This window comes from Nuphar pumila, chromosome 3 (assembly GCF_984573655.1).
Source record: "Nuphar pumila chromosome 3, dmNupPumi1.hap1.1, whole genome shotgun sequence".
NCBI classification, from domain to species: Eukaryota; Viridiplantae; Streptophyta; class Magnoliopsida; order Nymphaeales; family Nymphaeaceae; genus Nuphar; species Nuphar pumila.
The window spans coordinates 27325250-27386197 of NC_143251.1; the positions used below are offsets into that span (position 1 = coordinate 27325250).

The following is a 60948-nucleotide window of genomic DNA, read 5'->3' on the forward strand; positions in this document are numbered from 1 at the left end:
AATTCTCATATTGGTTCATATTCATAGGGTATGACTAAGTTTTTATGTTGGCTGTTATAGGCCTACCGCAACCCTCCTCCTTTATCCGAGCTTGGGACCGGCAATGTATAACTAAACAGTTATACATAGGCAGAGTTAAGATTTTATCAGTAATATATCCCAAAACTCAAAAAATCTACAAAAAGTATAAAAAGGGTCACACATGAGGTTTAGAATGTATCTAGGTCTACACGGTCGAACCCAAAAGCTGGGTTTGACAAAGGCAACAATGAGGGGAGAAGAAGAAGAAGAAGAAGAAGAAGAAGAAGAAGAAGAAAGAGAAGAGGAGGAGGAGGAAGAAGAGAAAAAGAAAGAGAAGAGGAGGAGGAGGAAGAAGAGAAAAAGAAAGAGAAGAGGAGGAGGAAGAAGAAAGAGAGAGACCTTCAAGAGGGGGGTCGGGGTCCGACGGCGCCAGCTGAGCAGGGAGGAGGGAGGCAGGGTCTGGCCGTGTCACCCGAGCAAGGAGGAGGGAGGTTGGGGTGCGACAGCGTCACCCGAGCATAGATGAGGGAGACCGAAGAGAGAGAGAGCGAAAAAGAAAATTCATAAGGGTTTGTCGAATCCTAATTATAGACTCAATAACGACAACATATATGTCATCGTTATAGAGTAATCTATAACAACATAAATGTCATCGTTAAAGCATCGCTGATATTGAAGTAAGAGAAACTAAGAAAACTTTCAACTGTTCTTGAAGCCAGGTTCAAAAGTAAAAAAATAGAAACATTCCCATGATTTTTTGCTGTCATATATGTTGTAGTATGTTTTTTAGGTTGCCATGAACCCTTTTTTTCCAAAACTCTACAAAGTTATTTTGCAAATTGTGTTTATTTATTTATTTTTGCTATGCCAAGGGAAAATGGACGCTCCCTGTGGGTTTCGAGCTCATGACGTCCTGTTAAGTTGGTAACATTCACAAACCCCTAACGTTGTCAATTGTGTTTTGGGACTTTAATACCGAGTCATTTGCATCCCTTGTGTATGGAATGCAGAGAGAGAGAGGTATACCTCCTTCGTTCCCACATTAATCTCCTTCTCTTGCAGTATGCTTGAATCATCTGCTGCCAACTTATTCATGAGAGATAGAGTAGTGACAGGCAGCACAAACAGATCGTCGGTTATCAAGTAACGAACGAGATCTTTAACTGTTCTCCCGCTCCCACTTGCTACGTTGGGAGCACGAAAAGTTAAATAAAGTGGGTGGCGAGCGAGCAGGAACACCAAGCTCACAAAATAAAGAATAATGAACCCACAGAACTTCAGCAACAACATTGGCGACGACCCGGTATTCAGCCTCGGTGCAAGATGGGGCAACAGAGCTCTGATATTTGGGCCTAAAAGAACAACATACCTAGAGGTGGAATCATCGAGACTGCTGGCCCAACCAACAACATTCAAGAAAATTGTAAGAGTTATGTCATAAGGCCTCTGTTTTTTGTGATTGCACACGGATGTCGATGAATGAGGTGGACCAAGATCCATAATGAGGTTAATACCGGTGAAGACGAGGACGTCTTAGACTCATGATCAGATGTGGATTGAGTTGATGGCAGTGGGTACGGTGTAGGCCATGACCACCTGGCGTAGTTGGCACCGACAGGACTATAGGGAACCCAACTCCACATATGGTGCCGTTTCTTCCATCTTTTTCTGCTGACAGCCCCTCATTTGTTGCACAACCGAATTCCCCCATTGTTTAATTTCCCTAATTGTGGCCTACAGCTTGTGTATTATCAGCATCAAGGATAACGAGCTGTGTGCATTATCAAGGATAACGACTATCATTGCATCCTCATATATATATATATATATATATATATATATATATATATATATATATATATATATATATATATATATGATGTACCCCGTTGCAAGTGATATGAATGAATAACATGTGTCGCCCCTTCTCCCAGTGAATGTAGGCTCAATGCTGAACCATGTAAAATTTTGTCTCCTTTCCATCCTCTCTCTCTTATCAATTTTCATTTTATTATGGTATCAAAGCGGGATTGAACGACTACAAAGCCATTGTGGCATGCTTCTCAATATTTGCCTATCTCTCTCCGGTTCTCATTGATGGCGAAAAGAGAGGATGAGTTGAGCCACTCTTATGCATGTCACGTTGAAGATGATTGTGCAAGAGCAAGATCACCACCGTGCCATTGAATGGATCTAACTACTTGGTGTGGTTGAAGGTTGCCACTCTTTTTCTTAGCAAAAAGTCCAAACTGGGCTACATCAATGGTAAGATTGTTCCTTTAAAACCAGAGGATCCGACATACAATGAGTGGGAGTTAGGAAACCACTTCGCCATGTCCTGGCTGTTGAACTCTATGAACCTAAATATTGTTGAGGGATTTTTATTCATCGACACTGCGAAAGACATATGAGACTCCTTGAGAGACATTTATGGTAAGCAGAATAACCTTGCGAGAGTTTACCAACTCCAACAAGATATTGCTCACCTAACCAAAGCTGATAAACCATTTCACTCATATCTTAGCTCCCTACGTGCTATGTGAGATGAAATGAGTCAATACCACCCGATCGCTAACGATATAGACACCATCAAGAAGCGCATCGAAGAAGACAAAGTGTTCAAAACCATTGTTGTCCTCGGACAAGACTATGATAACATGAGGAGCCAGATCCTCATGTCCAGGGAGTTACCCCGGTTCAACGAAGTTTGCTCCATCATCCAACTCAAAGAAACTCATCAAAAAGTCATGAGAGTCGCATCCAAGTCCCCCATCGAAACTCATGAAAAGATCACTTTTTCTAGCAACTCTAGGAAGAGCTTGACCAACCTCATTCTCGAACATAGAGAGGACAAGCACCCATGAGGCCTTGTGAGACCTTGTTTCTACCACTGTAAAAAATTTGGTCACATAAAAGACAAGTGTTGGGACCTTCACGGGCACCCTGGATAGCAAAAGTCGCACACTAGTGGCAAAGGTTCAAAATCGGGAACCACCATTGATGACCTCGCACAACTCCTACACCAAATCAATAAATCCAACCTAGTGGTCATTCTCTAAGATCAAAAAAATGAAGCTACAGGTAATATGTCTGTGCTAAGTTCCAAACTTACCAATTTCAGGTGGGTTATAGACACTGATGCCACTGACCATATGATGGGCAAGGTCAATCTATTGGCAAATCTTCGATCGACCAACAAAAGCCCCATTAGTATCCCGAACGGATCTCAGATTCTCGTCCAAAACATTGGTGATGTCTCTCTCCTTAACGGTTCAAGTATCTCAGAAGCTCTATATATCCCCTCTTTTCCTTCTAGACTTATATTCGTTAGCAAGATAACCAAAAGTAATAAATGTATTGCAATTTTTTCTCTAAGTATGTAGTTTTTTAGGATCTGAACACGAAAAAAGTGATTGGTAAATAACACGCAACGAATGTGCTCTACTTTCTTGACAAAGAAGGACATACACATTGCCCACAAGACAACTAACGTGGATAGGAAGTGGCACTCCAGACTCGGACACCCTTCTCACCTTATCTTAAAAAGGATATTTTTTGACATTCTCTTGTCTCAAAAGTCGTATGATACGTGTCAATATTTCAAACAAGCCAGGATTCCTTTTTCTTTGTTTGAAACCAAAAGCGATGAGAACTTTTTCCTTATTCATTCTGATGTATGAAAACCCATCTCTATTGAATCGTACTTCGATTTTAGATACTTTATAACCTTCACTGATGACCACTCACATGCCACTTGGGTATATTTGCTCAAACACAAGGATGAAGTCTTCAACACTTATAAAAATTCAAGAATATGGTTGAAACCCAATTCAATGTCAAAATCAAAAGTTTTTGTTCAGATAATGGGACAGAGTATGTCAACTCCATGTTCATCGAACATCTCACTAGTTGTGGCATAACCCACCAAACCAGTTGTATCAGCACACCCCCAACAAAATGGTGTTGCCGAGTGCAAAAAATAGAACTCTTTTGAATATAGTCAAGGCCTTCATGTTACACATGAACGTCCCCAAGAGCTTCTAGGCATATATTATATCCATCGCCTGCTACGTATACAACTGTCTACCCAACCAAACCATTAACTACATGACACCCATGAAAATGATTAAGGAGAAGAAGCTATCCTTGTCACACTTACAGGTTTTCGGGTGTAAGTGTTTTGTTCACATACAAGAGCGGCATAGGGACAAGCTAGAAACAATGCCGACTAAGTGCATATTCTTTGGATACTCTTCTGTAAAGAAAGGATACAAGTGCTATAATCCTCTAAGCAATAGACTTTTTCTCTCTCACGATGTTAAATTCTCCGAAGAAGAGCCCTACTACCAAAATAAAGACTCACATTTATTTGACGATGAACTCCATGGGGTAGCGCTCATCATATGTCAACACCTCGGTCCTACCTCTCATAGTTATCAGAGATGACTCACTTACCGAGGTCATGGACAACACATCGGCCGTGCATCCCAATGCCACCGAGACCTCAACCAATGCGAGCACATAGATGCCCACCGAGAGTCTTGTTGAGCAAGTTGTCATACTACAAAAAACTGGCAGAACCAAAAGATGTCTCAACAAATTGAGAGATTTTTATACCTATTTTTGCCTCCAACTCCACGGATCACCCGATCGAGAGGCATATATCGTTCGACGGCTTTTTAAATGCCTATCTCTTATACCTCTACAACATGTATGCCAATACCGAGTCATCCACATTTAGCGAAGGTAATGCCCAGAAAGTGTGGAGAGCAGCTATAGACGAATAACTTGCAACTTTAAAAAAGAATGAGATATGAGAAATTGTCCCCCTCCCTCTAGGCCAAAGACCAGTGGGTTGCCGATGGACCTACAAAATCAAGTATCACAGCGATAGAGCGATTGAACGGTACAAGGCAAGACTCATTGCAGAAGGTTACATCCAGGTGGAAGGGACGAACTATCACAAGACATTTGCCCCAATTGACAAAATGAATTTCATCAAGATTCTCTTATCTATCACTGCCAATCAAAGATGGCCTCTATATCAACTTGACGCCAATAACGCTTTCCTATATGGAGAATTTCAGGAAAAGGTATACATAGAATTGCCTCCAGGACACCTGTGAACACACCAAATTTTTCAAAAAATACCAAAAATTCCCTTTTTGTCCTTAGCCCCCATTTTCTAAATAATATGAGTCAATGTCAATCTAAATTCCAATTATCTCTCGGATTCACTGGAATCCAAATCTATTTTATATATCTGACTCAATTTCGGATCTGAATCCAGTACCAAAACCCAATTCTGAGCCCCGTTATTCAATTTTTAAATCAAATTTATAAAAATCCAAAATATGACTTCTGAATGACTCAGACAGTCCATCTGACATCCGTTTGGATCCACTGCTCTGTATTTCTCAATTCAAGGTCTGAAACTCAAATATTTTCTCAAAACCCGGATCTAAACCCATTTTCTGAAAAAAATTCTAAAGAATGACCCTGAATTCTCAGAAAACTCTCCTTTTTGTAAATATTTTTAATTTTTACAAAAATAGTTTAAAAATCCCTTAGTTTTATAGTTTTTATCTCAAAAATACAAAAAAATGTAGAAAATGTAAAGAAAAAGAACAAAAAAATGAAAATACAAAAAAAATTAGTTTAAAAACACCTTTTTGAAAACATTTTTTTAGTTGAAACCATTGTTTTGAAAAACTTCCTTTCAAAAACCACCCTTTTGAAATTCCTTGAAAGAAAAAAGACCGGATTTGAAAAAGGGCCTAACGACCACTTCTTATAAAACCGACCCTCAGGGGGTCGATTCTTCATCCGCCATTCACCTCCCCATGTGCGCCTCTCTCAATCACATTTCACCCCCGCACATTCTTCTTCACGATCCTTCTTCCCCCTCCTCTAGTGTTTCCCCTCTCCACTGAAGAAAGTTCTCCTTCCCCCTTCAGAATTTCTGCTAAGCTAGATGTACTTGAAGTAGCCTCGGTGAAAATGATTATCGTGATAAGTATGATTATTTTTCTCGGGCGCTTTAAAGTAAATTATCAGTTATCGGGGCTTGCAAATGTGAAAAGATGTGGTAACGGGGTGTGCTTGGCAGCAGAAATCGGGATCATTTGTTGTCCCAGGTGTGTGCTTCAAAATCTCTCGGGGGAGGCATCATAAATAGATCGTTTCTATTCATCCCTATCTGAATAAGTCATCTTGAGAACAAGGTATAATGTTGCTACTTATCAGAGTTAGTTGAGACATCAAATGGAAGATTGCTTACTTCCAGGATGGTGATGAAGCGTGAAAGCACCTTGATAAGTACAACTCCCCATTTTTCTTGTTTTTCTTTTTCTTTTTTTCTTTCTCTCTAATCTTCCAATGAGGTCGATGGTCGTATGGTGACGCCTTTGGTCATGGTGTGATTGCTTCACAATCAGGTTTCTGGGCAAATTACTCCAGATATCCTCACTGATTTTGCCTAAGACGTATTTAAATATGGTTTGCCTACCCATCAGTAGCATGAAAGTGTCCTCCTTATTGTCCATCCTTCACATCACTACACCACTTGGCACATCCTCTGTTCATCACTGTCATCTTCATCACTGCATGTTCTACATATCAATGTTTAATTTAGATGCTATCAGGTTCATCGGAGTATTTTGCATCCAACTACATTTTCTGTATTGCATTTTGCATACTAGGACATTAGTTCACATTGTCCCAATCCTCATCAGCATGCTATTTGTTTTATAACATTGACTTCTTCTGATCAGCATCATGTACCATGTTACTTCCACTGTTTATAGTTGTGCATCTGTGGGATTCAGTTTTCTATGTTTGGGCGTTACATTATAGTTTTAGAATCATTTGTATTTGTTACTTATTTTTGTCTTCCCTGCATCAAATAGTTGAAGCTATGTTTGCGGATCTTGGTCACCTTTGATACAGTTTCAATACCGATAACTCTCTTGTTTAAAGTATATGCCCTCATTTTCCCATACCTTAAGTATGGTCACTCACTTAATACACCCATTACACAACATCAACTGTACCTGTGCACACCATCACATGCCATACCAGTCTCTATAGCACTTTTCAGCCATTATTTGTGGCCTTTACAACAACATCATTGACCTTCACAGTACAATCCTTGATCTCATGCACATACTCTCATGTATATCACACTACTTCACCAACTGCATCTGCTTGCATTCCCACCATATTCACGTGACACCACCTCTAGTCACCCATCACCACACTTCCACAGTTTTTGTTTAGCCTATCTAATCATACAACATACCTCCACAACAATTTGCATTTTTCTCTTTCTGCAAAAGACACTGTTGCACCTGTATTTTTTCACTCTGTTGTACCCTCCATCCACAACCCCACTTCCCAACAACATGATACCCACCTTCAATGCCTCCCAACGTCCAACATTATCCTCACCATGCTACTGTAGCATGTATATTCAGCATAGTCACCACTTACGTTGAGATATCTACTAAGGCCATCAAAACCCCACTCCCTGCTCATCTAACAATCACTTCCAACACACAGTCATCATCCAACACTTTCCTGCACTACCAAGTCAAATCCAACAATACACTTGCAGCAACCTCTGCACCTCTCAATTAGCCTGCTGTCACCTGCACTCTACTTTGCATATCCCAGATCACATTTGCATGTGGAATTACATATATGCATATTAGTTGCATCCTTGGTTAATATCATATGCTTGCATTACTTGTCACCGGTTTTGTTTGCAAATTTATTTGCTTTGCATCTATTTTAGTTCATCCTTGTATAGCATTAAGTTCCCTACATTCACATGATCTCTGCTTTTATATTAGCCATCCTCCTGTGTTACATTTCGTAGTAGCCTGTAGATATTCATATATGCATTCATAAGCATTCTTTGAACTCACTATGATTGTTGCATATCACATCATTTCACCATTTGTACATGCATCACTCATACTGCATATACAATCAGTCACATTGAATGCATATACTGTATTATTAAGGCCATCAAGTGCCCTGATCTATGTCATTTCAAAGACGACTTCTTTAGTTATATCCGGGACTTAGCCATTTCATTGTTGGCACAATCGGTAGGTGCGGACTCGAAGTTAGGCATTAGTATTGATCAACAGCCTATCATTCCATCTTGTGCTGCTGTTGCTCATTAGCACCACAGAAATGTCATTGGGAATAGCCATAAAGCTAACTCATAGTCCCTCTTTTGTTTTGGTTGTAGCTTCTTAAGTATTTACAACATGGTTAATAAATTATTGTAGTTCCATATGCACTCAATGCATTTCATTTATTATATTGCATGGCATTGCATACCAGCCCAGGCCTTTTACATATCATATAGCATATACATTTTTATCACTTAGCATTTCATAAATATTTTACATATTCACTTCTTCATTAGTACATACATGATTAGTTTTGATAGGGCACTTCCCACCCTCCCCTATATTTTGCAATTTTGCCTTATGCTAATTTGAGTTTTGCAGAGATTAGGTGGAAGAGGCTACTTTCTCTTCTTAATTTAGAAATCTTGATTTTAATTCAATTCAAAAACTTATAATAGCTAGATATTAATGAAAACCTTACATTTTCAGTTTTAGATTAGAATATATGAGCATGTAGATATCATAAATTGCTTGTTTCATATTATTTTTCTTTTATTTCTCAAAATCCACCATGGTGAAACACGAATGATACGTGCACCATTCTAATAAGAGGTAATTAATCCTAAGCAAATGACCCACATTGATGGCCATAGTCAAAATGTGGACAATGCTTAGGATTTTTATCTTTTATGAAATAATATTGGATCCACACTGGATCTCTTTCAAAAAGCATCATATTTTTTGAATTCTTCTTCCTTTATTAGGGTTTGACTTGAAATTAACTTAAAATATATATCAATGGTCATAGTCAGGATATATTGAGAGTTAATTTCATTTCAAACTCTATAAAGGCACCAAAATGTGTTTTATTCTTCATCTGAATTTAAATATAGATTAACTTATAATACATTTTATGACAATAGTCAGAAATGTATTATATCTTCAATCTTATTTTAATTCATTTAAAGAATGAAATATGCTTTTCAATATCCAATTTTCAAAATTCTTTCATCATTTAGGATAGAATTACATCATTATTTTCAAATCATTTTAAATTTTCTTCAAAAACCCAAGTGATTTTGAGATAATTCTTCAAATATCTTTCTCATTTCTCAAATCAATCTTCAATTTTTATTTATAAATTCAAATTCATCTTTCTGTTCTCAATTCTATCCTATTTTAAAACTCAAAATTCAAATATTCAAATTTCAAAGTTCAATTTAACTTTGAAATTTTTAGTTCATCTCTAAATTCAAAATTTAATTTCCAAACTAGATCATATTTCAGAGTTCAAATTCAACCTTGAAATTCCAAATTCATTTCCAAATTCATAATCCAATTTCAAAATCAATTCAAATCGAATTTCAAAGTTTAATTCAACTTTGAAGTTCATCTCCTGATTTCAGGTTTTCTATTCTTCACTTTAAATTCTTGAATCCCCAAATTCTTTTTGAAATCTTCTGAGTTTTTGATCTTTAAATCACCTTGAAATTAAGGATCAAAGTTCTAAAAATTTGGTTCTAAATTCAAGTCCATTTTTTTTAAAGTTCAATCAAGATTTCCCAAATTTACTTCCAAAATCAAATTCAATCTGGATTCCCAAATCCAAATCCATCTTCAAGATCTATTTGGATTTCAAAAATTCAATTGCATCTTGGATTCCAGATTTTGAATCCAATTTCATCTTGGATTCCAGATTTTCAAATCCAATTCCATATTGGATTTCAGATTTAAAATCCAATTTCATCTTGGATTCCAGATTTCGAATCCAATTCCACCTAGGATTTCATATTTCAAATCCAATTCCATCTTGGATTTCAGATTGCAAAATCCAAATCCATCTAGGATTCCAGATTTCAATTCCAAACTTTCCAAATTCCATCTAGGATTCCAGATTTTAAATCCAATTCCATTTTCAGATCCTATCTGGACTTCTTAAATTCAATTCTATTTTCAAAATCCAATTGGCTTTCTTAAATCCAAATTTCATTTTGATTTCAAACTTTAATCCGAAATTCAATTTCATTTTTAAATTCCATATCAATTTTGAAATCTAGATTCAAAACTCGAATTCAAAGCTCATTTTGGCTTTGAAACTTTATTCTTTCTCAAAAATTCTATCTCAAGTTCCAAATCTCCTTTTCTTTTCATTTCTTCAATTCAAAATCTATTTTCCAAACTCTGATCCTTCACCTCGAACGATGCTATAGATCGAACAGAGGGTTGTTGCATAAGAGAAAGGGAAACAGGAAAAGAGGGAGCATCTTGGATGACATTTGCCTGAGACATCATCTAAGAAGAGAGTCAACCTTCGACACTTCAGACGGAGTTGATCAACAACAAGCACAGTCAACACAAGGTCGGCGGTGACAATGAGAATGTCAAACGCATGTAGAGGGAGCACAACAAAACCCTACCAGAGCATCTTTATTTGTCATTCACTTGGAAGTCTGAAAGATGTGTATCTTGATACAAATCATACTCTAATAAATATTATCAGTGTATGGGAATAAATTTCGCAGCTCATTGGATAAACCAATCAAGACAAGCACTAGAAGCGCTAAAATACCTCATGTTCTATCACGGAAAATCCAGATAGAAAACTAGGCTTAGGATGTCAAAACACAAAAAAATGTTGCCCTTCCCGATCTTCACTATGATTAAAAGCTTCAGATATGCGTAAATAGAATAGTCAAGCTCAAAATAAGAGGCTCTTGATGTTTTAAACACAACAAAAAGCTTCAAGATTTAAAATCTTGAGAAAATTGCTAATGACACATGGATTGTCATTAGCAACTGACCAATAGTGTCGTCAACAGAAGAGGTGCAGTCCTGCCAGAATTTAAAGACAACAATATGTCATTAACAATAACACATAGATTGTCATAATCAAATTCTTGATGACACAAGATTTGTCATTAACATTTGTCTTCTTGGATGGATCCAATTCCCCTGAAAGATTTTACTAGCGATCATTTTTATGCATTTGCATGCATTTTATGCATTTTCCCAATATGTTTTCTTATAGGAACTCAATTATCCCATTAGGTAAGCTACCAAATCCTATCTTTGGATCATCCTATAGATAGTTGGAAATTAGGTCTATAGGTTGTCCCATGAATTGATGGAGCAATCTAAAACCCATTTAACGAGCATGTAAACCAACTCACCATTTTTATCTCCAAAGGCATGTTCAGACCAGATATATCATTTCAAATGTCTTGGTCTCATCTTAATGCTTTTTGCTTAAAAGCTTGTTTATGTCTTTGTCTTTTAAAAGAAGTCTTTGTCTTTTGAAAAAACTTGTTACTCTTTTTTTGTGCAACCTTACGCGACAAAACACTTGTTTCTTATTTTGTCTGACCTTGCTCAACAAATACTTCCTACTCATCATATTGAGTTTAAGGAAAATCCCTCATGTGAAATAGAATACTTGCTTAGTCCTTGATCTAACCTCATTTGGCAAAATCTCTTTGCCTACATCGACAAGCATCATAGAGAAACCCTCGTGTTGAGCTACGTATACACCTTTAACTATAGCCCACTCTGTCAGTCATCAATGCCTTCATCTTTTCACATAACTTTTTTAGAAAGTACAATATCAAGATCTAATCTTTTGCTATTTTCAAAATTGGTGTGCCTACTTTCTTCGTCATCCATCGAGTTGCGCATGCTCGACGACAAAAGGGGCATCTGTCGACACTCCAATTTGGATAGATTATTTTTAAATGCCAAAATCCACTATTTTTATCTTATTTAAGAATCATGTGAATTTTGACTTTATGTTTTTACCTTCAAAATGACATTCTTAAGATTTTTTTCTCAAAAGATGAATCAAACTATATGATCATAGCTTTCAAACAAGTAAACAATCAGATTAATTCAACATTGAAATCAAAAGTTATAACCAAAACAAGTCAACATGGTATGACAATCTTATCTTAGCCTCTAAAGACACACGAATTGTCGTTAGAAGACCTTGAAGTATCGTTAACAACTAGCTTAAACCAAGATATATCGTCAGCATAATAATGACACACTAATTATCGTCAACCTAGAACCATGACATGTCATCAAAATCCCTCTAATGACACATGAATTGTCGTTAGGAGATCTAGATTGTCATTAGCAACATCGGTCGTTAGTGGTTCATTTGGTCCAAAATGTGCACTATATAGAGATAAACCTCTCTAATCTTTATCCTTATCCCCCAAACTCATGCGATATGATTTCTTGAACCTAGCTTAAATTTCTAAAGTCCTAAAGGGTCTCTTATTTATCTCTTTCTTAAACCTTAAGCTAGGAACCCTCCAACCAATCAAAAAGGGACCTCTAAACCCTTAACCAATCAGATGTTGTCACCTCAATCATTGATGGATTTGGATCTCGAATATATATGAATAATGCATGTATCAGACAGAAAATCTATGAATAAGAGTTTAGTATCCCCAACTCAACACTTGGTATTGGAGTTCTAGAAGCACACTCACTCCGTAGAAATCCCTACTCACCTTAGCCTTCTGGAGCCTAGCATTATAACCTTGTTTAGATAAGTCTAGGCTAACTAAGCCTACCAAAACCCAGATTTCGTATCTCACCTAGCCTTCTAGAGCGTGTGCCTAGCCGATATGCTACCCAAGTTTCACCACGTTTTTCACCATCATAGAAAAGGGCTACCTAAGCCCGAGGTGAGATTCAATCCTTATCTTTTATGCATTCATTTCATTTTTTCTGTTATTTCAAATGTGATTTTTTCTAACCTTTGTATATCAGTTCATGTTTTGTATTTTTCTCCAGTCTTGGTGGTGACTCACATCATAAAGCTTGTTTCTTTTGTAGGTTCCGCATACGATGTACAACCACTCACAAGTTAAAGCTTGACGTTGAAGATTTTGAGTTCTAGTTGATTCCTGCTCGATAGAGAAAGAAAGGCACACAACCCCTCACCTAAGCGAAGGGATTTTTTCTACAAAAATTCAGACTTTTTAAAAAAAAACTTTCATTTTTTAAAAATTTCTCTTGTTTGAAACGGTTGCAAAAGTAATAATTTTTTCTTCCCTACTTCCACTTTTCCTACTGTTTTATCACTTCAAAACGTGCCATATAAGTATTTGGGTATCATTAAAAACTTTTTTCTTTAAATAAAGGTAACTATTTTGTTAATGTATGGTATCAACAGAATACAACCTTCCTTACCTAAAGGTGGTCATTGGGCCGAGGACTGTATCTGGATCGATCTCGAGCCTGATCCTATGTGTGATTTGCATAAGGCTTGACAAGCACAACCTGTTAACTAGGACTGAGTCTAAAGGGCCTGGCTTGAGCCCAACATGAGTCTGAGCATAGCTCAGTCGGGCTTGGGCCAAAATAAGGGTCAAGCTTGTTGGGCCGGCCAGCGGGCCAGCTCAATGGCCGGCCGGCGGGCCAGCTCAATGGCCAGCACTGCTTACCCATGCATTTTCAAGTACAACATCTCATACTGATTAGCACGTTTTATTCGGCAAAGTAGAGTAGTAATCTGTAGAAAGAAAAATCCAGACTGCTGTCTACCAGTGTGGGATTATGTTGTCATATTTATTATGAAATTTTGATTGATAGTTTTTTATACATATTCATTTGATTCTCACATGGAGAAGTGAAAGTTGGGTTCTTGACTTCTTTTTGCTTCATTCTCACCAAAGGGAAAGCCCTTTGGTGAGAGGCATAAATTTCTAAAAAAAACTGCCTAACTCAGCCTTCTCATGAGAATGTTTTCTTAAGAAAGAAAAGTGACAGGTGGTGGGAAATTCTGCCAACTCAACCTTCTCATGAAAATGTTTTCACTTATACCAGATTGACACATTACTACCATGATGATTTGACATCTGTTTCTTTCAGGGTAGAAAATAAAAAGAAAAGAATTACCACCTCAATACTTTCTCATGAAAGTTGCATGAAACAAATGATAATGCTTTGGGCAGGCTGGCCAAGATTTGAGGCCACCGCTGCGCCTAGAGCCTCGAATGAAATAAAATATAAGGCTTATATTTAACATGCCGAGGGCCTCCACTGAAACATGACACATGCAGAGGCGCCAAAAAAAAAATTTAAGGTGCTAGTATGGTGTCCGGTTTCAGGTCACCAAAAGAGAAACAATAAGGGTGTCCTCCTCTAAGGGTATGTTTGACTCCCTGTTCAGGTTAGGACAGAACAACTTGCTCAAGATGAACAAGACAATGGTCCTGTCCAGGGCACACTGTCCAATTTGTCCTGAATATATTTTTCTTAAAGTGTACCGTCTCCACTGTTCTGCAGGGGGGGTGATCGGTAAAAAAGAAAAGAAAAAACAGTGTGCTGCGCATACGCTGTTTGCTAGCCGGGCACGTGAGCACCTTAAGGATTACATGAACCATACCCAAACTATACCCGGTAAAATGATAGTTTTCATCTTGTTTACATTAAAAAACGGATCTTAATTGAAACTCGGGTTGGGCCCAGGTATGGTATGACATTTCACAAACCATACTCGACTCCATATATTAATCAGACCCTTTGAATTCGACCCAAATTTTACTTGGACCTCCTTATTTATCACCAAACTATGACTTTATATGGTTTGGTACGGTTCAAGTATGGGTCAAACTCCGTCCATTGAACACAAATTATAGAAAAAGGGAGATTTTTGCATGGGACAATGGAGCCCCACTACCTCTATCTAATGGGGAAGTTTGTTTCACCCTTGTGAGAAGGGGACACTTTTATAAGAAAGACACTGAAACAAACGCCTCCATGTAATGCAGTATTCCGCAGTAATTCCTGAGCCATTCACATGTGACATGCTCAGGGTGCAAACCGGATTGGGTTGGGTAGAACCCTAGATCCAAATCCGTACATCACGAGTGTATTTTAAAACACAACCCAATCGTATATTTGATGTAAAACATATATTTTTTACATACACAATACACTATCTCGGCCTATTCTTTGAATAAATCCTATACGAAAATCAGATCTGGATTCAAATCTACTTCATCCCATCTACCTAGAATTCGGATTCGTTTTCGTTCTTACTACCTAAAATTTTGAATGGATTCAGATCACAATGAACCGGACCGTATCCGATCCATATTGGACCCCTCCACTAAGGACAATCCCGTAATAATCAAGAAAAACAAGGTCAATCCCACAGCGACGCGCAGTATATGATAAACTCCCGTAGGGTTTTCTTTTCAGATTAGGGTTTTCGCGGTGCGACTTTTTTCGGCGGGGTATTCACGGTACGCTTCGTCCTTCCGATCTCGATCTCTTCGATTCGTTCACTAACTACATCGCCAGAAAATCCTTCGTTTCGATGTCTCTAATTTGGTTTCGTTTGATTGTTTTTCGACTGTTTTATTGCTTCGTTGCGTGAATTTTGGGGAAGTTTGATGGGGATTTTGTTGAATAAAAAACGGCCTGTGATTGATTATTGAGTATTTTTTAATAAAAATTAGACTCAATCGAAAGTTTGTAGATCAAAACGTTGATTGGATCCGTGAAAATATGAAAAAGTGGAAAGATTTTTGGTGGTTTCTTTTAGGAATACGTCGATATTGCGACTTGGGAAGTTTGGGGCGTGGGGTTGTCGGGAATGGAATTGTAAGGGGAGAGAGGAGGTGAGCATTGAGGTGCCGGATTGTATTGGAATTTTTCATTTGTGTGTGTTTGTATACGTGGGTATAGTGGGAAAAGGCCATGGTTGTTTTGGACTTGGTTTTCTCTTATGCTGGAATACTAGTGGTTGTGTGTTGAAGCTTGCGTCTGTTTGGTGCGCTGTTGCAGAGTCCATGATTGGAAAGGGTAATGGTCGTTTTGGAAGCGTTGCAGTGTCGGTGAGTTGTGACTGACTGAAAGAAACTGTGTAGGTGGGAGTCACGGCACTGTTTGTTGCAACGTCCCTTAAAAAAATGCGTGCTTAGGGTGGATTTGATGGTTCTGGGATTAACTGGTATCTATGGGCTGGTTATAAGCTGTCGGAGATGGGGGGTTTAAAGAAAATTTTCGCTCTTGCATTTTGTGCTATTTCATTACATGAGTTGAGCATGAAGTTGATGACAGACTAGCTCACGGAGGAGTTGGGTAAAAATAAGAAAAAAGTGTATTGTGGCTTTAAGAGTTTGGAAGGAGCTGGATACTGCATCATTTTGTGCTTGGGTGGCATATGGTCACATGTGCTAAGTGTTGTATATGTGTATTGTTTCCTTTCTGAAGCTGTCTGTAGTTTTTTTTTTGGCCTACACTGTTTCCTTGTCATTTAGCATATTTTATGAATCTTCATGCCTCTTCTATGATTATGAATTATTTAAATGTTCTTTTTCTTCTTTTTCATGGAACTTTATTACCTCCTTGGTTGTGTAACATTGCCAAGTGAAGTGCCAAGGTTGTTAAGAAATATAATGTGGTAATATAAATGTCAATTGTGGAAAGGGAATTACAGCTGATGAAAACAAAATAGAGAATCAAGATCGTGAAAAAAATACACAAATAAAGTTAATAAATGGTTCTGACTTCATCCGACATAAGTTTGTCTATGTAGTATCCTAGTGTATCCAATGTCTGTTGGTGTTATGTCATGTCAACATGGGAAATATATGCTAGGTGAAGTTTCACAGTCAGTGTGGAATAGACCTAATGGAAATTAGGAACCTGGAAAAGTTGGACGAGCACATAGTAGAGCATCAATTTATTTACATTTCATGTTTCTGTTTTTATTCCTTTCTTTGCCTTTCTCTGTCACATAGACACGCCATATTTACAGCCGTAGACACGGGTGCTGGTACCAGACGCAGCACGAGTACATGCTGGTCTGGGTGGGGGAGGGTCCAACCCTGACCCAACCCAACTTTTTCTTTTTTCTTTTATGTTTCTCGAGCAAAAGACAGGGAGGGAGAAGAAGAAGAACAAAAAGAAAGAGGAGGAGGAGGAAGAGGAAGAAGAAGAAAGAGAAGGAAGAAGAAGGGAAAAAAAAAGAGGAGGAAGAAATAGAGAGAGGGAGACTCAAAACCCTCTCCTTCCCACCCTCGGCAGAGAGAGAGAGAGACTACCTCTGCTCCTCCTCCTCTTTTGTTCTTCTTCTTCTCTCTGCATCGAAAGGGTGAGAGAGAGAGAGAAAAGGGCAAAGGGCTACGCCCTTCCCCTTTTTTTAAGGTAGGTTTGGATATGGATCTTAATATAGATCCATATCCAAACCCTCTCTCTCTATATATATATATATATAATTTTTAAGTTTTAACCGTTAACAACAGTAACACTAATGAAATAAAAAACAATTATCATAATATCTAAGTATTGAACATTAATGCAACTTGATCTATCTAAGTATTTAACTAGTAAGATAGTAACAAATTTTTAACAAATTTTTGGCAGTAGACTAATATGTTACTAAAAATTTAACTAGTAACAATAACAAATGTTAAAAATATCTAAGTATTTAACAATAACAATAGAATAGTAGACTAGTAGTAAGTTACTAATAAAAATATGAACATTCAACCAAATTTTAAGTAACAAAATCAGTAATAACAATCAAATTACCCAACATCAAGTCATCAACAAATAATACACATTATAAGCAACCATATGTCACAGGAAAAACTCGGTTTGGTTTGACTGGGCTTGTGAAAACTGAGTTCAGGTTGGCTGGGCTTGTGAAAACTCAGTTTGGCTAGCATGTTTTGCAAAATGGCTGCTTAAAGCAGCAAAAAAAAAATTGACAGACCCCCATACGGGCCATACGATTAGGATTCAAACTTGCAATGTCCTAAGTCCTAACAGACGTATTATGTATAATATATCTATGTATATTATGTATAATGTTTATATTACACAGTTTTTACATGTAAAAACTGTTAAAAGATAGATTTTTAAGAAAATGAGCCAGCTAAACTGAGTTTTCCCTAAAATGGGTAAATTTATTTTTTCAAAAATGGGCTTGTTTAGCCGAGATTGAGAGAGAGAGAGGTACACAGTAAGGGGGAAAGAGATTGAGTTGAGAGAGAGAGAGAGGCACACAGTATGAAAATGGAGAAAAAATAGAAAGAGGTAGCAAAGAGATTGAGAGACGAGTGGAGAGAGAGATTGAGAGAGAGAGACTGAAGGAGAGAATGAGAGAGAATATGTACCTTGGAGATGGAGAGGAAGCATCGTGCTCGCCTTACTGTAGCAGTTGGTAGCCATCGCCGGTGCGGGGTGTCGCAGCTCAGCAGCGTTGGGAGACAGAGGAGAGAGGGCGAAACTGTTTTGCCCTAATCCTCAAGCCCATTTAATCGGGTGATTTTTTTTAAGTCCAAAAGTTGGACATATATGACCCTGGGTGCGTTAACCGCACCCAGGGTTGGGTTGACTGCACTGGGTGCCGCACCCACGTTGCGTTGCGTCGACGTGGGTGTGGTACCTGGTTGGCTGAATCCCTATGACATAGATAGCTGTGTTCCCGTACCCTCATTTTTTGAAATTGCCCATAGTTGCCTTGAAGCTTTCTTTCATACTTTCATAAGAATATCAATAAGCATAGTACTGAAGAAGAGAATTGTTAATGGTCATTTTAGTTATGTTTTGTTCTATTGCTGATATATCATTCACGAATCACTTTGGAGGTGCTTTGTTCTATTTTAGAGTTCAAACATTAGAATTAGGAGTAAAATCAAAGTGCAAAATGCAACCAAAATTATTTAAAAGTGGTTTAGAACAACTGCAATGTTGCAGTAGCAGGTAATCTGGCATATAATCTATGTCACAAGGATGCAGATGCGGGAGAAGGATACGATGCGAATACGCTTGGTACGATTCCATAATTTTAAAAAATTATGACACGGGTCATGTCCGTGCACGCAGATAGATATATGTATGTGTGTATAAAACAACAATTTTAAATCACTACATTTAAGAACATCAAATAATGAAAGTAAATTGAAATGTAAGATCATAATAGAATATAGATAAAGTTAATGACACAATGTTGACTGTGCATGAAATTGATTTGACTATGTTGATGAAGTGTCTTATTGTGTCCAAGTGTCGTGTCAGCACGGAATACACATGCTAAGTGTCCCTGTGGCATATCATACAATCTAAAAGGTAAAACCACTTTATGCAATATGTGATGAACATGTAAATATTAAGCATGAGCAGGTACACATCAATAGTTTTGTTCTTTTTCTTTTTTATATTTCATGCTGCTGCTTTCTTTTGTATGTTCAAGCATTCATTTATTTGTCTTCATTTTTGAGGTTCTATGATTTTCCACAATCTTATTCTGTTGCTTTCCGGTAGCTTTTCAGGAGGCAGACTTGTCACTGCAATGGCTCCTCCTGCGAAAGGTGTGTTCACAATCTTATATATTTATGATTCTTTGAATTATATTCTTTTCTATGTCACATGGATACAGGGATGCATCCATTTTATGAAGTTTTCAATATGACTAGTATATAAGGGGACACAATATGCGGGCCAAAATGAAGTGTCCATGTGATATATATTCTTTTATGTTGCACATTTTAGTCAGTGAACTTGGGAAATATACTTTTGTTTTGCTTAATTGGGTGTTCTTATATCCTTGGTTTTTCTATGTTCCACCATGACAATGTGGGATTTTTCTTGACAGCTCCTGCTAAGAAATCTGATGGCAAGGCTCAGGCCTTAAAGGCAGCCAAGGCAGTGAAGTCTGGGTCCCTCACTCTGAAGAAAAAGGCAAAGAAGATCCGAACTTCAGTTACTTTCCACCGGCCAAAGACACTGAAGAAGGAACGTAATCCCAAGTATCCTCGTATTAGTGCACCACCCAGAAACAAGCTCGACCAATATCAGATCCTCAAGTTTCCGCTCACCACTGAATCAGCTATGAAGAAGATTGAGGACAACAACACCCTCGTCTTTGTTGTGGACATCAGGTCCGACAAGAAGAAGATCAAGACAGCAGTGAAGAATATGTACGATATCCAGGCTAAGAAGGTCAACACATTGATCAGGTGCCCCTTTTTTTATCTTTTTCTCTTATTCTAGTTTTCAAATAATCACATTTTTGGAAGTTAATGTTGTTCCATATCTTGTAAAAGGTTTTCTGAATTCTATACTTCTTTTTTGTTCCCTTCAACAGACCTGATGGGACAAAGAAGGCGTATGTGAGGCTTACACCAGATTACGATGCACTGGATGTTGCAAATAAGATTGGCATCATCTAGATCGGAGGTATCAGCTGTCTCTACTCCTTTTCTTGCCAGAAAAATTTTGCGTTATGTGGTAAAGTCTCAGATTCATGCGAATATGTGTTGATTTTTTAGGAATTCGTTAGTATTAAATCCTTCTATTTGGACAATATTTGGAATTGATGTTCAGGTAGCTATGGCTACTAGCCCATTAGTTTATGCAAAGTAGATCTATGGAATTTAATGCAGAGGCTCTTAGTGCATTATTTTAAAAACAGGTTGTGGATATGTTGACCTGTTTTTGCTGTGTGTGTGTGTGTGTGTTTGCAGATATAGTTGACTCTACCGGTCTCAGGTTGGATCTGGGTCAAGGTATTATTTGTCTTGTGATAAAGATAAGTTGTGAAGTTGCCATGTCCTGGTGCTTATTTTGGTTAGGGTAGAATACTCGAGACAGGTCACACGGATGTTTTGCTAGTAGGCTGGGTTCTTACAGCATCCAAGTAGCATAGAATTTTCATTGCTAATGTTGGTCTTTTGCTACTTTTTGAGGAGAGATTTAAGATGGGCTTCTTAAAATTCTTACACATCGTAAACACCTGCAAAACGACGATGTATTGATGTGTGGTTTGTCAGTCACTTTTGTAATCCTCAGCATTTGTGAACCCAGAGGTGTAACACACATCTTCTTACGAAGCAGTAAAGATTAGGGGTATTTTGATTGCAAAGTAACCAATTAATTCTGATAAAAACAGCAGCTGAGGTGAATTTAAAATTATGAATTAACTATATAAAAAATATTACTATCTAACTCGGTATGCAATTTGAGAAAAATGACCACTAAACTATTATGTATATATTTTATATTTTCAGATATTAAAAATAAAAATAATCTAATCTATATGCACTAAATATGCAATGATATTATGCACGTAGGAACTAAAACTACGAAACTATGGATAGACAGGAGAGAAGAAACGTCCCTTTTGATTTGTTTTCGATGAAGGAGTTGAGAAAAAGAACATGGTCTTAAAATTGAGCTGCACGTGCCTCCGTCGAGAAGGGGTAAGAAGAACCGATGACAGAAAAATGTTAGAAGCAAGACAAAAACGGAAGAGAAAAGAAGAGAATGAGGAAAAATTGATTGGGAACAAGAAGGGGAGGAAAGACACAAGAAGAGGGAGAAGAGGCCTGGGTTTTCTCAAGAGAAAAAAATGTGCTTCTCTCCTTAAAAAATCTATTTTATACTCTAAAATTAGGGTGCCACAATTTTTCTAAAAAGCCAATTAATTTTCAAAATTTTAAATAAGCTCTTTTTTAGAAAAAATGTGTTTTAGAAAAAGACACCTTCTAAATAAAGTAAACTACCATTTGAAACTCCTAAAGTAATTAAATTATGAATAACAAAAATCCTAAACTAATTAAAACTATGAAAAAATGTAAGGAAGAGCTTTATATATACGATTTTATCATATTTTCAATTTCAAAGTAGTTCCTCAGAAACACTCATAAGAATGAGTTTTTAATATAATTTTTTACTGAATCATGCATAAAAGTGTACGAATAAAATGCAAAATACATGCATGATCACCTAGCAAAGCTTTTTCAAAGAAAAGTAGAGCTTTCTCCACTTATGAGAAAGAACTAGATATTATATTGGCTCTTGAGAAGTGGAGACCCAACTTGCTTGGGCGAGATTTCATTATCCAAATGAATCATCAAACCCTAAAATATATTTCACAGCAAAGAGTGTCAACACCACTTTAACAAAAATGGTTGACCAAATTATTGGGCTATAATTTTAAAATTAACTACAAGGATTCTTTTATAGTCATCTCAAGGGTTGCATGTCAATCCGTGGTACGAATGAATCATGCTCAAAGTGAGGACTTGCCTGTCCTCAAAGAAATAATGAAACATCTTGAGACTACAAGAAAATGATGTCACAAGGGAAAGGAAACAGCCACTAGAGGATGGAATTTCAATGACCACGAGAAATTTTCAGTCTTCTTTCCTCTAGGACTAGGAAGTTTTGAAAGAGAGAGGGAATGGTGCATACCCGACTACGCACATGCGGTCAGCACAAGTGCGTGTGCACCAACAACCACCCAAGTAAGCAGCACACACATAGGTCGGCCAACAGTGAGGAGAGTCAAGGTGGTTACGGTCTCAAGCTCATGCAAATGGACGTGTCTATTAGGTTTTGAAGTGTGGTTCATCCATCCCTAGAAGGCACACTTGTAAGCACTATAAATAGTGCTTTCTAGTTGTAAAAATGATATTGTGAAATCTGAATAGAAATTGTTCTTTTCTCTCTACTTTAGTTCTTAGATTTAGATCAATTAGGATAATTCACTTAAGTTCACTAAGTCTAGATCTTGAAGAGCTTCAATTGAAAAAGTGAATCGATCATCCGGCCTTCGGCTGCCACATTTTCAATGGTCCTATTATGCACGGATCATGGACGCATTCAGGTGAGCATTCATTTGCTCTTCGCCTTATGTATCTAAGAGCTCAATGCTCTTGATCGATTATTCCGAGTAATCAGATGAGTTCTATCACACTTGATCGATCCTCTTTTGCTATTGATCACCTTAACTGCTGCTTGCATGGAAATTCAATGCATATTTGAGATGAGCCGCGTCTTCGAAACTACAGATCAACTCATGTGCCTGATCGCCTGACTGTGCTCCACCGCATTGCATGGATCGCAACTGGCTGCACTTGACCGAGCACCTCTGCACGAGCAGCGGTGTATCTGCATTCCTGCACACCTGTGTGTGAGTGTTACTGTCCCCGCGGGCCTGTGTGTGCCGCTCTCATTCCGAGCGCCTGCATGTGCCGCACTGCAGGACCTCGTGCCTACATGTGCCGCACTGCAGGACCTCGTGCCTGTGCATGCCAGATCGAGAAGCACTTGTATCTTGTGCCTGTGTGTGCAAGCAATTTACAGACACAGCAACATGCACCTGCGTGCGCCGGCTGTCTTTTGATATTTCACGCTCAAGTGCTCTTGTAAGAAGGCTGCACGGCGTGTGATCTTGGAAGCACTCGTGAAGGAGGCGCAACACACATTAGACCAACTAGACTACTACTGGTCCCAAACATAGCCCTAACCGGTAGCTGTGTCAATAAATCAGCATATGAATGCATACACGAAACGACAAGGGTCTCAGGAAACAATTTTGTTGGCCAAGTTCTTTGAGAAAAAAACACAAAGTGCCAAAGAATTGGGTTCCAAAGTATGGCATATACACGCCATAGTGGGTTGGTGCCTGTTTTGATAAGGCAGGGAACATGTTTCAGCCTGTCATAAAGATACTCGGACTCGAACGACACATGACCTTAGTTCGACTCGCAAGTTTGAATTTTTTTTGGAGAATAGGAGACAAGGGCATGGATTTTTTTAAATTTTTAATCAATAAAAACTATTTTTTTACATTTTAATCTGAAAATATATATTTTGGTTGAAATAACATTAAAATTATTAAAATATATGTCGTATTCATGTCATCATGTTCACGTGTGTCTTCTCGTGTCACCAGAGACTGCCAAAATATTGTATCCCTGTTTCAGCCATTCCTACCAACAGGGGCTCCGCTTGTCTGGTAGCAGCAGCTAGTGCACGTCACCTTGTATTCGGACGTTGCAGGTTCAAAACCCAATGGTATAGTTTGTATAACTGGTAGGGGCCCGACTAACCCCAGCTTGCCTTTGAAAAGAAACAGGCTTTTCAGCCATTCCTGTTGTGCTGGCATACATTAGACTTAAGAGTGCGTTCAGGTGGCGCTGAATTTTGGAGGCTTTTTGCAGTAACACACGGCAACCCATGTGTTTCTGTGGATCTCACCGCAACAAAGGGCTTGAATTGGAAAGGTTCAGCAAGGAACGTGTATGAAATGCTCAGTTTTTTGTTTTTGGTTAGGTCAGAGGAAAACCTCCATCACTGACTGGCTTCTGGTTGATAAAACCTTGAGGTCTCCACCCATGGATTCCAAACTGCTGAAGTCCCATCAACTTTGTAACGATCCCAAGCCTCCCGGGCCAGTAAAGGTCTGATTTCTTGCAGTGCTCTTACCAGATGAGCAGAGCCTCCGTTCCCAACTCATGGCTGTGTTGGTTGTTTTTTCACGCATATTAAAGAGAACAAAAACTTAAAATCGCATATAGGATAGCCGGTTGTCACTTCCTTTTCTTGATAGAGGGGCTTCCATTCACCAGCGAACAGTGCTGGATAGTAACCCATCACACGGCTCTCGCTACGCTCTGGTCACTCACTTTTTTTTTTCCTTTTCCTTCTGTTTTAATAAATTTTTTCTTTCATTTCAAAAATTAAATAAATAAAAGTTACACAGTAACAACACTTGCAAATGTCTTCAACATCAGACTGGATCCTCTACCATTCAAGCATTTGGAACCCATTTAAAAACAACGAACTCCCCTCTACAATCCTCACACACCAGCATGATATAAAGTGCATAGATCCAGCCTCCAGAGGCAACTCTATAAACATAACCAAACATCTTACCTCCAATTTGGTCTTATCATCAAACTCTTCCACATTATTTATGTCATGAACACCTCACTTAGCATGTGTATCCCATGTCGACATAACACTGACACTTGGACACTCGAGGACACTTGATGGACATAATCAATCCAGTGTCCAACACAATCAACACTGTCATTAACTTTTATCTAGTTCCACTACATATCAATCATGCATAAGATAAAAACAGTTTCATAAGCTCACTCTCACACGGACTTTAACCCTAGTTCAAGCATTTGTCTACAATCTAAACTTGTCTCTTTGAAATTAAAGCCCCCTACTTTTCTAATCCCCTCCTTTATGTCGATTGATGATTTAAATATCCTCTGTCAACAAGGGATCTCTTTATGATGCTAAATGGGTATTAAAAATCATTTTATATACCTACTGTATCGACACAACCTACTGTCCACAAATGGTTTTGGATATAAGAATTTAAAAGAAAAAGGTTTTAGATATTAGGCTCATATATATCTCGAAATATAACAAGCAGAAAGAGTCTAGATAGTTTTTAAGCCTTTCTTCACCCATATTCAAGCATAAACTACATGCGTTAAAGAAATTTACAGATTCAAGGCCCCTAAGGCACATAAAGAAAATTTATACCTTAGAAGACTCTATAGAAGGCCTGGATGTTAATTAGCATATATCAACTTCACATTTTACTGCAGAAATCTCGCCCTGCTTTTCTCTTCTTTGGTGAAGCTGAATATTAGAATGCTTACATAGAAATATGGCTAATAAACCTTACATTTGTTCTTGAAGAAACAAAAAGAATAACTTATAAGAAAACATATCCATGCTTCTGAGCCACGTAAAAACACATAATGGGGGCGGTTAAGGCCATACCAAAAACATCAACTCAAACAGAAAGATAAAATAGATGCATCATCATCCTAAAATGCATTACCATGAAGGTTTGTATCCAATCAAACTGTATGACCATAAACCAATCATCAAAGAACAACCCCACAAAGATAAGAAACTGCTACCCACAATTCACATGTAGAAGAAGATATATCCATCTTACCATTCATCTGATAGCATGTGCAAAATGCAAGCAACCCGCACTTGATGTACCAAACACCGTTCATCACAACAATCCTTGATCCTAGATAAGACATGAAAAGGAAACCTGACAACCAAACCAGTATTGTGTATCTGTACAAATGTGCTATCATAGAAGAGCGATATTCACTCCCATAAAGAATTGAACAAACCCCACAAATCATTCCAGTCCTATGCAGAATTGAAGCGGCATCAAACCCTTGAACAATTGAACCATCAACCATGTTTACCAATGCAACCAGAATTCTAATATAATACCACCCCCACCAACAACTATATACATGTGATGCAGGCCTCTTATTTCCACCAACATGATCGGACCAAAGCCATGTCACAGGGACACCATTTTGGCCACTTGTCCCTGGTGACAAGAGGACACACTGATTCAAACACTGAAACGTATGGCCATTATTTTAATATTTTTAATGACTGATGATGTTATCTCAATAAAAATGTGTTTTTTAATATTAAAATATTTATAAAAAAGGTTTTTATTGAACAAAGATTAAAAATTTCTGTGTCCTCATGTCCTATCTTCCAAAAAAAAATCGAACTTGTGAGTTGAACCCGCATCATGTGTCCACTTATCCATGTATCATTGTGACATAGGACTAAAGGAGCGTGAATTGTAACATACTCTTAGCAAACAAAAGCTAAAATTCAAGCAAACTACATCCAAAACCGTCCACATGAATGAAGCACAAATAAGCAAGCAGCGGGCCAAACAATTTAAAGTTTCAAACAGATAATCATGAATGCAAAAGGGTTTTCTTTTCAAAAAAAGAATGCAAAAGGACCAACAACTCTTAATAATCATCATGAAACCTGCTTCAGTCCTGGATACGACTGGAGTTTCAACTCAAACCGAGTACATACACAAATCAACCAGGTTTTTAAATCTAATAACAGTTCCTCATTCAAACCAAAACATTTCAGATCAAGAAAACAACCCAAACCCAATCACATGAAAAGAATACACACAAGAAAGCAACACAACCAAATTCTCCCAAGCAAGCAACAATTCCTCCGTAAAGAAACAAAAGATCGATGAGACCACCATGAAACTCCCTCTAGTCCAGGATTTCAACAAGATCAACAGCAACCACATATCACATTCAACTTAACCTACGGAAAGCCACAAAAATTTATAATCCAAAATCTGAACTTTTAAATCAAACAAACTCAAAGACAAACCTCAATAGAATCACAAATAAGCAAATGAGTGCACCCATACTTTTGAATACATAATCAAGAAATGAACCAACAATTCTAAAACAAACAACACGGATAACGCAACGGTTTCTAGTTACAATAATCCACAGAACCCTTAATGGAAAAAAATTACACTAGAATCAACAAAGAATCCAACGCCCACGAAAAACAACCATACCAATAAAATGCACGAAAGAAAGCATAAGACCAACAAATTTCCCAAACAGATAAATTAGAATTCACATAAACATCAAGCAGTAACACAGTATACCAAATCCATTGGAGAATACATACATGCCATAATAGAAAAGGAGAAGTAAATTGTTTAAACAATTCACAGATAAACCATCATATATATTATAAGGGGACATAATTACTCGAACCCCACAACGTAAAATGATCCATATTCAACGCAAATACGCATGTAAATTCATGTAAGAACTCACAGATCCTAACCCTAATTCCCCTCGTACCCTTCCTTCGCTTTCACGGGATCGGGCGACGCGGGGATCTTCACATACTCGTCACGGACGGAGAATTCGTCGTCGTGGGAGCGGAAATCACATCTACTGTTGATCAGGGACCAGGCGAGGTACATGGTTGAGGCGGTGAGGGCGCCGCAGCCGACGCCGAAGAGCAGAGATATCACCACGCTGAGGATGTCCCTGGCGCGATCGCGCAACGAGCCCCTTGGGTCGAAGGAATCTGCGGTCATGGCGATGGCGGGCCTGGCGGGGACGACGAATTCCGGCTCGCTTGACTCCAACACTGGGAAGAAGCCGTCGAAATCGCCGCGGCTGAGGGAGGACTCAGAGGGGTCGTCGACGAATCGGAGGGAGGGGAAGAGGAGGTCAGATGGGTTAAGCGCGTCGAGGGATTGGGCGGTCTCCTTTGGGGAGGAAAGGGAGTAGGAGAAGGAGATGAGGAAGGTTCTGCAAGGGTGGAAGTGGGCGCCCGGCCTCGCCTGGGCTCCCATGAGGAAACCCATCAAGGAGATGAGCAGAATTTGGGGAAGGAAGTTGGTGGTCGCCATGGGAGTTGCAGAGAGACGCAGGGAAAGAGAAAACCTGAGAGAGAGAGAGAGAGAGAGAGACAGCAATTGAATGCGGGGAGGACTAAAGTGGTTTACTAAACCAAAGAGAGGCTAAAAGACGAAAATGCCCTTATATCATTTTTGTCATCCCATTTTAGATTGTTTGTCTGAGAAGGAATTGGAAAGCTCTTTCCATGGAATGGAATCCAAAATTGTATTTTATAAACTTCATGGAAAACCTTTTCTGAAAAACCCAAAAGGGCTCCACTGTATAGTAGGTGCAACTTATGAAGGTCACCAAATTAACGGAATGTCATGCGTTCGAAACCCTCAGGTGCAAATTCTTTCCCGTGATGGTGAATCTGCGTGTATTCTTTGATGGGCAAGAAAGGGCTCTTGGTTAGGGATGGCAGTGGACCGGGGGACCCTGTTTGGACCGGGTATGAAACGGGGAGGGAGGCGGGGACGAAGGTTAAAATCCATCCCCGTCCGGGGGTGGAGGCGGGGATGGACGTGCACTTTTCCCCGCCCCGCCACAACCACTTTTCCCCACAATATCCCCGCCCCACCTCATCCCCGTTTGAACCGGGGATGGAGGACATGAAACGGGGATGAAGGCGGGGGTGGAGGATAAAATCCATCCCCGCCAGGGAGGCGGGGCGGGGGTGGAGACCTTGTCCCCCGCCCCGGCCCGCCCCACTGCCATCCCTACTCTTGGTAGGGGCTACTTGTGAATGTCACTAAACTGACTGGACGATACAAGTTTGAAACCTGTGGGTGGCGTACTTATTGCAAGGTCGAAACTGGGTGTAATCTATGACCGGTAGGGCTTCAACGGTTTTACCAACCAGAAGTCAACCAGTGATGAGTTTCTTTCAGGTAATAAAAAAAAAATCAGGGACACCAAATGATGTTATTCGGAAGCTTGTATTGCTCTAGCTGTTGTTGATGAGATGAATTCCAAGAATTTGATACATCAAATGAGTTCTGATGCGTGATTCAAAATTCTCGTTATTGTAGATGTTTGAAATTTTCTGGTCAACAAATTTCTAAGAATTCTCAAATTCCATTTTTTAATCTCCCACCAATAAAAAATGAAGCCTTACTCTTTACTTAGTAAAACAACCACAAAAGCCATCTTCAACTTTAAAAAATTGAAAAATAACTTAAATGTATAGCAAAAATAACATGTTTTTTAAACGACTTTGAAATTTCAGAAATCCCTATGCTGTTCAAAATTGCAAATACTATTATTTTTAAGACTTTTTTAGTCTTCACATATATCCTTTTTTATATAAATTTTTTGCATATGCGAATTTTCTTCATCTCCATCAAAAATGACTTAGCCATCACCATCGCCAGCAGTCGACGCTTAATCTCTATCACCCTATAAAAAACCATCCTTCGATGGATCCCCTCGTGGTGCGGGTATGGCAGATTCCATCATGATTAGAGGAGTCATCACTTGGCGGTAGAAAATGACTCTGGTTTTCTGATGAAAACTTGAACCTCGAAACATCACAAATACCTAAATTATTGTGCATTAAAAATTTACCAAATTCGCATAAAATAAGTGTGAATGAACTTTCTTTTAAACTCGAACCGACAAACATCGCAAATACTTATGTTACTTCATATATAAAAAATTACAATTTTTTTTTAACTCGAATCAACAAACTTCGCAAATACTTGAGTTATCATGCATAAAAAATATAATAACGTTGCATAAAAAATTTTGTGAATTTTTTTTAACTCAAATAAAAAAACCTTACAAATACCTGAGTTACCTCTCAGAACAAATGTAATAACATCACATAAAAATTCTGCATTTTTTTTAACTCAAACCGTCAAACCTCGCATATACTTGAGTTACTTCACATAAATAATTTACGAAATTCGCATGAAATAAGTGCAAGGAAACTTTTTTTTAAACTCCCGAACCTCCAAAAATCGTAAATACATGAGTTACTTTTTATAAAAAAAAAATTATGAAATTTCTTATAAACTCAATTTGACAATCTGCACAAATACTTGAATTACATAAAAAATCTGTGAGGTAAATCAAGTATGTGTGAGGTTTGTCCGTTCGAGTTAAAAAAAAATCGTAGATTTTTTATGTGATGTTATTATATTTTTTATATGAAGTAACTCAGGCATTTGAGCAGTTTGTCGGTTCGAGTTTAGAAAAAAATCACAAATTTTTTATGTCAATTTAAGAATTTTTTATGCGAAATAACTCAGGTATTTGCGATGTTTGGAGGTTCGAGAGTTTAAAGGAAAGTTTCATCGCACTTATTTTATGTAAATTTCATAAATTGTTTATGCGAGCTAACTCAAGTATTTACGAGGTTTGTCGGTTTGAGTTAAAAAAATTATAGATTTTTTATGTGATGTTATTATATTTTTTATGCAAGGTAACTCAAGTATTTGTGAGGTTTGTCGATTCGAGTTAAAAAAAAGAATTATAAATTTTTTATGTGACATTATTACATATTTTATGTGAAGTAACTCAAATATTTGAGATGTTTGTCGATTTGAGTTTAAAAAAAAAGTTTGCTCGCACTTATTTTATGTAAATTTAGTAATTTTTTAATGTAGAGTAACTTAAGTATTTGTGAAGTTTTGAGGTTCGAGTTTCTACCAAAAAAACTTAGGTCATTCTCCGCTGCAAGTGGTGGCTTCTCCAGTCGTGACATAATTTGTCATACCCGCACTACCAAGAGATTTATCAGTTTTTTGACAGGGTAATGGAGATTAATTAAGCGTCGACTGCCGACGACAGCAGTGACTAAGGTATTTTCAACGAAGACGAAGGGAATTCACATATATGGTGAAAATTTGCACTGAAAATGATAGGTGTAAAGGCTAAAAAGGTCTTAAAAATAAAAGCATTTACGATTTTAGATAGGAAGCGGACTTTTAAAATTTTAAGGTCTTTCTGAAAACGTGTCATTTTTGCCGTACATTACAATCATTTATCATTAAAAATTCAATGGCTTGAAAAATAAAAGTAGATTTCGAAAGTATAGACTTAATTGTGTCTAGTTTGGTTCAGATGTAGGCATTATTGAATCAAACCTTATCAATTTCCGATTTGGATTCGCAGTCAGATTTAAAGAGCTAACATGGAATCCGGATATGACAAGTTACTCAGATATATTTTATATGCAAACAGATTATCCATAATTTGGACTTAGATTTGGATGTAAAACAGCATACCAAATGCAAATCTGATTATTATCGGTTTCTACCTTGCTTTACCAAAACTGATTTAATGAATTTGGATCAGGTCAAATATCTGACTCCATTTTGATCCATTGACAACCGTATCCAGGACATATTCCACAAAGGTCAATGTTTTTTTTTTTGGAAAATTCAACTAAAACACCCCTCCCCATCCTCTCTCTCTCTCTCTCTCTCTCTCTCTCTCTCTCTCTCTCTCTCTCTCTAAATCACTGACAGCACATTAGCTGGTCTCCTTTTGGTAAAACCTTGCCAGCTTCGACCTTATGGCAAGGAACGCCATTTGTGGGTTTTGAACTTGTGATGTCCAGTCAACTTGATGACATTCACAAGTCACCCAATGAGTGTTTTTTTATTTTGCAGAATAATGATATCATGAATGTCAAGGATGAGATCGACTAATAAACATTTCTGTTACAACCTGGTGAACTCAGGTTTCTAATACATCACGCTACTAATTTATTCCATTAATATCAATTAAAAACCCCATTTAAATGAATTTATTAAGTTTCTCAACTCACCATTCATCAGGCCAACAGTTCCCAAAATTATTTTTTTCTTAACTTATTCAAATTTTACTAAACCTGTGTTGGTGGTCAATGAGACAGGGCTATGTCACACTGTCATAACCAAGGATTCTCGGGTTCGAATCCCATTAGGATTATCCCCCAGCCTGCCTATCCACAAGGAGACTATCTATTAATTTTATATTATCAATAAAATCAAATGTGAATTTTCATGGGAACCAACACCCCCCCCCCCCCCCCCCCGGCGCCCCTTTTATTAAAAAAAAAAACAAAATGGCAAGCCTGCAGTTGGTAAATCCTTGAAGCCCCATACACCTAGCTTTAACCTTACAACAAAAGGATGCTTCCTGTGAGTTTTTAAACCTTGAGTCAGGTGACAATCATGGTCACCCCTAGCCAGGAAGGTGGAGCCCAGTAGGCTGATGTTTCATGAAGATTTAGTAATTATCATTGGTTAATTTAAATATCGGTTGAAAGTATAACTACATTATTATTTAATTTGAAGATTTTGATGCTTATCACATTTTATATTTATATATTAAAAAAATCGTATACCTTTACATGGGGGTGAAGGTATACAAAAATCACATGCCTTTACTTTTGGAACCTGGAATATAGGGATGGCAATGGACCAGGGTGGGGGACAAGGTCTCCACCCCCGCCCCGTCTCAAAATCCGAACCTTCATCCCTGCCTCCATCCCCAGGGATGGATTTTAACCTTCATCCCCGGTCCAAACGGGGGCGAGGTGGGGCCCATTTCCCCTCGGTTTACTGTCATCCTTTAGAAGGATTGGGGATGGAGCGGGGTGGGGCTGGGTGGGGGAAAGCATAAGTCCATCCCTGCTTCCATTCCCGCACGGGGATGAATTTTAACCTTCATCCCGCCTCCATCCCCGTTTCATGCCCTTCATCCCCGGTCCAAACGGGGCGAGATGGGGCGGGGCTCCAATTTCCCCCGGTCCACTGCCACCCCTACTGGAATATTAAAGAAAAAAAAGAAAGCATCTGAAAGCCTGCTTATGGTTAACACAATAGGATTGGAGGACTATAGTACAAAATGGGCGGCAACCCTGTGCCAGCCGAAGCTTGGTGACTAGGGCCGAGGGGTAAGCCCTCACAGTTTTACTCTTGACAGGATAGTGATTGTAAGCCAACACAGCTAGGTATTTGGTCTTTGATCTTGGGATGGTTTCTTCCAGTAAAAAATTTTTTTTATAAGACAAACTTTAAACACAACAATTTTTTTTGAAAGAGAGTGTTTACACATTTCTTTTATCCCAAATAATATGAAATTCTCTCCGAGGCAATTAGAAAGAAAATGACAACTTTTACATAAATTTTAAAATGGACGAGAACGGTCAAGTAGTCTCTGTTGGAGATGGCATTTCACGTGTTTATAGAACGAGATTCAAGCGGAGAAAATGATGAAATTTTCCAATGGAATAGTGTTGAATCTTGAAAACAAGAATTTAGGTATTGTTGTCTTTGGTTGTGATGGCAATCTAAATTGATGCTATATAAAAATTATCAGTGCAGTGATTTTCTCACAAAAATTTTGCCAGTAAAGTCAAATATATTATAATAAATTGCATAACATGTAAGCTTTGTTTGGAAACCCGTAGACGGTGGTTTGGAGTCTATTCACAGAGTTGCCATCACCATCCACTATTTGGGTGCACCTATATTTGCCAAATTTGAGAGTTGGGATGGGGGTTGGACCTCCCATATCCCAAAAATCATCTACATCCTGGATACCATATAATTGCCAAACAAAAAATGATTGTTATACAACAAAAATGATGTGATTTCTAAAATGTCTTACAATTTTTGAAATCCCTCAAATTCATAAATTTTTAACTTTAAAAAGACATTTTTACCCTTCACACAAATGAATTTTCTTTAGATACGAGAATATGCGATTTTTTCTTAAATATGTAAATTTTCTCCTAAATATATGAATTTCAATACGGAGTTGTTCATAACATGTAAGTCTCCGACATGGTGTCAACTTTCAGTTTCACTAGTCACTATGGTGAGCACCCAGATGAGAATTATGATCGAGGTGACATCCATAAACAAGATTATATTCAGAGATACAAGAGAAAATAATATCAGTTCAGTTGACATTTTGAAGGAAATTGAAGGAGATGATTTCTTTGATATGTATTTTTCCAACATGGCTCTTTGGATCTCGTAGCCTTTCACTAAAAATTGAATTCGCAAGATGTTTATCAAAAATCCTGAATTTCACATAAACTAATATGCAAATATGGTTAGTTTTCATCACAACAAAGTAGGTTTGCACATCAAACGTGTGCATCTTCTCTGTTTCGCAACCCCTATGTGAAATTTTTCTTCTTAAAATGTTTTATCTCGCTTTGTTTCCCAACACCCATGTAGGATACAGAAATTTGTGTGTACGTAGTGCGAATAATCATCGCTGATAATTCATCGATGACTTTTTTTAGAATCATCGACAACAATTTTTTCTAGTAAGCACATCTTTAACCGTTGAATCAATTATTTTTTAACATTATTAGCTCGACGGTTAAATACATTATATACAAAAATTTTCATATATTTGCAAATCTCCTAGAGAATTATATCATAAAGAGAGTTTCACATGGTTTCTAAAAAAATTTGTACTATATATGTGAAACTCATAGGGTATTTGTGAATGTAAGCAGATTTTCAGTTATTCATACAATGTATGCATAAATTTCTATATTCCACATGGATGTTGCAAAACAAAGTAAGGTACAATATTTTAAGGAGAGATATTTCACATGGAGATTGCGAAATGGAGAAGATGCATATATTTGAGGTGAGAATCTACTTTGTTGAGATGAAAACTACTTTGCATGAGTTTATTAACTCAATTCTTGCGTGTATATGTTCTTGACTTGGTATATAATTATTACAAGTTTAATTGTAATATATTTATCCTATTGTATATACAATGCTTGAGCAGAAATACATAATTTAATTTTACGCATGTATATATTTATGTCTTATTTTATTGTATTTTTAAGATGAATATCGCATATTTAAGAGAAAATTTGCATATTTAGAGGGAAATCATATATTTAAGAGAAAATTTAAAATTTATGAGACAATTCGCATATTTGGGAGAAAATTAACATATTCGCATATTTGAGAGAAATTTTACGTATTTGAAAGAAAATTTGCATATTTAGGAGGAAATTTGTATATTTGAGAGGAAATTGCATATTTGGGAGAAAATCACATATTTCAAAAAATATTTGCATATTTAAAATAAAATTCACATATTTACATATTTGAGAGAAAATTCACATATTAACATGTTCTGGAGGAAAATCACTTGTGTGGAGGATAAAAAGGTACTTTTAAAGTAAAAAAATTATAAATTTAGATATAAGAGATTTTACAATTCCTTTGTACAACAAAATCCCAACCTTTCTCTCATAATTGGATACCTATGTAATTTAAATACCCGAATGTTTGGTTGAAATCAATCCAATTGGGATGGCCAATGACAGAGAGAGTATTCCCCAAAGGCCAAACTAAGAAATAGAATGCATCACGAAGTCTCTGCAGAAAACATGAATCTACCACCTAGGACGTATTGGTAGTCTTGGGCCCATAACTCTAAGGACTGAGGATTGTATGAGAAGCCTAACCTTCACCAAAGTAAGTATCCCACAAAGTTTGTACCTTCTACCATCTCCACGATAGACAAAGATCCAGTACACAAAATCCTAGGAGAAACGATACACATAATGTAACGACCTCAAATTGCGTTTCAAAATATATATATATATATATATATTAATAGTTTTAGAAAATGGGTAAGAACCGAAGTCCTCGTATGAATTTCTCTGAAAATTCAATAGTAAGGAAATAGCATAAACTAAATCAAGCATAATTTAAGAGAAAATCACAAGTAATAATTGAATAGAACTAACTTACCATTGAAGCAGTTCAAGCAACCATTCAGCAATTTTATACTACATTAAATATTTAAGAATGCATGAAACTAATGTTAAACAGTAAATGATGCATGAATCAATGTATATGCATGAATAACAATTGCACATGAAGTTTTAGTATCTTCACGGTCTCCCACAACCATCATCTAAGATTCTCACACTATCAAAATGACATCAAGAAAGAATATTATTACACTGTTTGGTCACTTTTACCATTTTAATCAATTAAAAGTTTTTTAGATAAGAACAATTATGCAAATCAACATGTAATCACAAATTTGAACCTTTGCCCTATCAATTCAACAATATAACTAGTTTTGAAAAAATAAATATTTCTAGAAATCATTTTGCAATGCATAAATAGCTTCAGTAACACATGAGCAATACATTCTATTGGCCTAAATAGGCCCATCAATAGTTCACACACAACTACTAATCAATCTCATAATAAAATTCATGTCATTACAAAATTTTAGTGAATATAATATACACACAGATTTACAAATTATATTTACAATGCACAATTATCAATAAATATTTATGGCAAATAACTGAATGCAATATTTTCAAATTTATCACATTAGCAAAAAAAAACTTTTTAAATCGACCAGTTTCAACATCTGTGCATCTCAAATTTAAATGAATTTACAAAAATCGATCAAACTTCACAATTTAAATGAAAATAAGATTTTGCAACATAGTAATTCACATGGCTGAATTTATGCATAAGTTATTTTTATTTTTAGTAGTATATTTACATGTCTTGATCTATTATACATGTTTTCTTTTTTGAAAAAAAATATTATTTAGATTTAAAGAAGATGAATCATGAGTTTTTCATAAAAATGATTTTGAGAAATATGCCTAAATAGGGTTTCTTCGTTGGTTCGTATTAGATTAAGTAATAGCTTGATTATTGTTGGTGTTATTCATGTGTTAATCCATATTGAATCTGATCAAATCTAAAACAATGAGATTTCAAAGGTTTTATGGTCTCAATAAGAGTTTTTATAAAAATGTTTTTTGAGAAATCTAAATCTGTGATGATTGATGTCATTCCTGACCAATTTCAGAAATAAATCGATATCTCTTCGAATATCAGTCCAACAAATCTAAATAAAATCGCTATGATGATTTACGCATTTTGATCTTAAATTTAGAATCTTGTTTTACTTTATTTTAATTCTTATGGAGGAAGAAATATTTGTTTTAACAAAGCTTCAATTTCTGGCTTTAGATACAGAACTGTTTTGACCTATCTCTGATAAAAGATATAAAAACCTAAGAAAAATGACTTCAAATATTTTATAAACATTTTGTGTGAAGATTGACATATAATAACAAATCGTATAAAAAGAATTTGGTAAAAAATATTTATATAAATTCCAAGAAAATATTTAATCTGATAAAAATCTTACAATTTACAGATTCTGGATTGAAACTTTTTTTTGAACAAAGTTCAGTAAAATACTTTTAATTATTTTTGTATTTATTTATTTTTAGATCGGTTTGTTGGGTTGTGTCCTTGATAGGTACAAGTAACCACGGTAAACATATCATGATTTTATATGTGTTATGTTATTACTGACAAATTTTATAAAAATAGGTCATCAGGAATCTGAATTTTTCCTGATGACTTATGCTTGTGATTAAGTAGTAACATGTTTGGATCTTGTGGTTTTAATATCTCTCTAACATATACAACATATTATCAGTGTTTATAAACCCTATTAAATCATAAATAAAGGGCTAAACATTTAGAAATGATCTAAAAAGTAATCTATGCAATATGCAATTGAAAGATATGATTAAATCTTGATTATCTTGTAAATCAACTGTTTTTATTGCTTCCAAATGAGAGTACCTTTGTTTATATGATCATATTCAGCATGTTTAGCTTGTTTAATATTTGAATTTATGATTGACTTACTGAAGTTTTTACGAGTCTTGGTTGAGAGAATTAAGACTCTAATTTCTCATAAATTGATTTAGGGTTTTGAGCTCTTTCTTAGATTTTGATTCTTCCAAATACGTACATTGTTGAGATATGATATTTACAAGTTTTGTGCAGCATAAACTGGATTAAGTTATGTGTATTCATCTTGTTTAAGCATCATTACAACTGAACGCAATTAGAAATATATAAGCCTTTCCGGTTTGGGCTTATGAGGACTTAGATCGGGAAAAATAACTTATGTATTTTTTGTTATGGGTTAGTTGCAATTGGTTTCTTAATTTCTATGTTATCATGGGTATTTTATTTAAGCCTGATATGATTTGAGTACTGAAAAGTCAAGATATTAATTAGAGTCAGGTCGATTTGCTCGGTGAGGGTTTATGAAAGCTCTTATCAAGAAAGTCAGGTTTATGGTTTTAATTATGTTTTGATATTTTTCCTATAATGATTCAAAATTCAGTTTTGAATCATATTAGATCTTATATAAATGTTTATGGTGGAGATAAAGGTGAGTTTGATTGCTATGATTATAGTGTATGGATGTCCTATTTTTGAGGAAAAGACCCATACACGTATTGTAATTGAGATTCGTAAATCAATTCAATTATGACAATTTAATTATGTTATTTCTTTTATGCTAAACTGATTATGAGCGTGTTTGTAAGTGCAAAGCATGTGAAGGATGAATATGAAAATGTTGATTTTATTGCATATTGACCATATATGCAATTTCAGAATGATACATTTCTATGATATTATTGCATGCTTATTTCTGAATATTAGAAATATTATGATACTACATGGATAGATTGTTAAATAGTATGTTGACATGATTCCTTGCTATAAGAATGCATGCTCTGAGATGCAGTAATTATGAAATGCATACATAATGATAGAAATCTCACAAGGTTGCATGGGCACTTGGTGTGCTTGATAAATTAATAATTTATGATTCCAAGAGAGAGAACAGTGAAATGACAATGCACTAGCCTAAATGGTAGTTGAATTTACTTATGGCTTAATTGGTAAAGATAACCCTGTGATATAGTTTCGGGTATGCTTTTACCAAGGTATGTTTAACCAGAAAGACTGGTTTGGTCTATCTTAAAGAGGGTAGACGGTATGAACTCTCTCGGCCCTACTCTTTTTATGTTGTGAGGGGCAATGCCTCGACGGTTCTCTAGCCTAAATTTTTTAAAGAAGACCAGGACTGCTTCTCATATCCTAGGCGGGCATGTCCATAAAGTACTTTTGCAGAAGTGAGTAATCATGATCATCATTATGGTGGATTCCACACCCGTAGGCTGATTTTTCTCGAAGTATGTCACTACCTCTCATGGTCTGACTCCGCTCTTAGAGGATACGACTTGACAGTTACTCGAAAAAATTAAAATACATAGCATAATAAACACCCAGGTAGTCTAGTCGGTTTCATGTCGATCCTATGTCATACCCAAGTAGGTCATGGTAATCAAGTAGAACATAAAATACTTGATCACTTTACTTTACTGCACTTTTATTTATATTCACGTGATTGTGTGAATTCATGCATATTAATGAACGTCTTGATTTCATTTGGAATAATGTTATTGATGCTTAAAATTGTTATAACAATACTTGTGTATGTTTTTCTTAAATCATGAATACATGGATATCATGTAAAATCGTTTACTCTGCTAATTAGATATTTAATGCAGTTATTTAATTATTGATGCATATTATGCAAGCTTTATTTATTGTATCTTACATTAGCTATGTGAGTTTTACTAAGACTTTTCAAAGTCTCGTACTTTCAAAATAAAATATTTTCAGAAAATATGTGATTTGAGGAGCGAGTGTAGGGTGTTGGAAAGGATTATGAAGGCTGATGATTTTGATGATCCCAAGGCTACTTGTCTCATTTTAATTTCAACAATCATCAATTATTTAATTAACTATTTATTTGAACAAATTTTTAATGATTAGATACTTAAAATAATGAAACTATTTCATATTTAGTTAATTTCTCTTAGTAGCATGTGTTGGTAGTAATTTTTAAAATGTAATGTATTCGAGAGATTTAACTAAGAATTCAATTATTTAATTGATTTTCAAAAATCAATAATTTTTGTTGTGTTTGCTCGTACAAGTAATAACTTAGATTTTGTTATTTAAACACTTTATTCTCGAATTTTGTTTTAAGAAGTTAATAAACGTTGGTGCATACTTACTCCTTAGAACTTATTTTGGTTAAAGCAATGCCAATGATGAAAGACTTAGATTAATAATTTCTTCTATGTAATAGTTAAATCAGATTTGTTAACGGTGGTTTCGTACTGGATCTGGTACTGTGAAGCTAAGACATGATCGCACTTACGTTCAGCAGACAGGTTGTTTAAAATTTAGTACGATTGAAACGCATCCATTGATGAGACCGTTATATTATTACATTTTGAAAAAGAAAAAGATAAGAAAAAAAATCTAGTTTTTTGGGGTTGAAATCCATCGGGCCATTACAATAATAAGGGTCATGAGCCAGGGGCTACTCTAGCTTGGCTATAAAAAAAATCCAATTCAAGTATTTGGAATGTCTCCAGTAAATCTACACTAGTGACTAAGCATATTTTGGGGGTTTCCAAGAAAAAGTACTTATATATCAGAAAAACATTTGTAGAAAAGTTTTGGAGAAAGGGTTGGCCAGTGGTACAAGTTTTTATTCTTTTTTTAGCTAAATTCATTTCAACCAGTTATTCAAAAGTTTTTTTTTTGTACGACGATGATCTTGCTTTGAAAATGATCTTGTTCTAATGCACATTTAAGAAAAAACTTAAACCAAGTCACAACCTTCAGTATGAAGATTTTCTCGGGAAGGGAAAGTCTTGGTGACAACTTAAAAGGATGTTTTATGGGGAAAATCTCAGGTAAATATCAGCATATATAAAAATTTATATAAATCTAAAAAAAGTATAAAAAAAAAATGTTAATATTGCGATGAAAATAAAATCACAACATTTTCAGCCTGATCTTCACAACTATATGATGTCACCCTTTTTCTGCCAGTGCATGTGGATCCTGCTGTTCTTATACCATGATCATCAAACTAAGCGGCTTTTGTGCACTAAGAAAACGTGTTTAGGATATGTTTTGTTGTAGTATAGACTATAGAGTAGAAAAATGTGAATTCACAAGGGAGTGAAAAATGTGAATTAACATGACCTTAATGGAAAAAATGGAAAAAATGAAAAATAATTGCCACCTGTGTAGACAACAGTAATCTAAATTACAACGGTAAAGCCTATTTTTGCCTTTGTTCTAACTTCAAAAGACATGTAAAAAATGGTATTTTAAGAAAACAAACCCCCCAAAAAAGACATTCCAGGGCGGATTCTCAGTCTATCCAAATGCACCATTAACAAGTTCAAAAATGATGAGCAATACCAACCAATCAACATTTGTTCAACTCATTGATGCTCACCAAGGCTCAAAACAATGAGAGTAAACCGGTCGACTGTCACATGGAAACTCATGTCCCATGTCCCTTTAGCCGTGTCCTCGTGACATAGCTGGTCGAGTGTTTGCAATCTGTGTATCCCTATAAATGTGCCACTTTTGGTATCTTTGATGTCCAGGTAGAACCGGCCTAAGCCTTAGAGCTGATGTGCATTCCAGGGAACAACATCCCCTCAACTCTTCAACGCAGTTGCTACAAGATCTGCATGAGCACTAGTCAGTAAAACACACACACACACACACACACTGCAATGTTTGGTGAATTGACATCATCTTAAAGAATAAACCTTTCTATTGTATTTCAAGAACACGAACATAGACATAAGTTCATGGTGCAGCCCCAACGTATCAATGGTATATGTCAGAAAGTTAGGAAGAACGTCATTGACCAAGTAAAGCCTTTAGCAGAATGCAAATTTGGTAAATGGTGCAACTTTACTGGAAAACAAATAACAATAGACAAACAATATAATCTCAATAAGCTAAGAAACATAGTCTGTAGCATCAAACCATCAACAATCATTTTCTTGTATGATTTCTTTGTGCTTTATTTCATAGTCTCCGGATGTGTTTATTTACTTCACCTTCTGCTTAAATAACGCAACTCCCATTTTCATAAACTTAGAAAAAGAAAGATTCCCTCCAAAATTTATGGTTATAATTTTTATGCAAATCAATGATATATCCATCATGTTATAATTATTGTGACAAATCAAATATTTGTCTAGAAATGTTTTCCAAAACATTATTTTGTTGTAAACTACTACTAAACTCTAAGCTCTGGATCTGAGTGCACACAATTTTTATTTGGGGTTGACAGCTCTTATTTGAGAACCAAATTGTTCTGCAACTAGGAATTCCTGTCTGAAGAATCACACAGGTAAAATAAACTCTTCTTTGACAACCAAATTGTTCTGCTAGAACCACCTCCAATCATTTTTTTGAAAATAAAGAAAACTTGTTAGTAAAGCTACCTCCAGTCATAAAAAGTGAAATTATGTGAAATTTTCAATCGTATAGCTATTCAAAACAATTTTCTTTTAAAAACCACAAAATTTCTGCAATCTTATTAAAGAAAGTTTACATAAAACAACTCATACTTCCATTCAAAGGAAGATCAACTACTATTCATACTTTAACTGAACAGTGTACTTAAACACATAAAATCTTAACAATCAGTTTCTTTCATTTTTTAAGGAAAAGGCAGTATTTTTTCTATTAATGCAAGGAAAAAGAAAAAAAACCCTGTAATCCCACTTCTACCCAAAGTTACCGAAAGATTCTTAAATAGGTGGGAAGCCCGCTTCCCATAAACTCGCTTCGGAAGCGCGATACTCCTCGCTTCTGAAACTTGATGAGAATCTCGATTCTCCCACGCTTCTCCTATGCTGTCCACATGTTTGATCTATTCTTATTATATGTTTTCTCACTCTGCTTTTAATGTTTTTTATGTGTTTCCTCTCTACCTTCTCACTCACTTCCATGTGCTTCCTCTAAATTGGCAGTCATCATTTTTAGATTTTGTTAAAACATTTAATTCAAAAAATGAGTGTAGCTGAGATGCGCATGCTTAGATGAATGTGTGGAAATACAATAAAAGATAAGATTCGAAACAAGGAGATACGTAAGAAGGTAGGCGTTGCATCCATTGAAAATAAGATGAGAGAGAATCGTTTACGGTGGTTTGGACATATTCGGCGAAGGTCTAATGATGCTCCAGTTAGAAGGATGGAGAAATGGGAAAATATATTAGTTAAAAGAGGTTGGGGTAGGCCTAAGAAGACTTGGATGAAGATGATAGGAAAGGATATGAATGCTTTGAACCTCACCGAGGACATGGCATTGGATAGAAATGATTGGAGGAGAAGGATTCATGTGGAATACCCAGAATGATTTTCTTTTTTGGTTCATATTGCCGACCCCAATTGTTTTGGGATGAATGCGTAGTTGTTGTTGTTGTTAAAACATTTAATTCTTACACTAAAAAAATCATGAAATTTAAGAATAGTCACATTTATTTTAGTTTATATTTGTGTTCCATTTTGATTTTCATTCAATTATTATATATATATTTTTTGTTCTTCACTTCCCACTTCCTATACATTTTAAATGCATCGCTTCTACTTCCTGTATAGTTTTCCATTTCAACTTTCTAGTCTGGCAACCTTGCTTCTATCTGTTTACGGTAACTTTTGTCATACAGTTTTGAGTCTTTTGACAGAACAGTCATTGCCTTTATAAGTAACTAAATTTGCAATTCCTCCAAATCACTAAAAGAATTATGAATATAATTTGAAGTTTCAGCAAACGGACACACACAGTATGTTTCCACAACCTCTTGATCCCTTGGCTCCACCTTGTGTGTGTGTGCATGCACGTAGGCGTGTGTGTACACAAACATATTTGTAGCTTGAAAGGAAAATGATTGCATGAAAATTAAATTATGTTGACAAAAGGGAGGGATGATTTCCTGCCACTGTAAAGGCATGGCAGATGTTTTCCAAAATATCCTGTATTTTTTCTGTTAATGCTCTCCATGTCCCTGAAGGTGCACTCATGGAAGCAACATGTTTGTTTTGCTTGCATTTTAGGCATTATTCATAGTAGCATAGAACTGCTTGGCCTATAAACTCATGCACCACTAGAGAAAAAATGAATACCAGTAGAAGTAGCAGAAACTTACAGGAAGAGAAAGTTGCAGTCAAGATTTGCACAGTTACGGTGCCTCAATTCAACCAATGAAGATCCACATAAATAGCATTTTGCTGTTGCACATTTCCGCATAGCACCCTTCTCTTTCTGCTGTTCATATGTGACAGCATCAGGCTTAAAGACAGACGGCTGAAGAGACAGACGTCCATCAAAAACAAATAAATTCCCCTCCCAATCTTCTCCTGGACCCTCGTGCTCAAGGTAATGTGAGACTCCTCCTTTCAAAGTGTACAGATTGTGGAAGCCTTTTTGTCTGTACCATAATTTGCAAGAAAGAATTTATAAGACAAAAGCCAATCGCTTAACAACTGTTCAAGAAGAAAAATTATTATGTGCAGCACCAACCTAAGTAGAGTGGAGTATACATCACAGCGGATGCCTCCTGTGCAGTACATCATAACATCTGTAGTTTCTTTATCGGCATTGGATAAAGGATCTGAACAATCACACTGAATGAATGCAGAGACAAAACACATCAAAAGATAATACATGTGCTTACATAAATATAAGTACAGCAAGTTGAATGGCAATATGAATCTAAAATATTTCTAATGCTCCTTCAAATTTCTCATGGCATCCATCTATAATGAAACTTAACTTCTATACCATCAACATAAAGATTTCACTAACATTATTGAGTAATCTAAATTTTATTCCTTGATTACCTCATTAACTTGCAAGGTTGTAACTATCAAAATAAATAAAAAGGCTATCCCCTTCTATACTATTGAATTGACCACTTTTATAACATAATACAAGTTTAGGTAAGAACTGGTTACCATTTCTAAACAATCTGACGTCGACAAACAACATTGTCACACACAAACATAAGAACTGATTATCTTCCATTTGTTTCAACAGTTACAGCAACAAAATAGATATATGTAGCAATACTTCAAAAAAAAAACTTTATTATACAGATCCGAGAGATTATTATTTTATCAGATCAAACCAAGAAGTAAAAATTTATCATTATATGATTTATTTCCTTTCAATTTGTATACAGCTGAGATCCATCTTTTTACAGTTCTTGTTTGCTTTTCACCATACAAAGACTGCCTAATGAGAGGATATGCTCATATTGCTTTTATTTCTTCAGCTAAAGATATTGATTGCTCAAAATTATTGAAGCAATTCAACAAAAGGGAATTACTGGACGTCTATGTCACATGGGTGCAGGTACGGGTAGGGGTAGGGGTACGACACAGCAATTTCAAAAAATGAGGTAGGATACGGCTATATATATATATATATATATGTGTGTGTGTGTGTTGTAATGAAATATGCGGAAAAGCAAAGAGTGCATTAAGGGCTAACACCCAAACCCACAAGAGACAACACAACATAAAAATATAAATCTCTCTTATTGAAAAGAGAGAGAGCTCTCAAGAGTGAAGAATACAAGAGGGGTTCACCCTTATTTATACACAAAAGAAGGAGAGGAGGAGTGGCCTTATGGCCTTAAAAGAAGAGCCACCTAGGGGCTCCCATGCAGTCATTGGGGCCCCATCGACTCCATGCTGGGGCCCCTTTTAGGTGGGCAAAAATACAAAAAATAAAAAGTAAAACATGAAAAAAAGAATTTACAAAAAAAATAAAGAAAAGAAACAAGTACCCCTATCGGGTACTTGTGAAATGACTAAGATACCCCTATCGGGTATTTTAGGTAATACATATATATATATATATATATATATATATATATATGAATTACATGTATTTTAACACCCTCCCTCAAGCTTTACGGGGATATAACCGAAAGCTTGTTAAGGAGAAACAAAAAACGAGGAGCAGCAAGGGCCTTAGTGAAGAAGTCTGTCAACTGGTACTCAGATGTGACGTAAGGTAGTGATATAGTTCCTTTCAGGTATTCATCACGTACGTAATGGCAATCCATCTCAATATGCTTAGTACGCTCATGGAAGGTGTGATTGCTTGCAATATAAATTGCACTTTTGTTGTCACAACACATCTTCGAAGGAGTAGAGATGACAATGCCCATATCACCGAGGAGACTTCTCAGCCATACAAGTTCCATGGTTTTAGTGGTCATAGCACGATATTCCGCTTCCGTTGAGGACAAGGATACTTTGTGTTGCTTCTTGCATCTCCAAAAAATCATAGTCACCTAAGAAAACACAAAATCTCGTAGTTGAGACTCGGTCATTGGGATTTCTTCCCCAATCAGCATCAGTATAAGCAATTAAATCAAGTGATGAGGAGAAGAAAAGAAAAACTCCCTTAGTTATGGTGTTTTTGATATATCTGACGATCCTTAAGACTGCACTCATGTGCACGGTTGTAGGTGCATGTTGAAACTGACTGACAGAGTGGACAGCATGAGCTATGTCTGGCCGAGTAATGGATAAGTAGGTTAGAGACCCAACAAGTTGCCGGTAGGGAGTAGGATCCTCGAGAGGTGTTCCATCTTCCAACCTTAATTTTGCATTGATGACTTCAGGGGTTTCTGTCTTCTTATCATCGAAGATACCAGATTTGGAACAAATGTCAGCAGCCAGTTTCATCTGAGAGAGAATGTACCCTCGAGGAGAGTACGCCACTTCAATCCCTAAAAAGTATCTTAAGAAACCAAAATCAGACATGTCAAAATGTTCTTTTAAAACTTTCTTAATATCATAAATTCATTGCTCATCACTTCCAGTGATGATCATATCATCAACATAAAGTAGTAAAATAACTACTGAAGACCCTGCACTTTTCACAAATAAAGCAGTGTCAGTATAACATGAACGAAAATTCAAACTTGTCATTACATTACTAAATCTATCATGCCAAGCCTTTGGGGCTTGTTTTAAACCATATAATGTCTTTTTAAGTTTGAGAATTTTATTTTTACCAATACATACTCCTGGTGGGGGATCCATGTAAACTTCTTCATTTAATTCGTCATTCAGAAATGCATTCTTAACATCTAGGCCATTTTTTCACTGACGCAATGGCAATAAGAGTCCTAACACTAGTCATTCTAGCAACAGGTGCGAAGGTTTCTTCATAATCTATACCATATTCTTGAGCATATCCTTTAGCTATTAACCAGGCTTTATAACGTTCTAATGAACCATCACTCTTAGTTTTAATTTTGAAGACCCATCTACATCCAATTGATTTCTTTCCAGTGGGTAACGAAGTTATTTCCCAAGTTTTTGCCTTTTCAAGGGCACTAAGCTCTAAGTTCATGGCTTCAACCCATTAGTGAATGTTTTTTGCCTCATCGTAGTGTGAAGGTTCATGAAATGAGTGCAACGCAATTAGACACGCTCTATACCTTGGAGTTAGGGACTCATAGGAAACAAACCTATTAGGATTATTGGAGATCCGACCGGATCTCCTTAAAGAGGTTTCTTCTATGTTGGATCCTTGAGAGTATTTTTCTAAGGCGCTCATTTGAGTTTGTTGATCACGCCTAACATAGGTTTGGATTGGTCTATCACTTTCATCTACAACATTGTTAAGAGGAATGTCCTCTAGGTCATTCAAAGACTCACTAGAAATTTCATCTTCTTGAGGAGTCTCATCTTCTTGAGATAGAAGATCAAATAAAAAAGCATATTTACTTTTGTCAATATCTTTAGTTTTCACAAAACCATTTTCATTTTCCAAAAAGGTTACATCTTTGGATACATAGAGTTTGTTATTTTTCAATTCAAAACATCTAAAACCCTTTTGATTTTCTTCATATCCCAAGAAAACACATTCAATAGCTTTAGGAGATAATTTGTCCCGTTTATGAGTAAGGACAAAACATTTACACCCAAAAATTCTTAATCTATTGAAATTGGGTGTTCTTTCAAATAGTTTTTCATATGGAGATGTATTTTGTAAGGATGAAGATATCATTCTATTTATTAAGTAAGTTGAGGTTAAGGCCACTTCGACCCAAAAACTCTTCGGAATTTCTTTGGAAATAAGGAGTGTCCTAGTGGTTTCCATGATGTGTCTATGTTTTCTTTCGGCCAAGCCGTTTTGTTGGGGAGTCTTAGGACACGATCTTTGATGACAAATTTCATTTACTTCTAAATAATTTTGAAATTCATTTGATAAATATTCTTCACCCAAATCGGATCTAAGAGTAGAGATATTACTTGAAAATTGATTTTTAACTATCATATGAAATTTTTTGAAGAAGTCAAAGACTTCGGATTTTAAATTGAGAAAGTAGATCCATACATACCTAGTGTAGTCATCAATGAAAGTAACGTAATAGGAGTACCCTCCTTTAGACATGACCGGGGAAGGACCCCAAACGTCCGAATGGACTAACTCAAAAGGTCTTTTGGACACAAAAGTTCGGTTTGGAAAAGGAATGGATTTCATTTTGCCAAAAATACAATTCTTGCAAACAAAATGTTTCTCATTACAAAATTTCTTTCTAAATGGAAAGGAGTACATTTTTGAGAAACTTGGATGTCCAAGTCTTTGATGCCAAATTTCAATATTTTTATCTTGAACATGGTTACAAAAAGAGTTAGTGGGGAGTTTCAAGTTGCTCATGTAATAGAGATCTCCCCTCCTATGGCCTTGCCCAATCTGCTTCCCGGACCGGAGATCCTGTATAGAGCAATCATTAGTTGAGAAGGAGATTTCACATCCATGATCACATATTTGAGCAACAGAGAGGAGATTTAAATTAAGTTGAGGTACAACTCTCACGTTTTGCACGAAGAAATCTTTGGAAAAGTTTAAGGTTTCAAAACTTTTTACTTGTAAAGATGTGCCATCGACAGTTGAAACATAGGAGTTTTTATAGTTATTACACAAATCGGAAAGCTCATTTTCAAGCGGGGTCATATGAAAGGAAGCTCCAGAGTCAAGGATCCAAGAAGACATACCTAGAGGAGAGGAAGAAGCTATGGCGGCACCCGAGGTTGATGGTATCTTGATTAGAGTTTGTAGTGCTTCCGATAGTTGAGCAAGAGAAAAAGATTTCTTCCCTTTGATGGTTTTCTCTTTCTTTTGAGTAGCTTCTTCAACGGAAGCAACCTTATTTTTAGGTGCTTCATTCAACTTAGGGCAATTAAGTCTTATATGACCCAGCTCTTGACAATGATGGCAAATGGCTTTTCTATAGTTGTCATTATAATTATTTTGCCTTCCAAAATGTGGAGGTTTGTAAGCTTTCATATGGTTGCCGGGTTTTGATACGGCCAAGACATCATCTCCTCCTTTAATCATGCCAAGACGAGTTTCTTCTTGGCATATTTCGGCTATGGCATCTTCCAAGGGAAGAGGCTTAGATCTATGTAGGAGGGAAGATCTAACTTGTTCATATTCGGGCCTAAGCCCATGTAAAAATTGGAAAAAGTGTTCTTTTTCCATTTGTTCTCTCCTTAATTCCACATCCACACTAGAAACCCATTTTGGTTCTAGTAAAGATAGTTTATCCCATAGGGGTCCAAGAGTGCTAAAGTAATCCCTTACACTCATTTCTCCTTGCTTGATAGTCTGGATTTTTTCTTGAAGAAAGAATTGACGAGCAAGGTCTTTTTGAGTAAACATACCTTTCATAAAGAACCATGCTTCATTAGCCATCTGAAACTTGGCAATGTTGGCGCAAATCTTGAGCTCCACATTGTTCATAAACCAAGAAAGAATCTTGGCATGCTTACTTTCCCAATCTTCCACTTTAGATTGGTGATCTTCAATGGCCTTCATGTGGGCATTCTTGATCACCATCCATCTTAGTTAGTTGGAGTTGTGGTTCCGGAATGGTGCCCATAACGTATCCCCAAAGTTTTTTACCTTTGAGGTTGTTCTCCATGGCGGCGGCCCACATCATGTAGTTGGAGCCATTGAGCTTGAAGGAAAGATCAATCTTTTGTTCTCCTTCCATTTTAATCACTCACAAGAGGATAAATGAAAAGAGATACAACAAGAAAAAAATATAGCTACACAACTAGCTATATTAAGAAGAAGAGCATACACAAGGCTCTGATACCATGTAATGAAATATGCGAAAAAGCAAAGAGTGCATTAAGCACTTACAACATCCACTAATGAACAAACAAAAGGGCTAACACCCAAACCCACAAGAGACAACACAACATAAAAATATAAATGTCTCTTATTGAAAAGAGAGAGAGCTCTCAAGAGTGAAGAATACAAGAGGGGTTCACCCTTATTTATACACAAAAGAAGGAGAGGAGGAGTGGCCTTATGGCCTTAAAAGAAGAGCCACCTAGGGGCTCCCATGGAGTCGTTGGGAGCCCCCAAACGGTCACAAATGTGACCGTTGGGGGCCCCATCGACTCCATGGTGGGGCCCCTTTTAGGTGGGCAAAAATACAAAAAATAAAAAGTAAAAAATGAAAAAAAGAATTTACAAAAAAAATAAAGAAAAGAAACAAGTACCCCTATCGGGTACTTATGAAATGACTAAAATACCCCGAGTATTTTAGGTAATACATATATATATATATATGTATATAAACATATATATATATATATGAATTACATGTATTTTAACATGTGTGTGTGTATGTGTGTGTGTGTGTGTGTGTTGAGAAAGAGAGTTTGGATCTATAATAAGGTCCATATCAAAAATAAATAAATAAAAGCCTGTAAGGGAGGTGACTATAATTTTTTGAAAAAAAGGTGCAGGAGAAGGTCCATATCAGAAATTAAAAAAAGGTTTGTAAGGGAGAGGGTGACTAATTTTTAAAAGTAAGGGGGAGGGGGAACAAAATTCTCTTTTTAATATATAGGGCACGAAATCTCTCTCTCTCTCTCTCTCTCTCTCTCTCTCTATATATATATATATATATATATATATATATATACATATATATATATGGCAGATTCGAAGAAGAAGAGGAGGAGGATCCGGTATGCTCTCTCTCTCTCGTCTTCTTCCTTCTCCTCTTTTGTCCTCTTCTTCCTTTTTCTCCTCTTCCTCTTTCTCTTTCATCTTCTACTTCCTTCTCCTCCTGTCTTTTTTTCTTCTTCTTCTTCCTTCTGATTTTTCTTTTTCTTCTTCCTCCTCCTCCTCTTTGTCTTTCTTTTTCTTCTTCCTACCTGCCTTTCACTGAGGTCAAACAAAAAAAAAGGGTTGGATCGAGTTGGACCCAACCCGATCCGGACCAGCACATACCCATGCTGCATCCGGTACCAGTACCCGTGTCGACACGGGTACGGCTGCCATGTTTCCATGTCTATGTGACATAGCTGGAGGTCAAAACCTTCTTCATAAGCTTTCCTTCAACCCTTTTCATGCATTAGCTTAAACTCTTACCTCTGAATCAGAGAGCCCAAATGAAGTGCTCCTGAAGCAATCAACATGTGGACGCTGAGCTCCATGAAAATGACCAATATCCCATTCATAACCTGTTCAAAGAAATTTATCAAGTTGTTAACTACGTTGAAGAGACACCTACTGGGTTTCAGAAGGTTGAAGATGAATCTTAAATTTTTACATCAAATTCAACTGAAATGCTAACTCCAAGGGTCCATATTAAAAAATACATTTGCATTATTTCCACAAAGATGTACACTCATACATAATCAAACAGCACTAACAAGAAAACGAACGCAAAAAATCAGATGAACTTGGACGGATTAATCCCTTAAAGAATTCCATAAGTGACGAGGAATGTGACATCATATAATTCATGACATAAAGTCGATAAATAAAATTAGTTGCAATGGGAAGGGCTAAAAAAGGAACAAACTAGACACTAGAATTCATCCACTAAGGGGAAATGAGTTAGGATAAATTTTAACAGGAAAAGAAAAAGGGTTACCATTTCTGACATCCAAAAGCAGGAGCTTCCTATTCTGGGCTGAGCCGCTACATTCATTTGAAGATGCTGAATTCCTTGCAGTTTGAAGTCGTTTTCTCCACTCGGATGGATCCAATGGTACAGCCCTCATTGCTGGGTCCAGTAAAGGAAGGTGTGAGATGCCCCCTTCCATCTGAAACAACAAAGTGAGATACCCCTATCAACCTCATTCATCAACTGAAGCATATAATAATAGAAGTCAAATATTGCAAGTGCTGAACCTTTCATTTCTACAAAAAAAATGTCAGTATACGCAGCTTGCCTGAACTAGTGAAGGTTTATACCGCAGTTTAAGGCGAGGAAATGCATGCCCACTTGATGCTGGTGTAATCTGAACCAGAATATCAGAAAATCGCTCATCTTCCTTTAACCATTCAACATATGCCAGTGCATCCTGGGATGGACCACTATACTGCACGAGAGCTGGAGATTAGTTTTTGCAGCTTGACATAAAAAATGATTTAACCATCCCAGAAAGAAGACAGTGAACAAGCGGTTTCCTTCTGTAAAATGAAGTAGATTCAAATTCAATCTATAGCTCCATCTGTTCAAGCAAAGCCACTTGAAGGGTAAAGAGATTAGAGTCATGTTGTAAACAAAAACCAGTTTACTTGTTATATCCTGTGGGTATTAGATACCTAAATTAGTAATGACATTTACAGTTAAAATAGCAAATTCAAAAAATCATTCTTCAATCTGTCACAAAGGCAGATTTTCAATAGCTGATATACAAAAAGAGGTAAGTCTTTATGTAGATGGATGTGGTCATCTTACTAGCTAGTGAGACAACTGCATTTTAGGTGAATGGCATGCTGAAATATGTCACAAGACCTTGCTAGTCTTTCATTTCAACATAGCCCTGCAAGGTTCACAACAACAACAATGGAAAAAGAAGAAGAATTATGGCAAACTGATCCAAGAATATTCTGTCATGAAATGCCCATAAAACTGACACAAGATTCTCTCATGAAATGCCCATAAAATCTTTGTTAGGTCCAATCTATATGCAAATCCCTGACTATTGGAGGCTGACTTAATACAATTCCGTAATAAAAAGATCAAAAGAAATGGGAACCATATTACCGATTTTCATGAGTGATGACAAAGTGTGTTGGGTATTCTATAATCACAGAAATACATTGCTAGACAACATAACCTAATCATGATGATGATAAGATGAAACTATATTCAATATTTACTGTTTTTGGAGTGAAGCCCTTTGTGCATATTGTTTTCAATGAAACTTGCATTCCATATTACGGAAAAAAATTATCTTTTAGCAAATTTTACACTTTTAATGCACATTTCATCTTTTTCTATGCATTTTTTTATTATGTTCTATATTTAGAAATGTTCCTATTTCTAGTTTCCTGTTCCACCAACAAACTGATAAAACAAAAAAGAAAAAGAACAGCAAGAAAACAACATTGAATACCAAGCTATTACATTTCCGGTATATTGATTGTCAATGACAACCAAGGGGCACTAACAACCTCAAACAACCGAGTCCAACTTTATTGCAAGTTAGTGATATGCCTTTATGTACCGCAGACTTCTGAATTTAAAGAGATAAGCTAACTGGCAATAACAAGCACAATTTATAATCCTTAAATAATATTATGTGCCTATAAATCTCCAAGTTGTATCCTATTCAACAGTCACACATTGATCCACATCATAACCATGTGATAACTCTCCTTTATTATTATGTCTCCATCACCGTCGATGGATGACATGTATATGATGGTAGCTGCTAGTGCTCAGGCGATTCATATACAACAGTAGCTGATGACCATAACTTGTTTGATTAGCATTTAATCTTGGAAACTAGACAATGAAGCCGAAATTCACATGGTTAAGAAAACAAGCATGCTGTTAAGTCCATTACAGAGTGTAAAAAAATTCAACACAAAGATTCTTCCAAGAGTCATTATCATCATCACCACCACCATCAAGCCTTTCCCCCATCTAGATGAAGTCAGATTCAATAGTCCTGCTTCCTTGACCATTCTCATCTGATGCTAAAACCTGAACTATTCCAAATTCTTTCATACTTCCATTTGCCATCTAACTAAAAGTCTTCACTAGCCTCCCCCATCTCCAAATACCTTCTATAACGAAAGTTTTCTTCCAAAAGTAGCAAATGGTATGTCATCCTTCACCCAAACTCAAAGCCTCAACCTCATTCTCACCAAAATTTCATAAAATTTTTACCATGAAGTAAGCGCCTAAACTGTTCCCGACAACAATCCTTTTGATAAATGCAAAACAGCATATCAGACTTGAGTAAAAAGCCAAAGTTCAAACCATCAACACCCTACATCTTTTCTTGTTTCGCACCAGAGAATCCATGAGAAAAAAACTTGTTCAGTAGCCCTTCATGCAAAAGAAACAAATAAAAGAGAAAAAGAGAAAGCACCAACAAGTTCACCTGCGCATTGATGCCTTGCTCGTTCAAGTATATCCTACCACATATATCACGACCCTGCAACACCCACAAAAATTAGGACCAAGATTTAGTGTTTAGGCGTCCCATTTGACAAACTGAACAAGAAAAACACATCACCAATTAAAAAGAGCAACCTCTAGAAAGGATTGGTGCTTGGAGACCTCCTCTTGCGGGTGTAGTATATTAACAAAACAGTAGAAATTCACCACTATAAAATCCTCCTTTTCCCATTTCCCGTTCTCTGGAGGAGTTTTGCTGCAATGCACTCGACACCCACGAAAAGTTTTCCATCTCTGAGAGGAAAGGGGTGCAAAAACGTGTCTTTTGTTGACGATGGCCGAGAAGAGAGAGGATTTGTGGGCTTCTGGTGCTGAGAAGAGGAGATTTTTCGTTGGATTTCTGCAGAGAGAAGGTATGAGAGAAGAGCCCACAATCTGGAATCGATTGGTGAGGCTGGAAATCTGAGCCGATGTCTCCATTAGGAGGGGTCTCTCCTTGTGAGAAGATGAGCGTTGTTATTTTTGGATAGACCCGTATCGTCTTTAGCAATCCGAGAAGACCCCGTATCAGATGAGTCCAACGATGTCTCGAATCGGACCTAAGGGTGGCCGCCGCTGCTGCAACCATCAAAACATGTCATAAAGGTACGGGTACGACCCGTGACACGACTCAAGTTTGACACGTGATTTTGAATTTTTCTCTTTTGAAAATAGAGCACCAGGGGACAGATTTTTTATTTTTTAGGACTCGACAAAAAATGTTATTTGATGATATTTTAATATAAAAACATATACATTTCATTCAAATATTATTAAAAATATTAACATATTAAAATATTAAAAACTAATATTTCTATGTGTCAGAGCACTGTCAGCGTATCGTGGGGTGTCCGATTGTGTCATTGTGACAGAGGGATCCAATTCAATGTTGACCAACTCTAAAGCTAAAGAAAAGTTCACTGGGCTTGCTTGGACCCAAGGATCTTACTAAGCCCGTATGTTCAAATAGACCATGTCTGGTTGGACCGTGAGCCAGATAAAATTCCAACCTAGATTGGATTGGGCTTGTGAATGGCTTGTCTTTGGCACAGGCTAACCTATTTACCTTCAAACTTGAGCCAAGGCCAAATACAGTTAGGCTACATTATTCTAATCTTTCATGCAATCTTCTGTTTGCTTGATTTGGTAGACTAGACTAGACAAAAATTTTCTTTTGGAAAGGCCATATGTGTTTGCTCTGCCCTGTGATTCTTGGACTTTCTCAGCTATCTGTGATTCTTTATCACAATTATAGAAAGATCATAGCTTACACAAACATGAAATTAAAATGTGTAGCCTATGATTCTGAAATATCAACTGTGAAAACTGATATAAGTTGGTTACAAGTGTGAACGTATAGTCAACAGTCATAGGCCGAGGAAGAACAGTTGTGACCAAACCAAATGTGCCCGAAGAGCTGAATTGGTCAACACCAAGCTAGGCAAAGGTAGGTTGGGTCTCTCTTTACATATTTTGGCAACACACTTGGGTTAAGTCCCAAGTTATTATGGATACTAGAAGGTATTTACCATGGTCACAAATTAATGCATCGATTGTCATTTGTATCACATGTCGGCTATATATACAACCTATGTATTGTTTATTTATCAACAAACAAGTTGCTATTAAACACTAAAATCTACAATCTTCAATTATTATTGAAAATAAACGAACATATGACATGTGATTCAATGCAATTACATGTTAACACACATTATATGTTTGCATATTTCAAAACTACAAGCTGTGAAGATGATCGACCATGTGAGCTGGGGAATCACTCTGTCTAAATTGAACCCTCCAAAAATCTCTAGTTTTGCTTATCTACATTATTTGAAAGGTTGAATTTTCGAAAGAAAGAAAAATACAGGTAAAAAACTTGATTTTTACTCAAAGTATCAAAGTATTGTGACTATCACAGTACCCTTTTTTGGCCTTTTTTTTTTTTTTTTAAATGTCTAAGATTTGGTTGAGTGGTGATATTTCCTGCAATATAGGTTATATATAGCCGATATTATGACAATGGGTATCTATGATTTTCACTTCAATAATTCCATGTTCTTCGGAAAGTGGGGGCAGATGTTTTGTACTAATAAAGGTATGGTACTATTGCAGTGAAAATCATAGGTGTGAGTTGTATCAACCAATGTTGTCAGTGCCAAACGATTCAGGTGAATTCTCAAGTGAATCGTTCTGAATTGGCTAAAAATATAAAAAATTAATTTTAAGCATTTATTAAAAAAGAGCCGATTCAGATTAGTATTGTATCGGTTTTCTGCGGATGCAATACGATACGGACAACATTGGTATCAACTCAATCTCACCACATAAATGTGTTAAACATAATTAGATTGCTAAGGGTCACACCTTGAATTGTACTTTTCTGACATAGGAATATGATTTTTCAGATACAAAAGTTCTGATACATTATAGACTGTTGATTTCCTGGTTACGTGTCACAGTCACATGATTCAAAAACCATTTCCTAATAAAGAAACTACCTAAATCACATTTATAAGGTCTCCTTTGCAAAAATAGAGAAAATATAAAAAGAAAGATAATTCTACAAAATAGTTGCATGCCATTCATTTTTTTTATGTAGAAAAGAAACTTATTTGTATGGCAAATGGAAGGGACATGAGATCACAAAGAGACAGCTGAAAAGGGACAAACAAAGGGGTTGGTAACAGCGGTTATGTGAATCCAGTACGTTCAGACCCGATCCAAGAAATTTCTGAACTGAAGTAATGGTTGCAACAAGTCCACTGAAAATGCAAGAGTTCCTTTCATGCCAAATCCTCCTCTAAACTGAAAAACCCCACGATTTCCATATGAGACACCAATGTTTTTTGACTGCCGGATGCGAGTGGGGCCAAGAATCAATGACCTAAAACAGGCCAAAAAAGGATCCAGGCCTTTGACATAGGACGGGTTTCATCCTATCCTATGTCAATCCAGGCGATGGAACCCATTCTATGTCATTGTGGACCAATCCTAGCCATCCAGTTGAAGGATCTGGATGGCTACGATTAGTCCACATCCAGGCGAAAATGTGGACCAATTATCATTGCCGATGATTGGATGGCTAGGATTGAATGTAGGATGGAACCAGGGGCGTAGCTAGGATTCATGTGAGGGGGGGGGGGGGGGGGGCAAACAGGGGTGTAGCAAAAAAAATTTTATTTGTGTGATAGTCGGGGGTTCGGGGCAGCGCCCCCGAAAAAAAAAATTTAGATAAAAGAAAAAATGGCTACAATTATTAATAAAAATCTATTTCATGTGGACAAATCAAACTATTTGCTGCAGTCAGGGCTGGGCTAGGACCGGGATGGGCTACAAAAATGGATAAAAATCTATTTCATATGGAATCAGGGCTGGGCTAGGACTGGGCTTTTAAAAAAAGAAAAGAAAAATTTGAACTGTTTCGGGAGGCAGGACTGGGCTACAGCCCAGTCCTGCCCCCCCCTAGCTACGCCCCTGCACATGACACTTCTAAGTTTTTTTTTTTAGTTGCATTTTTTTTAACTTATTATATGTATGAGATATTTTTTAAAATAATTGATTGCATACAAGTCTCTGACATTTTTATGATAAATACCAATTTTGGTGACAATTCATTGCCCAAACTAGCAAAAGTAAATATGAGATGGTCCAAGCTAAGCTACTATATGTGTTAAGGATGTAATGTACTTCTAACTAATAGTAGCTTAAAGGACAATTCTTTTGCCAAGATCATTGTTAAATAAGAATATAGATTTATTTATATTTTTTGTTAACTAAGAATAAAAATTAAAACTCAGCCGTTTGTTTATTTAAGAATTATAAGCATTGGACATCCAAACTATGGCATATGAAGAAAAATAAATAAATAAACTAATTTATTTGGGTGTACATAAAAACCAATGCAGGTTTGCTTAACATGGGTTTTATATGGTTCACCTCCATCATGTTTATTTACAACTAATGAAGTTAGTAAACATCAGTGTTAGTTACAAACTGGACTTCGAACCCTCATCGAGTTCATGGAAGCATTGTTGCTTTGCCATTCGAATGTCAATGAACAAAACTACATTTAAAACATTTATGAAGTTTTTTTAATGCATTTAGCAAAAACAAAATTAATTTACATCATTATGAATGAAACCCACCCCGCCTCGCCCCGTTTGGACTGGGGATGGAGGCGGGGACGAAGGTTAAAATCCATCCCCATTCGGGGATGGAGCTGGGGATGGACGTACCCTTTTCCCTGCCCCGCCTCATCCCCGCGTCTGTCACTTTTTCCCCGCCTCATCCCCGTTTGAATTCCGGGGATGGAGGACATGAAATGGGGATGAATGCAGGGGTGAAGGTTAAAATCCATCCCGATCGGGGATGGAGGCGGGGATGGAGGTTCTAATCTTGAGGCGGGGCGGGGGTGGAGATCTTGTCCCCCGCCCCGCCCCGTCCCACCCCACTGCCATCCCTACCCACAAACTTGAAACCCAATGCAATGCAATCGCCATTATATACCACGCCTTTAATAGTAGGATTCAATAAAGCAAGGACGTCAAGAAGAGTGTTGAGGAGGGTGACATGCTAAAGCTGGAAACTATAATCTCTATGAGATTGTAGTTTGGATTCAAGAGATATGGGAGAGATTGATGTCCCCAAATCACTTCTTATGTCTTAGGATTAGCCATATTCAAGCTTCCACTCATTAGCAAGCCTCAGGAATCTTGATCCATTTGTCAAATATTCCAAAAAGTGAAGATGGGTTTTGAAAATGCTGGCTGCTATCTAGGGATGGCAGCGGGGCGGGGGACAAGGTCTCCACCCCCGCCCCGCCTCAAAATTTTATCCTCCACCCCCCCGGGCCCGCCTCCCTGGCGGGGATGGATTTTATCCTCCACTCCCGCCTTCATCCCCGTTTCATGTCCTCCATCCCCGGTTCAAACGGGGATGAGGCGGGGCGGGGACGGGGAAAAGTGCACGTCCATCCCCGCCTCCACCCCCGGACGGGGATGGATTTTAACCTTCGTCCCCGCCTCCATCCCCGTTTCATACCCTTCATCCCCGGTCCAAACGGGGCGAGGTGGGGCGGGGCCCTACTTTCCCCCGGTCCACTGCCATCCCTACTGCTATCGGCATGGTATCATATTTAGAAAGAAAGAAATGGCAGATTGTTCAATGGGAAGATACTTGATGTTCGCAGTGTGCCACCGCCATTCAGCCAGATATGTTCCACTCGGCCAGCGCAAGGTGGCCAAATCAAGATCTTACGTGGATTGGGACTCGGTTTCTGGGCCCTTTCCTTCGTAATAACACCCCCCTCCCCCCATCAATTTCTTCATAAGCCATAATTATATTATCTATATATTATTTGTATGACGAACCGTCTTTGTCTTTACTGAATTTTAATGAAACCTTCTTTATTCTATAAAAAACTAATTGTAGCTTAAACGCCAATTCTTTTGAGAAAATTTGAAACTCTCACCAAAACTCTGCCTGCAATTCATATGCACACCAAACTTTTGGTGGTTTTCAATTTCCCCTGAAAGGTTTGTCAACAGTTAAGCAAATGTCTCTGTTTCTAACCCACCTTCAGATTAATTTTAAATTAGTGCTAGATTTATTTTTACTATAACTAACATAGTTTTTTCTGCATGCATCGTCATTGTGTTTATTTTCTTTGCTCACCACCATATTTATCATGGCTTTTGAGGAAAGCATTATGTGCAGCTGGCCTACCACTTCGTGGCTCTCTTATGGGTTGGTTGGTTGGTTCTCGACGATGTAGTCAACACCGACCTTAAGATTTAAAAAGTGAGGGTGTTCGTTATGTTTGAGAGAGGAAGAGTCCACACCTCAACTATTTTGGAGATGATGCATCTTTATTCGAACCCTTTTACATTGTGCTTGGCATGATATTTTTACGGATTGGGAATGCATCTCATTCCCTTGAGAGGTGATGATTGCACACCACATGTGCCCAAAAGGTTCCTGGTGAATTTTTGTATATTGTGTTTTGGTATTGATGGCTTGGCAACTCATTTGGCTATAGCAGAACAAACGGATTTTCAAGGAAAAAATGACTCATCCCGAAGTCATTCTTTACCAGCTAAGGTGGGAGTTGAAAGATCGTGTCCTCCACAAATGGCCTGACATTTCAAGTAAAATTGGTTGGGGGTACATTGTCGGTGTAGGTGTACTCGTCAATGTTGTACCTTAGACTTTTTATGTTTGGGATGTGATATCTTATCACTCCTAAATCTGCTATTTCATTTTGGATGTGCTAATTAATGCTATTATCATTCTCTCTCTCAAAAAAAAAAAAAAAAGATACTTCATATTAAATAATCAATCCTCTTAAGAGCTTATCATATAATTTCATGAGCAGTGAAACATGACTAAATCCTCACATCCTCGTCGAGATGTAGTAAACAAAGCCAATTGGTTTTTGTTCATAGTGTGCTTTTATAACAAGTAATGCAGATGGATACACTATTTGTCATGTTACTCTGAACGAAAGGTGGGACCAGAAAAGTGATTCCACGTATTCCCAACTTTGGGTTTGGGCCCACCCTCAATGTGCCAAGTCA

General features: G+C 36.9%; 3 protein-coding genes across 5 annotated transcripts; 1 reads left to right on the top strand and 2 right to left on the bottom strand.

Moving 5' to 3' along the window:
• The first annotated feature begins 15379 nt into the window (after positions 1-15379).
• LOC149842396 (large ribosomal subunit protein uL23-like) lies at positions 15380-28293 on the top strand. Of its 3 annotated transcripts, none has more exons than XM_089999129.1 (5): positions 15380-15421; positions 19455-19501; positions 19786-20149; positions 20278-20369; positions 25547-28293. In XM_089999129.1, the coding sequence occupies exons 2-4, from the start codon at positions 19483-19485 to the stop codon at positions 20360-20362; spliced, it is 468 nt and encodes a 155-aa protein (XP_089855255.1). In that variant the 5' UTR covers positions 15380-15421; positions 19455-19482; the 3' UTR covers positions 20363-20369; positions 25547-28293. The 3 variants fall into 3 exon arrangements, with proteins under 3 accessions (XP_089855255.1, XP_089855254.1, XP_089855253.1); XM_089999128.1 differs by lacking the exon at positions 25547-28293 and adding an exon at positions 20657-20740; XM_089999127.1 differs by lacking the exon at positions 25547-28293 and having other exon boundaries at positions 20278-20740.
• LOC149842397 (uncharacterized) lies at positions 27361-28188 on the bottom strand. The gene has a single exon (XM_089999126.1). It carries the CDS (start codon positions 28186-28188, stop codon positions 27613-27615), a length of 576 nt encoding a protein of 191 aa, XP_089855252.1. The 3' UTR covers positions 27361-27612.
• Positions 28294-41106: 12813 nt separating the features above from the next.
• On the bottom strand, positions 41107-54814 carry LOC149842398 (Rhodanese/Cell cycle control phosphatase superfamily protein). The gene is made up of 8 exons (XM_090001419.1): positions 54467-54814; positions 54315-54368; positions 52146-52295; positions 51845-52016; positions 51337-51428; positions 44434-44537; positions 44060-44341; positions 41107-41578 (listed from the first exon to the last, which is right to left on the bottom strand). The coding sequence occupies exons 1-8, from the start codon at positions 54809-54811 to the stop codon at positions 41407-41409; spliced, it is 1371 nt and encodes a 456-aa protein (XP_089857545.1). The 5' UTR covers positions 54812-54814; the 3' UTR covers positions 41107-41406.
• Between the last annotated feature and the right edge of the window lie 6134 nt (positions 54815-60948).

Excerpts from the sequence above, each read along its gene's own strand:
- LOC149842398 (XM_090001419.1), bottom strand. The coding sequence starts at position 54,811 with ATGGAGACATCGGCTCAGATTTCCAGCCTCACCAATCGATTCCAGATT. Across the intron at positions 54,369-54,466 it reads AGCACCAATCCTTTCTAGAG|GGTCGTGATATATGTGGTAG; the intron begins GTTGCTCTTTTT and ends TGGGTGTTGCAG. Across the intron at positions 52,017-52,145 it reads ATAAACCTTCACTAGTTCAG|ATGGAAGGGGGCATCTCACA; the intron begins GCAAGCTGCGTA and ends TTGTTGTTTCAG.
- LOC149842397 (XM_089999126.1), bottom strand. The coding sequence starts at position 28,188 with ATGGCGACCACCAACTTCCTTCCCCAAATTCTGCTCATCTCCTTGATG.
- LOC149842396 (XM_089999129.1), top strand. Across the intron at positions 20,150-20,277 it reads AAGGTCAACACATTGATCAG|ACCTGATGGGACAAAGAAGG; the intron begins GTGCCCCTTTTT and ends TCCCTTCAACAG.